The sequence below is a fragment of the Strix aluco genome, chromosome 33, assembly GCF_031877795.1.
Source record: "Strix aluco isolate bStrAlu1 chromosome 33, bStrAlu1.hap1, whole genome shotgun sequence".
Taxonomy (NCBI): Eukaryota; Metazoa; Chordata; class Aves; order Strigiformes; family Strigidae; genus Strix; species Strix aluco.
In genome coordinates, this window is record NC_133963.1 from 2,127,039 (window position 1) to 2,199,127 (window position 72,089).

The 72,089-nt window shown below is 43.1% G+C and overlaps 1 protein-coding gene across 1 annotated transcript; it reads right to left on the bottom strand.

The window, feature by feature from the left end:
* Positions 1–16,143: 16,143 nt before the first annotated feature.
* On the bottom strand, positions 16,144–54,409 carry LOC141916971 (serine/threonine-protein kinase 31-like). The gene is given in 30 exon segments (XM_074809972.1): positions 16,144–16,228; positions 16,231–16,411; positions 18,310–18,378; positions 20,210–20,335; positions 22,049–22,198; positions 23,012–23,086; positions 23,089–23,100; positions 23,341–23,378; positions 23,381–23,462; positions 24,155–24,280; positions 24,631–24,711; positions 25,665–25,766; positions 26,773–26,904; positions 27,398–27,517; positions 29,035–29,151; positions 31,668–31,847; positions 38,552–38,669; positions 43,363–43,367; positions 44,601–44,760; positions 45,580–45,628; positions 45,631–45,694; positions 47,035–47,203; positions 49,825–49,870; positions 49,873–50,171; positions 52,108–52,277; positions 52,323–52,469; positions 52,800–52,810; positions 53,066–53,198; positions 54,096–54,194; positions 54,287–54,409. Coding segments are annotated over 30 exon segments (3,222 nt in total). The 3' UTR covers positions 16,144–16,190.
* Between the last annotated feature and the right edge of the window lie 17,680 nt (positions 54,410–72,089).

Consider the following 72,089-nt stretch of genomic DNA (forward strand, 5'->3'; position numbering starts at 1 on the left):
TGACAGAAACTATAACAGAGACTAAAAGATCTTTTATAATGTGGGGTCCACAGAAAAATATATGCACTTCAGAAGCAGTTGGTCTAAGCAAGAGCTTTTTATCTGTGGCTTTCTCTCTACCTCCCTTTCTCATCTTCTCTGCTGTAGATCACGTGCAAATTGCTGTGACCTGTGAAACAGATCAATGAAGAGGAAATTTAGGGCCCAGCATAAAGGATAAAAGAGGACACAAAATTATGATGATGCCCTACTAAACCATCCAGAGAGGTCAGAGTGAGAAGAACAACTTTATCCTTTGAGACTGCTTGTAACCACAGGAAGCTCCATTAACTCCTGACGGTGCATCATAAAACACGAGCTCTGGCGCTGTGGGGTGGATGTAGAGCAGGCTCCCGCCAGGAGAGACAACAGCCGTGCTGCGACAACAGCCATGTGCAACAGCCTCAGCACTGCCACTGGGTCACAAAGATGCTCAGATTTATCAGCAGAATTTACAGTCACCTGGGACCGCATGAGTTGCAGAGGCAGGCACGAAAGCCGGAGTTAATATCAAAGAACTGTCACGAGCAGCGAAACACCCCATCCCTTGCAAGCATTAATCTCAGACTCTGCACACATGCTGGACAGGGCACCGTTACTTATCCTGGGTTTGGAGCTCAGAACTGCTGGGACTGATTCCTAAGGTCTTCATAATTAACTCATCAAGACACCTCATTACAAACCTTTTGGTTTAAATCTAAGACATAAAAGAGACTGTAACAGCATCTTTTAGGAAAGGCATCACACAGCTTCAGCTGTGACAGTTCACAACATATGATTAAATAATTTCTCATTCTGGGAGAACTGGTTGTCATAAAGTGAACCATAACTAAAAATTCACTGGGACAAACACATCCTTGGGTGCCTTGAAGTTTCCATAAAACTCCAGAGATTTTCTGAACCTAAGATCTTCCAGTATTTCTGTTTAAAAACTGAACACATGAAAAATATTTTGGAACAAACTGCACCAACAGGATACATCTAAATTACACCAATTTGTTCCGATGTTGAGTAATGACAGTTTCACAGAACTCTGTGTTACTGCATGTCTGGCAAGTTCTATAGGAGATGCAGGTATATTCAGATAAATTTCTTTGCAACCACTTCCTTCAAACACATCATCTGCTGGGTCCAGGAGAACACTGGGGCAGCTGTGGTAAAAAAACTCATTAAATATACTGTATCACAAACCCCTGAAGATTTTTATCACGATCACATTTTAATCATCCCCCTCTGGTATTTTTCCCTCGTAACGTAGCTCTGAAATCATGCAAACTGTCTTGTTAGTAGGCCACAAAGGCAAGACACGCTGCTTTTTTATTGGTGAAGTTTAACTGCAAATTCCATATAGGCCAGCCCTGCCTGTCTTCGCAGCAGGGTATTTGTCACGTGCCTCATTTCAAACATTTCCTATTGACAATCATCTTTTCCATATACGGGCTCAAGAACTAAAACAGCACTTCAGAAATAAGAAATTGATTTTAGCTCCAAAAATCTGTGCATGAAAAAAAAGGGTAAAAGAAAACATCCCTATCTCTAAAGGCTGCTTTAAACATGAAAAGTGTTTGGAGCTTTTTTTGCTTTTTGTTTTCACACTGCTTACATCTCTATGTTTCTTGGGATGACGACAGTCACTTTTTGAGATACGATTTGTCTCACGACAACTGCTGGGACTGGCTGCTAAGATCTTCATAACTAACTCCCCAAGACCTCTCATTACAAAAGTTTTGGTTTAAATCTAAGACATAACAGGAAATTAGTTAGGCAGATGCAAAATGGACATTAGCCATAGCGTGTTAGAAAAATATTTTTAATAGTCTTGATAGGAATAAAGTTCATTATCTTCTAACCCCCAGATGGCATGGGCACAAACTGGAAGAGAAGGATCTGGGGGTTCTAATTGACAAGCAGCTGAACATGAGCCAGCAGTGTGCCCCAGGTGGCCAAGAAAGCCAACGGCATCCTGGCTGGTATTAGAAATAGTGTGACCAGCAGAAGCAGGGAGGTGACAGTCCCCCTGTACTCTGCACTGGTGAGGCCACACCTGGAGTGTTGTGTCCAGTTTTGGGCACCTCAATATGAGAGGGATATCGAGGTGCTGGAGCAAGTGCAGAGGAGGGCAACGAGGCTGGGGAAGGGCCTGGAGAACAAATCCTGTGAGGAGAGATTGAGGGAGCTGGGACTGTTCAGTTCGGGAAAGACAAGGCTGAGGGGACACCTCATCCCTCTCTACAGCTCCCTGGAAGGACGTTGTAGAGAGGTTGGTGCTGGTCTCTTCTCACAGGTGATTAGTGACAGAACAAGAGGGAACGGCTTTAAACTGCAACAGCGGAGGTTCAGACTGGACATGAGGAAAAAATGTTTCCCAGAAAGAGTGGTCAGAGAGTGGAATAGGCTGCCCAGGGAGGGGGTGGAGTCACTATCCCTGGATGTGTTTAAGGGTCATTTAGATGAGATGTTGGGGGATGTGGTGTAGGGGAGAACTTTGTAGAGTCGGGCTGAGGGTTGGACTCAATGATCCCGAGGGCCTTTTCCAACCTGAATGATTCTGTGATTCTGTGTGACATACGGAGTGAATGCAGCAAAGATTTGTGAAGATGGCTACATGGACTGGAGCATTTGCCACAGAAGGAGAGGCTGAGAGCTCAGCCTGAAGACCAGAAGGCTCAGGGGTGATCTTATCAAAGTGTGTAAATATCTGATGACAGGGTGTAAAGAAGATTGAACCAGACTCTTCTCTGTGGTGCCCAATGAAAGGACAGGAAATAAAGGGCACAAACTGAAATACAGGAAATTCTATTTAAACATAAGAAAAAGCTTTTTTTTATTGTAAAGGTGGTCAAAAACTGAAACAGACTACCTGGAGAGGTCTGCAGTGTCCATCCTTGGAGATATGCAACACCCAATTGGGCACAGTCCTGAGGAACCTGCTGTAGTTGATCCTGTTTTGGGCAGGAGGTACGACTGGACAATCTCCAGATGCCCCTTCCAACCTCACCCACTCTGTGATTCTGTGATAGGCTGGTTCTAAGTGTCTGTTGTTCGCCTAATATTCAAACAAGCAAGCAGCACCTAAGTCAGGGAGAGTAAGCACACAAACAGATATGCACACTAAATCAGTTTCTCACAAACTTTCTTCTTTTTTTCTTTTTATTTTCATAGCATGTGTACATCACATGTCTGTCTACCACACACTTGTGATAGTCGTGAGGTCTGCTTTGGCATGCCCCGAGTTGTTCACATCATCTTGGGGAATATAAAATTAAAATGTCAGCTTTCACATTAGATACATTTGAGTGCCTTTCTGTATCTTTATCAGCAGCAGAGTCAGGAGACAAAGATTTTGTACGTGAACAGGTTTTGCCCTAACATTTACTGACTCCTGGAGAAGAATAACCGAGTTGAGTCACAGCACAAAAAAAAAAGAAGTGGATGCAAGCGCATACACACGTACACACACATGTGTTTTTTAATCATCACCCCCAGGAGGTTGCAAGTACTTCACACAGCAACACTTCTGAGAAAGTATGAGGATGCAAAACCCTCCCTCCTGCATGAAAACAAAGGACTACAAGCAAATAGTTTCCAAAAGGCATTTTAGACACTTGTTATAGAAGAAATTTAAAGGTGTCGGCATCTGGAGAAATTGAATCACTAACTGTGGCTTTATCTCTGTCAAATGGTACAAATGAACCATGGATCAGGGTGGCAAGCTAAAGGCCCGATGCTGTAATGAGAATGTTCTGCATTCTTTAAGTGACCTGTTAAAGTAAGGTTTGAGTAGATACCCAAACATGAACAGAGAAGCCTTCTGTGCCACCAGCTAGCATATGAAGTGATGCAGCCCTGTGAAGTTGCACTTAAAGGAAAAATACCCAAAGACATGCAGTGGGCACAAAGGATTCAGTGCAGAGGAAGACAAGATTAAGAAAGACAAGACACACAAACTGCAGAATGATAATTAGATCGAGATAAATCATTACATTAATGAAAGGGGAACAACTCCTTTTCCACCCTGCTCCTGCACAGGGCAGAACATTCCTTGGCGTGGAAGGAACTGCACGGCTGATGTGAGCTGATCCGTTAACTTCATCTAAAGAGGACGCTGAAGCTTACCTGAAGGATGGCCATGCCAACACCACCTCCTTCTGCACCCACACATGGCCATGGGACACACATCAAATCGAAGTGGCGTTAATCAACTAAACCTAATCTGCAGAAAACACTGACACTGATCGTTTTCTATGATGATTTTTTTGATGATCATTTTCTATGCCAATACAGGAAATCTTTAATGGGAAAAGATAAGCCTCAAAATTAAAAAGGTGTCAGTAATACAATGGAAACTCATTCCAAACAAACTAATTCCCAATGCATTCCGATATTTTGGCGTGACACTGCAGTATGAAACTTTGCATCTCACTCTGCAATTCAGAAGAATTTTCTCCTCACTTTCACATTTAAACCAGCCTAGGAAAAGAACATGGAAATTGTTTAAAAACAAAACAACAACAACAACAGAAATCCCCACCAAAAAAGACCCAAACCCACTGTCAAAACATCAGCAACTGTCAACTTTTTACATCATTTTAAGCAATTAAAGGTGAGATTTGTTTTCTTAACTGCTTCTTTTTTCTCAGGATTATCTGGCACAGGAGGTGTAAACTGTGAGGTGAGATTTCACTCCAGAGCTGGAGAACACCAGAAGGAATATATGGACTATACAAAAATTATTTAACAGAAGACTTGATTTTTTACAATTTTTTAGTTGTAAGAGAACTAAAAACCATATTTGAAAAGCTGACAGCTTTTCATCAAATCTTGTAATAATAATTTCAAAGTCAATATTCCTAGATATTTTCTTCTGATCTTTCCTTAGTCCCATAAAGTGACGAATATTAAATGTTTCAAAGTAGTTTCAACTAATCAGATGAACAGTGAACTTCAGAAAACAATCTCCAAAACCCCCAAGTATTACCTTGCTTTAAAAAAAAAAAAAAAAAAACAAAACAAACCACCACACAGGCTGGATCTAAATTGGTCTATCCTAAAGTTTTCCCAACTCTAAATTAAAATGTATAGAATTGCTTTCATCACTCAAATTGGCATTAAATAGATACATTCCTGGAACAATAAATAAATAAGCAAAACCATACAGAGTTCAGTACACCAAAATACTTTATGGTCTTGTTTTGGCAATAGGAATCTTTGAATATGACTGATAGTAAGTATCTTCTGAAGCCATTGCTCAGATCTATGCCTTGCCTCTAGCACAACTCAGATTTGTCACAGAGAGTCCTAATCAGTGCTAGTTTAGTGAAAGACATACTTCTCTCCAACACCTTTAGAGGAAGGCAAAAGGGAAGAATCTTTAGGCATGGCAGAACAGGTAAGAGCTTCCAGAAGACACAGTGTAGAATTACACTGCCGGGGAAATAACAGCTAACTACTTCTCTTGCTAATGGCCATCGGCAAGCCCTGAAAAGACACAGCACGGATGGGGAAAGCAAGAGGACACAACTGAAGGAGGCAACAGGAGGGCCCCAAGTGCTTCCCCTTCTACCCACTGCACCATTACAAGCTTCTGTTGGACAGAAACCCTGGCACAGCTAACAAACTCTGATAGGGAAATCCTTCCACTTTACTGGCAAACTATGGAGTCATTTATTATGGTTTTTGGGAGTTCTCCACAAGCAACAGGCTCAATTACACTGAAGGAAAGAATTTGGTTTCCAGTAACCATTTGCATCGCACTTTGCTACCTAGAGTTAGCACTTCAGATTTGGTGATTTTGTGCAAACTGTGGGAGAAGGGATGCTTTGATTTCTATCTACTCAGTTCAATCAGTGCAAAGAGTGAGGTGGGTTTCTTTATACTCTGGTTCAGGGTTCTCCCTTGACCTTTGATCTTCAGGCTTCCTGAGAAAGAGGCTAATAGCAAAAGTTCAGTATGAGCTAATGGTCAAAAACGTTCTACAAATTGAATCTCTCCTGGAACATTTGGCACATCGCTCCCTTTAGAAAACAAGTCTGTCTGCATCATACTCAGTGTATTATTATTTAGTACTACTCCTACCAGGGACAGCTGAACAAAAGCAGGAGGTGTATTTCTCAGAAGTTCACCTACTTCTGCTGCTTATTCCTCCACCTGAAAGCAACTGTGACTAGAGCACCGTAACTACCTCTGCAGCAGATACAGCAAATGAGCACAGCAGATGGGGAATCAACAGCAGATGATGACCCGTATAGAAAGAGATCTTGTCTTCATCATGAGGTACCATTTGTAAAAAAAGAAGAGGTATAAAACCAGCAGATAGGATTTTGGTAATGTCTCTCAAGGGACAAAGCCACTTTGAAGCAGATTTTTTGGGAGGCAGGGGTTCCCATGTGAATACTGATGTAAATGCAGCTTCCTGCCCAGCCCAGTGACAATTTGCCAGCTGGCAGTGTGTTATCTGGCAATTCCTCCCCCATGGCAGATTAGACATATCGGCAGCATGCTCTAAATAGAATGTTTCCCAACAGGATGAGACGTCCGTGGGTGTTTTCAGCCTTGCACCCAAAGCTCGGTATCTCACTAACCATATACCCCTAACATTCTGGCCACAAAAGACAGCTACTGCTTGCAGCAATGCATTTGACAACTAGCTAAGGACAACAGGCCTTTCTATAAAATAAATTAAAATGCTTTAAAACTGATTTAGAGATGTAATGAACAACACTTCACAACTGATGAAGCCTTTGCTGAAGTCATCCTTGCAGGCAGAACCTCTTGCTTCGAGTGCTGCAGGTCCCTGCAAATGTCAGGCTGCCTTTGGTACAGAGCAAGTCACGTGTGCAGGCTCCAATAAAAAGGCCAGCCACTTTTTAAGCTTCCTAGGGCTGGAACTGCAGACACATCTTGATTGCATGCAGTTAACCTAGGTCTCCTTTCCCCACCATCTGCAAAAGAGAGATTCTGACCCAGGTTTCTACCTTTTAATTTATCCATTTCAAAGTACTCCATTGTTTCTTGACGAAACCAGACTACCTAATAGTGATGGCTTAAGGCAAAGTGATACATTAAAAAAAAAAATTACAAAAGACAGAGCCAAGCAGAACAGAGAAAGAGTCATCCACCCCATCTTCCACCCCATAGTAGTCACACATACCTATGCCACTCCTGCCAGACAGTTGCCTTACCTCACTACAGTACTGGAGGCTTCAAGCCTCCCTAAGCCATACATTCCAGGGCTTAATTATGCTGAATTAGAATGCTTCTTTCCCTAATCTCTAACCTTAACTTCCTTTGCTGTAAAAATCAACCCACTAACCCCAAAGGGCAGAAGCAGTAATAACTCCATTTTGTTCATCACCTCTTTGAAGACTTAAAACCCACACTTTCTTTACCCAAGTCTTTTTTCTAGCTCGTAGATTCTGGTTTGTAGACCTCTGACTTTCTCATACTCCTCCCTGAAGTGTCTCTGGTAAGTTTTTATTCTTCCTTGATACGTGATGTCCAAGTCTGGAAAAAGTACCTTGGCCAAGAAAAAGGGTTTCCCCATTATTTTACTGAAAAGACAGATAGTCGCATTGAGGTCACTGAAGATTTAAGTCTCCAAAAATCCTGTCTTCTCCTACTGATCTAGTCTGAAGTTGCTTGGCATTTAACTTGCTAAAGCTAACTCAACCTGGTTTTGAGGCTACTAGGATAATCAGTGCATGGTCAAAAGACATGATTTTGCATATTCTTTAGAAGTGACCCCATCCTGCACAGCAACTTATGCAAATGAAAGTGAGTTACCATACTAAGATTTATCACAACAGTGCAAAAAGCAGAGATATTAAACAGTGGCTGACAATTCATGGTCCATTCCAGAATTAACACAGTTTTTCTAACGGCACAGTTGAACCACTTATTCACAGAGCCCCTCAGAAAAGAGACATGAGTGATGAAACGAAAGTTGGGAAGCAGCAGTCCTAAAGGAATCTCAATACACACACCAGAATGAGTAGAGGCATACGTGTACAGGACAGTTTCATCTGTCCTGAACACTGGACAGACATGTGGCAGAAGGGGAGCCTGCAAGCACTGTATGAAAACAAGGTTTGTTCCAGTGAAAAGTGCCACCTCTTAGTGTCACTCTATGATTATATTGTTACTTTGCCAAGCCTGTGCATAGAGTCAATACCCTAGCACTTTAAGCTTATATGACATTTGCCTTAGCATAAGCTTGGAAGCTTAACAAGAACTGAGGATACTGATTTTATAACAAACAATCATGGGTACAGAGATGCTGGGCATATATTTATATGCCCATACCTTGTTTCTCCTCACCACACTGGTTCCTGAAAAAGCAATAAGCATTGCTAGAGCAAATTCATTCTCTTGAAAAACACAAGTTCTGATTTAGTAATGTATCTCTACCTGCCTATAGATATATATAAAGACCGATCCTTTCTGTAGAGCTTTTCAAACTTCACAGTGAAGCTCAGAGGTGGCAGGTACTGTTGTTGGCATGAAACCTAAAAAGAGGGGACATTCCAAAACAAATCACACTGCTTCAGGATTTTAAACTGAAAATGAACCCACAGAGAGTAATGAAAAGATTACCTTGTCTCTAATAAAATTAGAGACATCAACCATTCAGGGGCCTGACAGTACTTCTGCGGTATCACTGACTTAACATTAAGTAAATCCTGACTGCTTCCTGCTTAAGTCAGCCCAGGATCACTCTGTAAGTATCTGTGCACTGATCTATGGTGGTAGGTCACCTTCAGCAAATGAACAAATGCATTTCAAAACAATTTGAACGAAGGTTAAATTTGAGGTTGATGTAGTGGTCATTTGATAATCTGAATGGCTTAATCAGTAAGTGCTCCAGTGAAGCACAGGAAGTTATTCCACAGATTTAAGAGGCCAGAGGGACAGATTTACTATGTATACACAGGAACCACCAAACCTGCATTCTCTCCTATGACTAGGGTGAGACAAGACAATTCTGCCACCTTCTTGTTGAGATATTTATCTGATGACACACTAAAAAAAGAAATGAATAGAGCTATGAATGATAAAATGATACTGACTGCAGCAGATGATAAAACTCCTGACTCAGGCGACTAAGATTACCATGTTCCAAATTATACTACTCACATTTCTTTTATTTATTCCTTTACGACTAGTATAATTCGTAGTTACCATCAATGAATGACAGGAACTTCTAAAAGATAAAAAATGAATTGTGATGTTGAGACAAAAAGCAAATAAAAATGTCAAAAGAATAACTTTATAAATGCCCTGAGGCATAGTACTGAGCTATTAACACACCGTGCTGGTCTGTCAGTATGCTCTGACCAGAAAGTGTTCTATATTTTCAATAAACCACGTTCAGCATTTTGGCCCATCTAACAGCACTAACAGGCTGTTTCCTGCCACTGTGTTCTTGCAAAGGACTAACACTGTAACTTCTTGTACAGTCAGGACCAGCAGGAAATAACAGTCACCTGTGCTTTGAAACAGCACACTGGTGGTATGTAGAGACACTCGTACTCTTCAGATCTACTGCTCAGAACAAGTTTCAGTGCACGTTTCTTAGACTTCCTATCAAAACCTGTCTTTTTTTAGAGAGACTTTCACAGAAACAGAAATACCCAGGAAGGAAAAAGTGGTGTTCAAAAACCAAGTCATTGGCATCCAGTTCTCCCTGAGTTCCCCTCACCATCTCTGTCTCAAGCAGTGGGAGCAAATGACTGTAAGAGTGAGACTTCTGAGCCTATCTTTAAAGATTAGCTGCTTCCCTAGTAAAACAGCAAGACAAGATGCAGCACACATCCAGACAAGGCTGGAAGCCTATTATTAAGTTGGAAAAAAAAAGGCTGCTCCATGACAAATCGCTACAGCATACCCAAATGATCAGTCTCACAGTTTATGCACATTAGCAATCACGTTACTCGCAAATGGCACCATGAAGTAACAGTGTCTCCAACACCAGCACCAAAACCATTCCCACCCTCTACAACAGTGATTAAGTACTGAAACACAAAGGCTGTCTAGTCATAGTGACTGAACTGTGAGTCCCTGAGAGCAAAAGATGTCCCAGCAATTTAACAACTTTGCAGGTACATCACTGAAATACAACAAAGTCAAGCTCTGCTTAACAAAATATTTCAAAAGAGTATTAGGAAAAGGCCACTGATGTAAACATACTGTTGTCCAAAAACAACAACTTTGAGATGTTTCTTTCTTTCACATGATGTGTTGGAAACTGCAGCCCCAGCTGTGCCTGCAAGTCATGTGCACATTTTCTCCTGCTCCTTGAGCATCCTACATGACCAGGTACATGGGGTACTAGTGGATGAAAAATTGGACATGAGCCAGCAACATGCACTTGCAGCCCAGAAAGCCCACTGTACCCTGGGCTGCATCCAGAGCAGTGTGGGCAGCAGGGCGAGGGAGGGGATTCTCCCCCTCTGCTCTGCTCTTGAGAGACACCCCTTGGAGTGATGGGTCCAGTCCCAGACTCCTCAGTATAGGAGAAATATGGGCCTGTTGGAGCGGGTCCAGAGAAGAACCTTGAAGATGCTCGGGGGGCTGGAGCATCTCCCTTATGACAGGCTGAGAGAGTTGGGGGGTTCAGCTGGAGAAGAGAAGTCTCCAGGGAGACCTCAGAGCAGCCTCCCAGGACTGAAAGGGGCTACAGGAAAGGGGGGAGGGACTATCAGGGGGTATAGGGATAGGGCAAGGGGTAACAGTTTTAAACTGACAGAGGGGAGATTTAGATGAGATCTAAGGAAGAAATTCTTCCCTGTGAGGGTGGTGAGGCCCTGGCACAGGTTGCCCAGAGAAGCTGTGGCTGCCCCCTCCCTGGAAGGGTTCAAGGCCAGGTTGGACGGGGCTTTGGGCAACCTGGGCTGGTGGAAGGTGTCCCTGCCCAGGGCAGGGGGGTTGGAACTGGATGATCTTTTAAGGTCCCTTCCAACCCAAACCAGTCTGTGATTCTGTGATAACTTGTAGCATCTGGATCTGTTTCCAAATTCAATACGCAAGTACAAGAATTGATCATTTCACCAAAAAATTTACACAAAGGTGCAGAGAAAAGAGGCAGGCACAGTAGCCAATCCTTGGGCCAATGGAGAAGTTAAAAACAGACAAACAAAAGGTTCCAACTAGGTTTGAAGGAAAGAAAAAACCAACTCTACAGAGGAAAGGTGACAGCTGGAAGAACAAATGAACAGCAGCTCCACCTCTTGCTGGGAAGGATAAAAGTTACAGGCAGATTGATGAGTTTACACGAACTGCACACCTGCATCATGAACAATGGCAACAACCAGCCTTCAGGAAGAGGTTGGCATTGCTTTTGCAGAATCATCATTTTGACAGTTAAATATGAGAAGGAAGAAAAATTGCTGTGGAACAGATTTGCATTTCCCAACAGCAGACGTCAACTTTAAACAAAGTCTTATGAGGGAAAAAAAAAAAATACTTTTTTCAACTAAAACCACTTCTAATTCCAGCAGCCTCCACCTGCATCTCCTGCTATCAAGGTCAGCAGGCTTTTATTTTGGAATATTTATCCAGCTTTCATCACAGTAGCTGGACCAAAGCATCTTCAATCTATTTGCTCCAAACAAATTCTCCTGGTTTCTCTCCTGGGGGAGACTGAATCAACTCTGTCAACTGAAAGTGAGATACCTGTACACGAAGAAATCCTCTGAGTCTTGCTGGCTATACAGAGTTACATTGTACGTGACTTTTACACCGCATAAGGCTTCTTGCATGTTTGTTCAATTTTTCATGTGGTAGGACTTGCACGGCTTGCAATTTACCACAGTTCATGCAAACAGAGCATAAAAATTTGAAGTGTGCTAATTACTACTTAAAATCCTTCTACTGAACCTCAAGACACTCAAAAGACTGTCTACTGGGTACATAACTCTTATATTCTCCTGCAAGACTTGCCCTGATGTCTACTCTGCTCCTGCCTTGACAGGGCAAGGTGAGGGAGCAGGCAATAACTTAACCCCCCACAGGGTACATAAAGCAATGCTATTAAAAATTTGCACTTCACAGATTTTTCAGGTTCCAGTAACACCACAACAGACCATCTCTGAGAGCAACAGAGAAGCCTTATTACTAACTAGAATGAGGACAGGGAACAGAAGAAGAGTTCTCAAGAAGCTGGTTAGAAAGAGCAGCTGCAGCAATGCGTGGAGGACTTGGTAAGTGATGGAGAGGACATTATAGATGTTCCATCAAAACCAACTACATGCAACCGTGTACTGATTGCAAAGCCATAACATGCATTTTAACAGCACAGGCATCCTAGGCCACACCTGGGAGAACAGAAAATTCAAGACACGCCTGGTAAGGTCAAAACCTGCTGTTGAATCATCTACAGGAGTAGTATCTTGCATCTCTAAGCCCCAAGGCTCACATGCACCATCTTCTTCCACTTCAAAGAAGGACTCTTCCTCCAAAGCTGTCAAGTTTGCCACCATCCAGTATACTGATGCCAGGTGGTACAGCTCTTGGCTCTGCTGAAACACCAGGCCATACTGTTGAAAAAGGAGATCATAAAGAAGGCAGACAGCTGCTAAACTGACCGATTAAACTCATAATACCATACTCAGGATCCCAAAAACTTCTGGTCCACACTGGGACTGCTGAGATGAGACAGAATGGATCCAGCTTGCTTGACCATGCTACCAGTGGTTAAGATTGCAGGAAAGTTGAATAGCTGAAAGCTCCCAAGTGACGAAATGCTCATAAAGGAGTTTTAGCAAGCTCTCCCAGCTCCGCTGTACAGCAAGTGGAAGCGGGTCCCAGCCACAGGCCTCAGGCAGCTAACCAACTACTGGCAATGCAGCGGGGTAGCAAATACAAACCGACATCATGCCTTCACACAGCAGGGCAAATCTTGTTTCTCCCCACCTACTGGTAACATACCCTCAGCTGTAACACACAGATGCCAGACAAAATGGATAATAAAACATTTTTTTTAAAAAAATCCAATTCAAATGGTTTTAACCTTTTAACCCTTTAACCCTTTAACCCTTTAACCCTTTAACCATGTAGAAGATGCTTCTACATGGTGTGATCTTGGTGTTTTTCAGCCCCTGAATCTAAAGCTGCCAAAACCCAATTCCAACACCCGAGCCCATGTGCCCCCACCACAGCGCAGGCTGGCACTAACAGAACAGGATTCCATGTCGTAACAGCAGATCTGTCCACAGCTCTAAAGGACAGGACAATGTGACAATTGTTTTTGGTGTTCCTGCTGTGAAAAGCGTATGTTTCCAGACTGCTGCAGGAGCTGCAAGTGAAGTTGGCATGGTGCATAAACTACCCAGGCAGAAGCGTTAAATACTAATGGAGTGAGCAGCAAACTATGTGGAAAGATGTAGTAACGTTACTATGGAAGTTAGGGTGGGTGTGAAGATTAAGAGGCAGTGAACAGAACAGCAAGAGTCTCCAGAAGTGACCGGAGGCCAACAGCTCCACCCAAACCATGGAGATCAGAAATGCTGATGTTCTCCCAATCTGCTGAAAGTACTCCTCTTCCCAAATCAAAGCAGCCCTTCTCCAGGTCTGCAGGCTCGGTTAGGTAGAGCCAGAGGAAGTGGCTGTTTGCAGGTGCCTGAAGAAAGCATTTACTCTTACGTGACTTTCCAGATCTACAGCCTAGAAGGTGACTGTAGTAGCTGACTTGGGGACGGTGTTCTGAGCAAAAGCCAAGACTGATGCCAACACAAGACTGGCAGACACCAAGGTGAGAAGAGCAGAGAACACACAAATGTGAGCAAGTAACAAAAGGTAACAGTCCTCGCAAAAGTTGTCAGCACCAAGACCCGGAACCGCAGGCTCACTGTTAGAGGCCATAAGAAGAGATGAATGTCTTGGGCCCATGACAGAAACTGGACTCCTTACTTCCCAGCGAAGCAATACTCAGCCTCTGAAGGTCTCCCCGACCCGGTCTGTGCAAGGACACTGCTCAAAACTGCAGAATGCTGCTACCAGGGAAGAGTGAGCTAAGTTTTATTTGGGCTTCTTAGAAGCAGCAGCAAGTGAGTAAGGAGGCAGACTGTTCCTACGGGATCATTTCCACCTCCCTTCTCTATCCCCCGAGTACCCATCTTCTAGCCAGAAGAGGTGCAGTTGAAAAAGGCACATCTCAAACAAAAGAGCACGCAGTCCATTACCATGGATTAGTATTCAGCTTTGGCAGGGTAGCCAAGCAACATGACTCTGAACCAACCTAATCTGTTAAGGCCTCTGGTAAGTAAGAAATGAAAAGGAAACCGCAGCTCCGAAATTACCTTAGAAAAGGCTGAAGTAGAAACAAACACAACCAGTGACCCTAAGACTGTAATCAACAGTAATCAACAGGCTGTCTCGTACCCTGACACTCATATATACCAAAAGGTTTCAAAAGTTTTATTGCAGGGTTGTGGGGTTTGGTTTTTTTTTTTCCCCCCAAAAAAAATCCATCTCAGGTGCTAGGTTCCACATGAAGAAAAATCATATTACTTACAGCCGGTTAAGAGATTTTGAAGAGACTGCAGTTTTTTAAGTCAAGCATACGCAGAGACTTCTGGTTTCAGAAAACCAAGGAAGTGAGCAGTTTGGGGATTTGAGAAGTACGTGTTAGGTTGCATGGACTCTGAAGCAGAAAAACTGGGCAAAAATTTATTCTGATATACATGATGCAGCACAACACAAACCATCAGGTTAGTCTAACCTCTATTTTCAGTGTTTAACATTAAAATTAAAGTTAGCCTTTTATAACAGTGAAAGACTGCAATCAGTATTTGGAAAGCATCCCACAAAATTGTTAAACTGTTTATTTTCGCTGACAAAACCCAAGATATTCTTCTGTGATTTCTGTAATGAAAATATTTATCACATTAACCAAGAATTCTACATCAAAAAACATTTTTAACAAAGGTTTTTGCTATCATTGGTTGCATACACATTAGAGAAATTAAAAAAATCATTATTATTTAATGAAAAAAAGAACAAAGCATCTTACACGCTATTCAAAAAAAAAAAAAATCTAACTGGTTTAAGGATGGAAAACAAAGTCTAGTATCAGAGACAAACCTGCCAAGGTGGTGTCTTCAACCCCTGGGGACTGTATTATTGTTCCTGAGGGCTCCCCAATTCCCCTGGTGCTGCTTCTTGACCTTTACACGCTACATTTCCACATTCTTCATCCAACAGGACGCAGCTTCAATAATTCCTCTACAACATACTAGTCTGTCAACAGCGCTGTCCAAGAGCAACACCCAGAGGCTAAATGTACTGCTGCAGCAACTCTGCACATTTTGACCTGTTTCTTTCTAAGAAAGGAAAACCTTCATAAAGATAAGCAACAATTTCCTACAAAAATAAAGAGCTGACAAAACTCTTTCAATGGTAACATTAACAGCAAAGTGTTTCAGGCAAACAGACACACTCATGAAAAGCACACCTTTACAGCTGTTGTGAACAATGTTTAAGAACAGATGATATGTACACGCACTTATGTAAAGCAAATGAGCATTTTTACAAATGCGTGCGTACAATATTTTGGCTGGCAGCAGCACTGCAAAGGAGCAACTAGAAGGATGTCTGCTCTCTATAAAGCCAACTGTATTATTCAAATGCAGAACAGAGAAGAGGCAGGCTGCCCTCCACTTCCTTTACCAGTTCTCAAAGCAGTACTATTTTTTTTTCCTTAAATCTTGAAGGCAGCTGCTGTAAGAACATCTTAACTATGCCATAACAAAAATACTCCAGCAAAAAGGTGCACCTAGAGCATCTTTAAGAGGAACATATCTGGAATCACAGCATGAAGGGTAGAAAACTGGATACAAAACCAAGTTACTAAAGGTTCATCTTTAAGATCTCTGGCATCTAACAAGACTGTTCTCTGTAAATTTAAAGCCTATATAACGGACAAAGAAAAAGGCTGACAAACTAAGAACACAGTCAGTAACACCACACTTATACCCCTGAACACTTACGTAGAATAGAATGCGTTTAAAAGAAAATGCAGTGAAGACTGCGTAATCACAAAACATGACTGCACCTACCAAACCTTTTATATTTTGAAATTTCAGATCAGGACAACGATTTCACAACCAAACAAAAACAGAAGTCTCCATCAAACAACTGATGAAAAAGTTTCACATCTATTGAGTAGGGTTTGCTCCATTCTCCTCAGTTAATCACTTTTTTTTCCCCCATCTGTCTTCTCAGAATCATGGTCTTTACACGGCTCAGGTTCTTCACCTGGTTGTGGTGAAACTGGAATCGTATCCACCTCAAGGAAGCAATCATCCCTCAGCACCTGCTCAGCCATCGGTTTGTTACGGCAGAACCAATCCAGGAGAAGAGATTTAACTTTATCATCCTGCAAACAGAGGGAGAAGGATTTCATCAGTAAGTAAACCAAGCTCAACTACAAATAACAACTAACTATTTGATGAACACATCTTGTAAGTGCTTAGGGCCCAAAGCCCTCACAAAAGGTTGTACCACAGTATTCCCAATGGTCAGCAACACTTGACACTTTGCTCATTAACAACAAAATAAAAGCAAGTGTTCAGCACCAGGTCTGTCAATCTGGCGCCAGCAGACTTCACAGAAGAGCGTGAGTTGTTATATTTTAAAATATCAATTCACTGAAATACCACGAGTTATAGAAATACTGATGCTGATCCTTCTACTGAGAAGGAACAGAACAGGTATCATTCACCTTCTACAACTTCATCTTTTAAGTTCTGTCATATTGCTTTATCTCTCTACAAGAGCACAAGAAAGGAAAACAAACTAAAGTAATGGGCCCTAAATCAACAGCAGCTGTTTTGCTGTTCACCCATCACTTATGCTTAGGCTCTTTGGATTTATCAGAAGGGATTACATACCTAAATGCTTAGCACATGACCAGTGCCAGACCCCATACACAGAACATAAAACCACGGCTGCTACGCTTATGCATAAACATCACCTGTTGAGGGAGGAAGAGCACACACTGGATTTGGAGCAGGGGACTGCAAGAGACACAATCTCCAAGACTGATCTCAAGATGTAGACTACCAAAACTCAATGGGACCAAAATCCTTCCATAGGAAGTCTGGCTTGTTCAGGGTCTCCCAACACAGCAACACCTCTGCCCAGGGTCAATAAACCAGCCAAGCACAAGATACCTGTACACCTCTCACCTATCCCCATTTCACCCAGACCGAAGAATCACTGTGATGCGAAGAAATGCACACATGTAGTCAAAACTGGAAGACAGAAACAAGCAGACAATTTCCAACTCTTCCACTAATTATCAGAGTGACTCTGGAGAATCAGCCACTCCCCAAACAATCTGAAATCTAGGTGAAAAGATGAGATCTGAAAACTGTTGCTGTTACAGACATAAGAGATTGTTAAATGTTTAGAAAACATCTAAAATGCTTAAAGGAAAATCTCTAGTTAAGAAGATCCAAACATGTGCAATGAAATACAGGAGTGAACCACGACTACACACTTCCTCTGCAAAAAGTGAAGAAAGTCTGGGCATTTAAAGAGCTTGACAAGCTTTGTACTTGTGTATTTGCATTTCATGATATTATCAAATGTCTGTCAACACCAAATATCCCCTTCTCACCATCTTTTTGCACTAAGGAAACTGGATTGATTTCACAAGGAATACTGCTGTAGGACAACATTTCACCGTGTCTACTCCATTCCATTGTGTTTGCTCTTACTTTTTTTTTAAAAAATAAAAATCTGTAAAACTGGATGCTGAAACACACTGAACACTGAAGCTTGGCATGGCAAAATGAGTGGCTACAAGAGCTTGTCTCTAAACTTTCCTTTTCCTCAGCAGTTACCTAACATTAATATCCCCATTTTAAAGCTTAACGTTATTTTCCTGGGGCAATTTTACATTTGCTGAAAACAACAAAAATTTTACTAGTTGCAAATACAAAGTCAAATTCCCTGACTTCAGAAGAGACAGGTTCCTAATTCAAATACCTCCTTGGAGTCTATAACTTGGGTGTCATTCGATCAATAGTTATCTGTGAAGAAGCTGCTCCTCCTGAGACTGGAGTTAAATATTAAGAAAACTCGGGGGTTTTCTACCTTCTCAAACATCATTTTATTTGTGCATGCTATTTAGAATTATTCAAGCAGTCAATTAAGAACATTTTATCAACCCAGCGCTTCCAATGCAATGTTTGACTTTAAAAAAAGATAATCAATTAACCACTTCTAACCAAGAGCACTCTAATCTTCCTCATCTGACAATTAACATACCATGACAACCACATCGACCTCAGGCGTTCCATCTTCTTTTATGCCAAACTCCTGGTTTTGAACACAAAGCTGTAAATGAAAAGATACATAATGCATAACACTGGTGGGTTTTTTTCCCTTTAGTTTAACAAAGCCAAACATCAGTCAAGGAGATTCCAGGTTTCAAGTGAAAATGGATTGTTATAGGCAAATGGCAGGGAAATGTTTTCTTCCCCAGTTTCACAGTAGGGTAAAACATGCAAGGGGCTCAAGTTCCCCTTACACAGAAACAACGGGGAAAAAAGTTAGCATCAGAAGAAACTTTGAGGTCAAAAGAAATAAACTTTTAAAAATATGACTTGAAGTCCATGCCCAAGCTGTACCTTTAATTATATAATCCTCTTTAAGAAATGCTGAGGGGTAAGCGCACTCTGACAGACAAATGTGAACCCTGTACCCGTACAAAGTAAAATTTCCCCAGTCTTTACTATAGCCTAGAACCATGCCCAAGTACAGCATTTTTTCAAAACCCGGCCTGCAGGTTAATCTGAAAATGCCTCTATTCTGAACAATTACAGAGACAGCACAAGGAAACGTGTTTAGTCAGTGCTGGGCGCTTGTGACAGAGCAGCAGAGAACTTGGAAAACCACTGTCTCGATTTTAGAAGTGGCACTGTTGTTTAATGAGGGAGAACACAATTTCAGCTGCCCAACATGAAACTGGCAACTGTTGAACATGATACTAACACTTGAGCTAAAGTTTTCCATCAAATGATCAATACAACACCAAGTCCACGCTGCAGATGAGTTACACGTGGATTAACCTGAAATTCAGCTGGCAAACTGGGATGAGGTTTCAGAAGAATGCTGATCTTGTCACATCCCAGATATTCTCTTCAAGAAAAGCCAGCCATTAGTAAAACTGCCTTTGGTTTTGGGGGTTTTTTACTTTTCTTTTTTTTTTTTTTTTTACCTCTCTTCTGCTCATAAAAACCTTTTTTCTAGAACAGATGAAGAGCTGGATAGTGGTACTGAAAGTGTTCTAACCGAACCATACCACGTTAATAAATTATAAGGATCTGTGATATTAAGCTACACTTTAGCAGTAGAAAAATTACTTGATTTGAAGCAACTGCTTCCTAAATTTGGAATAAAACATAATGAAGAATGACTTTTATATGAACCGGCTTCATGTTCTCAGCACCGGTACGTGACAGCAGCTCCCTATCAACTTGCAGTTGACACCTCTGTTACGAAGCGTTTCCAAGATGCTGTGGCACAGAAGGGATTACTGAAGCCATCACTGTGCAGCTGGCAGAACCACCAGTGTTTCCCAGGAAGACCCCCATGTACCTGGAGCTCCAACCAGTACCCAGCAAAGCTGCTCCCGTATATCAAGCACTCATGTGAAATCACTGCCTGGGAACGTCAGCACTTGCCGGGCAGCCTGTGGCTTTTCATGTCTGGGAGATTTCAAGTTTTCCCATTCAGAACACGGGGCACTGACACCCTGGTTTGTGGAGGCAGCCATAGAGTGCCAGAAGACAAAAAGGAGATGGAAGAGATGCTGTGCAACATGCCATCAAACACAGGAAAGGAGATTGCTTTCTCCTCCCCAGCATAACACACACTAAGAAACAAAACACCCGTCTAAGCCCTGCTGCCAGCAACAAAACACGTGACAGTCCCATCCCTGCTTTCATCTTTCCTCTCTTGAGGAAAATTTACAGAAAAAATGCACTGTCTTCTGCCCACAATGGTAACTCCCATTCATTCCACACTTACCTCTCAGTTGGAAATATGAACACTTATTTAGCCAAAATAGTTCAAAGCAGAAGTTGGAGATAACATTTGTTGCTCTTTATAAGCCTGCTACAGTTCCGTAGTATTTCTAGAAACTCTCGCACAAGCCATGACATACCCAAAACAGAAGGCAGCCGTAAGCGTACGTGTCAGAGGCTGGAGAAGCTGGCTGTCCCATTTTCAGCTCAGGAGAAACTAAGCTCAGGGTACCGACAACCAGAGTGTTTGCAGCAGCACGTTCTTTCTATGGGGAGAAAAATTGTACCCGTGATTTCAAGCAAGACCAACAGCACATGCGTCAACTTTACCACAGAGTTCTGTGCTGACCCAGACTGAAATGTAAAATCCTCCTTTACTGATCACAAAAAAGTGGTGTGTAAAGGAAAAAAAGAGGTAACGTCACACATCTACCATCTGTAACAGTAACAGAAGAATAAGGACGGCAGATCCTATTCCATAGTAGAACTATTTAAGCTCATAAGGTGGTACAGATTGCAAAACTTCTTAAATTAGAAAAAAAAAAAAAAAGGCATTTAGCACCATTTTAGAGAACTTCAGCTCTAAAGTTCAGTTCTGTCAGCTTTCCTATTTTTTCTTCTCTGCCTTTCCGGTCTTTACCTGAAACTAGCTGCTTCCTCCCTCCTGGTTCCAGCATATTTTAGGACTGCCTACTGTCAAAATAAAAGCTAGACCCTGAGTTTCTATCCTCTTCCATGACAGCAGCCAGCACCAGCTATAGCCAGACCGAAGAAGACTAGTCTCCAGACTGCCAAGAGTACTTGGTAACACACCAGTTACCAGCTCCACTCATGCATTTGTGATCACGCAGAAAGTACAAGCACTGAGCAGTACTGACACCCCTATAGCCAGGGCACAAACTGGATCCAGGCTGTGAACCACTGGTGGAACTTTCCTGCTCTATCACACATGAGCTGCTCATTTCAGCACAGCCCATACCTGCAGGGAGGAGTAAAGAGAGAGACGGTCTTCCCCAGCTCTTGCAATTTTCACAATGACACCATCTGTACTGAACACGACCTTTCAGAAAATTCAGCTGTCAAAAATTTTTAAAGCATGTCTCTGTTGAAAAACTGAAATTTATTTCAAGGGAAGCACACTTTGCTGTCCAAACATTTGACACTCTTCATGAGATTAACAGATAATGCATTTCCAAAGCAGAAATAAGGGTTCTTAATGAAAATTAATGTCTATTAGGTTTATTATATTAATAGGACATAATACATATTAATATTTTAAAAATTAAATAGGCATGAAGCAGACCTCTAGCACAAAAATGGTTTAGCTCAAACAACTTGAGTTTAGAAAGTCAAAAAGGTGACTACAGCAGACACCATTATTGGAGACTCTGCTATGTAAACACAATGAATAGCAAGAAAAGAGCTTGTGTTCTTAAAGAATATTAGATTTTTCCCAAGAACAACTATGAAAGTCTTTACTACAGAAACTGAAGACTAAGTACACATAAATACAGGTATATGGAGGCAACATGTAAAATCCTGTTAATTTCCCAAATACCGCAACAGATTAAAACACAGACGAGAACCCCATTACCTATGAAACAGAGAGGCAAAGACTTCATACGAGCTCGGCCAGCCCTTCTTCAAACACGAGTTCTGACTCTCGCCTCTGATGATGCTGATTACCGTTAAATACACAAGACAGCCAGCCAGCAAACAACTACTGCAGCTTCTCTTTTTTGTTCCACTGGTTTGCTTAACCAGAGCCCACACTCAGTAATTCTTTTCTTCCCCTCCAAGATTAGATTAAGTTTACAAAAACTTCAACAAGACTCAAACTGCCCAACCCTACCCGAAACATGAAACAGGAGTCTCCCTGCTAAGCACAATGTTTATCAATAAACCCTTTGAATCGCACAGTTGTCTGTTTTGATATGTAGCTCTGACTAAAAAGTCACTACAGGATGGGGGTTTTTTACCTCTGATTTTGTGAAATCAAAGTCTCTGAGGACTCCTCGTTTTCGATTCACAGCAAAAACATTATTGTCATGCAAAGATCCATGTACTACATTAGCTCCATGCAACCTTTGCAGACCTCGCGCCACTCCTTTCATCACTTTTAATGCCTCCTCATGATTTAATTTGTATGTTTATTAAAAGATTGACATGGAAAAAACAAAGCACAGTATCAAGTAAGTTTCTATCCAGAACTAAAACTTTTTTTTTTTTTAAGGTCTGTACACATTCAAAGCTCATGCCAATTCTGTTTTATGAAGTATGGATTCATTCCCAGTAAGATGATGACTTGCACAGCCAGGCAGGGAAAAAAAAAAAAAATGCAGTCAGTGATTAACATATCACTAACATGAAAAAATAGGGGGGGAAAACAAACAAAAAAACCCCCACATCTCTCCACACACAACTTGGACTTTTACAAGTAGGCCCAAGTCAAACAGAACTAGAGAAAAGACTTCTAGCTACTGCTTCTTTGAGAAGGGATGACTACCCAAACTGCCTACACTGTGTGGGGAAGAGGGAAAGGAAAAGGAGAGGGAGCAAGTGAGGGAGGAGAGGGAAAAAAAATAAAAATTTGCACACACAGCATGCTCTAAAACTTCAATACAGAATGCCTGTCCCTGAACATCTAACATGTTCAACTCCAGTACTTGTAAGATGTACTAGAAATACAGCTGAGGCATTAATTTCAATTAAAAAAAAGTGTATCCAAGCAAAATCTCTTTTAGGAAGTTATAAACTACTGCCTGACCAGATGCTAAGAATGCCAGTCAAGCTATCCTGTGCAACTTTGTCAGTCACTGTCAGCCACCACAGGAAATACACTGGTGGAGCAGCATCAGCACCATAAGATAAAGCAAAACAGTAAGAGTTCAGTTCACAAACATACAAAATAAAATGTTGATAGTTTAAGTTGTTATACTTACTTCTAAAGTTAACGGTGTATCAGCTTGTAAAGCTCTCAGACTTGCTCCTGGGTAGTATGGGACCATTATATATACACCAAAGGACCAGACTTTAACAACAAAAAAAAACAAACCAGAAAAAAAGGATAAATGTTTCAAATATCAGGAATACTGGGAAGTTTAACATGCACTAGTGCGATAAACCAATTCATTATGTTTACTAAGTTTTACTCAGAAAGGAAATATTTTTCCGATTCAATGCTCCACCTTGAAATATGTTAAAGCTTTAAGGTCCAACTGCAAGTCTTTCAGCTTAAACCAGAAATCAAGATCATCAGTTTGAATCTTGCCTTGCAGAAAAGAAGGAACAACACTTGCAATAGTCCAATTTCTCCTGCTGATTCCAAGCTCTGTGATACTTGGTAACTCCTTCTATCACTCTGGCTTCTGAGCTTACACATATAAAGTAGCCCTTAAAAACAAAACAGACACCCAAGCTATTACTCCTAATGCCTGTAACATTACTGAACTTTTTCTGTTTTTAAAGAAATGCATATTGTTAGGTGCCATCAAATAACTTTCTCTGAACACAGAACTCAATTCTAACGGTCATAGACTGTTCCCATATTTTCTTATTAACTCTTAGAAAGTCTGTACCAACAAAACAGGGAGCAGGTCTCTAATCTGAGATTTAAATGAAACAAGTCAAAAGCAAGAAGAAGAATATTTACAACTATGCTTCCCATAATACTAAATCCCCTCGGTTCCCAATTGCTAGCAGATTGGTAGAAAAGCAGAGCAAGGGAAAAGCAGCAGTTCCTGAAATATCTCAGTGAAATCATCAGGAAGACAAACCAGCCTCTCCAAAGAGACAGGAGTAAGGAACAGGATTAAACATCCACCAGCTACCAGAAAGAACAGACAGTAGAGGGGAAGCACTGTTCACTACAACAGTCCTCAAAAGAAGTTAAAAAAAACATCTGGAAGCAATTCAGAAGGAAAACAATGCTTCATGTTCTACAGGCCCCGGCAAAAAACTCTGCCATCAGAAAAGGGCTGTTAAATACAGGGATACGAAAGGAACAGCAGAGTTTATTCGGAACCAGCACGTTAATAAGCCAAGGTCTCACCTGCAGCGCCAACTGAAACCAGCACCAGCATTACCTTTAAAAGAACCTTCTGGCCCTGAATTTCTGAACACATTAAAGGTCGCTTCGTGCTCAGTTCCTTCATGGGCTCAAGACCCAAGAGGTCTCGCTCCAGGCTGCATGTCAGCAGTCCGCCAGAACCCTGAAGCACATGCACACACAGATCCAGGGTAAGCACGGGGCATGTAACAGCAGGTAAGATTCAGAGGCCTTGACTACCTCTCCTCTTCCTCAATCAACTTAGCGAAGCACAAAACCAGCTGGCACATGTTAAAAAGCATCTGTTGCCAAGAGGCTGGCCATGATGAGGCAGCTAATGAAATACATTCCTCGAACATCTCCCAGAAGAAGGGGAGAAGGAGGAAGACACAGCAAACAATGGTCAGGGTGTTTGTCCCCCAAATGAACAGAGACTGTGCAGAGCATCGCTGGTGCAGAGCCTTGAGAGTGTCCTGAATAATAACCGACTGCACTCAAACAGTCGCTGCTTACCATAGAGTTTAGAATTCCTACTTCTGGATAAAGAAGCGGTAACTCAGGCAACCAGTTCTGTACCAAATACGCAAGCTTCTCCTAAACGAAGGAAACAAGGCCCACAGCTTCAGGTCACTAGGTTCTGACATATGTAAACTTACACTGACATTTGCAATGTATACCCAGGACATTCGAATGTACATTGACCATGACTGTACCTCCTTCAACAACATTATTCAAAGTAACAAAAAAAAAAAACAAAAAACAACACACAACAAGAATACAGCAGTTCAATACGGACAGATTTTTGAAATCTCTAAGGTGAGTAGTCTTAAGGCCCCAAACAGCTCATACACTATCATGGAAAAGATTTCATCTTTTCTAGAAGAGGCTTTACTAGACCTAAGCAAAGGAAAACAACTTCATCACGGGTAAGTGGGGAAAGATAGAAATCAAGTAGTAACACAGACCAGGCCAGCATCTCATGCATCTCCAGACCTCACAGAGCTGTAATGCTGCAAGGGAACTATGACACACAAATGTTGTCTCTGCGGAGATAGACATATCGCCACCACAAATTCTGGCGCCCTTCTGCTCGCTCACAAGGCAATGGTTTCCAATTCTTCCCTCCATATAAAGGACTTAGAGGAAGGGTGATCTCCTTCACTTCAGGATAAAAGCCTGTTTTAACCTAGTCATAAGGAAACGTTCCCCTTCCTGCAAGAAATACAGTCTTTCTTCAGCAACTGAGCTTACAATTTTATCTGTAGCTCTTCTGGCTTGAGAACTACAGCTCACATCTTTTTTCTCACCTCACCCCCTTACGTCGTAGGGAAGGGCGGAAAGGTTTAAGAAACCATGTTCACACAGAGATAAAAGTGATTGGCCTCCATGCCTTCTCCCATAGGTTTCACCAAAAAAAGGGCCGTATTAACATTCAACACCATAAAAATCACATTTTTTGTTTTACCCAGAGTGCACATTAAAACAATTGAAATGCAGATGTGCTTCATACAGGTTTCTTTTAGTTGCCTAAGTAGTTTAATACTTACATATTCTTCTTATTCCTTGGATATTTCCTGAAGAACCCTATTTTGCAGATCAGCAATTTCCTCTTTCATTCTTTTCATTTCAAACTCATTGTAATCATCAGACTGCATTAGGAATAACAAAGTTACAGTGTATAACTCTCATTCTGCTATCATACCAAACAGTAACCTACTATATCAGGATTAAAAAACAGCTTCCACATCACAGTTCTGGAGTTGAACATATTCTCAGATGCGTATTTTACTCAGTCTCCTTCCTGGAAACCCAAGAGATTCTCTTAAAACCTAATCTCTGAGAAAGTTGGTCTCTCTATTTATGTGACACACCAAATGTTCTAGCCATTTGCCTGCTTGTTTCCTAAGTCACAGAGCTTTTTTTTTTTTTTAATTAGCTGATCACATATAGTAACAGCAACATCATTCATCTGCCAGCAATGCCAGGTTCCATAATTCATTCACTTTTTTCTCCCATAAGCAGGCCTTTTCCTCATGTCACCTCATTATTCAAGAACCCTTTTCTCAAGGGGTTTCATTAGCGTGTCCCATTTCAAATTCCTCCTGGAAGTTTACTGCCCCTTTACAACGCTTACAGAGAGACAGATGCAGGTTCTTTTTTTCCTTAAGCATGACCAGACTGATTAATGTGCAATCAAACAAACAGCACTGAAGCAGGGGTAATATTTACATTCTTTGGACTTCTCTGAAGGGTAGTGGAGAACCCTGGAAACTAGAACAGACACTGACTTCTGTCATCAAAGCGGAGGTACACGCATTGTCAACAAAGTAAAAACTTAAAAGTAATCACACAACCAGCACAGTAAAGAGAGATGGACAAAACTGTTCAACCGTCACCACAGGGACTTGGTTAAAAGCACAGTGCCGTGACTGGGGACTGAAAAGTGGCTATGTACTGACCTTTTTTTTCCTTTTTAAGCCATTTAGGCTTCGTCTCAGGGGCCTGTAAAACCTCCACAGTTAAAGGCAAAATTCAGGCCAGAAAACACAAACTGTTCTATATAATTACCACTTACATGGAATAGACAAAATTAAAGTTTCCAAACCAATTTAAAAAACAACAGACAAAGCCACCAACACTGTAACATTTTCACACTTCCTCAAAGTTGTTCTTTTCAAACAGCTTCCGCCTTAACTGGGACTTTAAGCTCTTCACAGTTTCCTTAATTCATAATAAGTTTTTAATATCAGGTTTTCTATTCAGCCATTCCTCAGCATGTTTTTTGAACTAGGAGGAAAATTTAAAAAAAAAAAAATAAATCAGAAAGTGTTCAAGCATTCTATTTTAATATGCTTTAGTCCAATGCGTTAGAGAAACTGCCTGAAGCCTACCTGAATTCAGCTTTCCAGGGCCCTTCCCCACAGAAGAGGGGTTTTATTGTGTTTCATTTTAATTACATTAACAATCTTCTGGAAAACCAACATTCTACTTAAAGCTCAATCCCCTTAAATTACATTGTACTGATTTGTAATGAATCCAGAGACTCCAGCTTCTACTGCTTTATTTTTTAAAAAAGTATCTTTGGATTTCAATCAAATGAAGCATTGGCTGAGGTAATGCACAACTGCAATTGTTAAGGTTTAACCCAACCAATCTCTCATCACCAACGTACTCCTAGAATTTCCTTCTAAAGAGATAAGAGAACATCTTTCAAAAATAAATTATGTCAGAAATGGTTACTGGTATAGATTAGTGTGGCAGAAATAAGGCATAAACTCACCTCAACGCTGGCCAGGTATCTGTTCTGTATGACAGCGATCATATTTTGCTCCTGATGAACTTTACGTATAACTTTATTGTAAGCGCTCATAATTATTCCCTTCTCTGCTTCATCATGCTCCTGGATTTAATTACGCAGAGGGAAATTAAAGAATGAGAGTTGTTCTTCATTCATACACACCAACATTTACGATGTAAAACCTTTACTGAGAAATTCCATTGTTAATGGAAAAAAAAATCAGTTACCAGATTTTTCTCTCTCTTCTTAAAGAGATCCTAAAAGGGAAGTTCGCAAGTCTAAGAGGTCATCCAATGGTTTCAACAGAATAAAACTGATTGGCACTTCCATGCAGAAGTCCAATTTCTTACTCCACATGCTGTGACAGATTTTTTTTTTTAGGATAGCACAGTTAAATAGATATGAAATATTAAAGCATGCAACCATTCTTCTAAGTGAGAGTCACTGGTTCTATCACAGAAAGCAGTCACAAGCAGACTAAACTAATGGTTTGCTGTTAGTATGATGCTACATCAAAGGACAAGTTCAACTTCTGCTGACGTGGCTATTCTCTGGCACAGCAGGGACTCTCACTGCAGAGACAATGGAAGTATCTCAGAGTTAGCAAAAGAAAATGGAGGAAATGCTTATCAGAAAAGGTAAATAACTGGGAAAAAGACTAACAGAAGCATAGAAAATTACCATCAGTAAGGCAAGAACACTTGTCCCATGTAAAATGAAAGCAGTTAAAAACCATTCATCTCATAGGACTGGGGAAAAAAAAAAAATTATCCATACACATTCACCCAGAGAAGCAATCCCACTATTTTAAACAGAAATTTACTTTTCATCACGTGTGTTTTCAACACAAATACCAAACTCAGTACAGTTCAAAGAAAGCTTCTCTGCACATAGAAAGGGAAGAACGAGTTTCCCCAGTTTCTTAGCTAAGCCATACATACAGCTTAGTTAAGTCATACATACAGCTAAATTCCTGTAACCCAAAGCTCTTTGCTGCCACATTCTCTTCTCTCTGGGGAGCAGCCTGAGTGAGTTTTTATCACGTTGCCACAAAAAAAGATGCCGCCTTGTAGCAAATAAGGCGAAGCTGGTGCAGGGTCTGGAGCACAGGTCTGATGGGGAGCGGCTGAGGGAACTGGGGGGGTTTAGTCTGGAGAAGAGGAGGCTGAGGGGAGACCTCATGGCCCTCTACAACTCCCTGAAAGGAGGTTGCAGAGAGCTGGGGATGAGCCTCTTTAACCAAGTAATGAGTGATAGGACAACAGGGAATGGCCTCAAGTTGCACCAGGGAAGGTTTAGACTAGATATTAAGAAGCATTTCTTTACAGAACAGGTAGTCAGGCATTGGAATGGGCTGCCCAGGGAGGTGGTGGAGTCCCCATCGCTGGAGGGGTTTAAGAGTAGGGTCGACATAGCGCTGAGGGATGTGGTGTAGTTGGAAACTGCCAATGCTAGGTTAAAGGTTGGACTAGATGATCTTCAAGGTCCTTTCCAACCTAGATGATTCTGTGATTCTGTGAAATAAACTCACCCGATACAATAAGAAGAGCTTTAAACTGAAATCAAAGATGTATAAAATATATAGAAGTCACGACACAGCAGGCATGATTAGAACTTACATTTAAGTCGATATTCAGTTCTTCACAAATAGCCAACTCAACCTTTCTGAGAATTTCATCCGCACTGCCAACCAGTTCCTCTGAATTTGAAGATGCTTCTGACATCAGATCAAAACACTTCAAATAGATTAAAAAAAAAAGAACAAAAACAACCAACCAAACCAAACCAAACAAGCCAGCCTTGCAATTGAAAGGAAGAAGTTAGCAAGCAGACATCAAAACCAAGCAAGAAATACAAAGAGTCAGCACTACCGGGAAGCTAGCCAGGATTTGTGTCAGATCTCACTTTTAACTGCCTCACACTTGAGTGATTTAACGACTTCTAGAACAGAGTTAGTCTACCAGGCAGGAAGAAAGTCAATTCTTGCCTTGATCAGGTTTTATTCTCCTAGTCTCATTTTGATTTTTACCAAAAATGAAACAGTAGAAGAATCCCAATCCTTGTCCTATTGAGTTTCATGTCAAAAATCAACATGCGTGCTGTCCATACAGTGATACACGAGATGGCAGCTTCACTAGCGAGTGGGCTTTCCATTCCCGTGTAGTCTACCTGAGATAAAGACATATCCTGTGATCTATTTCACATTTTATCAACTGTGAAACAAGGTTAAAGATTTCACCAGGAAACCCTCTGTGTTTTCATAGAAGTCAGAAGCAACTTTAGCTTCAAGATACAAGATACAGAGGGTGCCACAGAAAAATCAGTAAGATGATATTATAATTACACTGGATGTTGTCAGCAGTTCTGTTACTCATATCTGCAGAAGAGATGTTACACTGGCAACCAGAACTGAAATGAAAACACGGTCCTGTATTTAACATGCAAGATACACAGTCATGACAGAAACCTGCAAACTCCACCTTGTTCATTTACCTATCAAGCACGGGTATTCCACTGAAAATTGTGAAAATATTTTATTACCTTAACCTTAAAGGAATTAAAAATAAAAACTTTAACAGTGCAAGTTCAAACAGTATGTTGCTCCCCAAAGCCTGGAGTTGCAGACTGGAAAGGAGCCATCCAGTGTCCAAAAACTTCCTTGTCTGTCATTGACCCACTTCATATTGTAGGTTCTGATTGATCCTATGTGAGACTAATCTGGATTCAGAAAGAGAGGAAGAGGAGCATCTATTTAAAACACAGGGAGGGGAAACTCTTCAAAGAAGCATTTCCTCTACATGACTGCTCACACTTTTTTAAAAAGGAGCTAGAAGTTAAATTGCAACAGAATAATTGAATATCAAAAGCTGAAATTATTAAGATACGAAAATGAAAATTTCTTCCTTGGTCTACCTAGCAGTGCTTTACCAACCCATGCCAAAAGTCTGCACATTTCCTGTGTCTCTGAGCTCTCTGTGGAGAAGTTCAGATTTGAAACAGGTAAAGCCAAGTTCATCACCACACTAACCACCTTTACTCACTTTCACACCTGCAGAATAGCATGCTGAATTGCACCCAGCAATCACAGAAACCCATCTGCAGGTTTGCTCACTCTCTCTAATAACTGACATGATTATAAACATTTGCAAGACATTATATTCATTAACACGATACTGCACATGACATGCACAAGGCTACACTGCTGCCGAGCAGCATTCATCATCAGGTCAAAGAACAGTCACTCGTGACAGCGTCTGGCCACAGTAAATGCGCTGGGTACAATGAAATGCAAGGGCAGAGAAACTATTCGCTGTGAAAGGGCATGACCCTTGTGGATTATGTACAGTTCACATGGGCAGGAAGGTTACGCTGACACAAACTGAGAACATTTACACCCAAGTGCAACAAGGAGATCAAGGAAGCTGGGCCTGCAGGAATGGAGGGAGAGCAGCTCGCAGTCTTCCCAGGAAGATCAAGAGTCCCAAACTGAGAGAGAACATAGATGTTAAGCACAGAGACAGGAAAGCCACAAAGTTACCTCCCTGCTTTACACTTTCTTTACAAGCAGAACTCAATGGATGGTAAGCCACTTCCACCATCCATCTCCTTTTAAGACAAGTAACATGCACTCAACTCACGACTGAAGAGACACAGCATCATAATGGTATTCCAGAAAATACTGCAGGACATGCAAATAGAAGGGGACAATAAATTCTCCACACTCGGTATTTCAATGAGGAAAAGGAAAATCTATTATGTATTTCTCTGCAGCCTGTACCTACATCACGTCAAGTCAGATTGGCAGCTTCTTTGTAGTGATCTTTCATCACCTTTTTCAGCAGTGTTTATGAACTAGAAACTTTTAAAATCTGAAGTCTTTCTATCCAAAGGCCACTTGAAAGGACTAATTAAAGCATTTCAGTCACACAATGAAGAGATATGGCACACCCATACAAAAGTTACACTTGCGTAAGTCCTGATCTTTATACAGAAGATGTCCTTTCCTAAGAAAGCGTAAGCCCTGGCTCACTGCAAAGGTACACTAAGGACAAAGGTAAATTACACTCTGTTCTGCAACACATTACCTTTCCCTCTGTATTGAGCCACTGTCATTTAGTGCCACAGCTCATCTACACAATCTCCCTGCTGCCATAGGTAGTTGTCCCTACTGACGCCTCTCCTCGCAAGCTCGGTTAGACAGTGTCATACTTCATCTTCTACACCAACAGGAAAGACTGACTGTTTGCCTTACCTTTAAGATACCGCTGAACCAGTCAGCGAGAACTTGCAGAGCTGTGTCTGTAGCATTTCTGACATAAATTAATTTCTGCATTTTATCGCTCTTGCTCTTCAAGAACTGTTGAAATGCCTCCTCGGAGTCATCTGCTTCAGAAACTTGACCACACACAGCCTCCAGAGAAGCAGACAGTTCCTGTGTGTCAAGTGAATCAAACAAAAACAGGTTTGCAAACTGGAATAAATTTGTGACAGTATACTAGCTATAAAAACCAAGACATTTAACACAGAAAAAGTTAGCACTACCTGTTAGCATAAAATTATTTCTACTACAAAAGCCTCCTTCTATAGTCCACTTCCCTCTCAGATCTAGTTGCAGTATAGCTACCAGAAAACACAACGCCGAAAAGGATCTCACACAGAAATCAGAAAACACAGAAGGAAAAGACACCACTAAAAGTTTAACAGCTCATAAGAAGTCATTTGTATTCTAGTCTTTTGTTCCCTATGGATTGGACTTCAAAGTCATACCCATCAGGACAAAGAGCAAAATGGGGTTCAATTTATAATGCTCCTCATAGAACTGCTCAAATTCAGAAAACAAAGTGAACTTGTACTAAGAAACAAGGTGAGCAGCCAGACACCCAAGAAATGCTTCTGGACTGATCCCTCCCTTCAGAAGTCAAATCTCTTCTGGTGCACTTCATCACCATGCTGATCCCTAGATGAAACAACAATTACCTACATCTCTGACACCTGAAGGCCCTTTCAAACAAGTTTTACAGTCTGCAAACTTATTCTGCAGGTGTATGAAGCAAAGGGTCCACCTCCTTTTGACTTGTATTGGAGAAGAAACTGAAATGCTACACATAAGGGAAAGGCATTGAGGCTAAAGCTCAGGGCAAACAGAAATCACTTTTAAACAAAGGGCAGTCTGTCAAACGACCTGAAGAACAAGCGAGCTCAGGGAAGAATCTATCAGTTACCAGTGGAGACAATGTCCTGACAGAAAGCTGCCTTCCTTGCGCCTGGGTGGAAAGTCACATGCTGAAAAATACTTGAGCACTACATTGGTCTTTGCCTGCAATTTGCTGTAGTTTGAAAGAGAAAATTCTCCCTAAACAGTGGGATTTAGAATAGACTAGACTATTTCAGTTGAAAGGGAACTACAACAATCATATGAGCCCAACTGCCTGACCAGTTCAGGGCTCACCAAAAGTCAAAGCATGTTATTAAGGGCATTGAGGCATGTCCAAATGCCTCAAACACTGAAAGGCACCAACTGACCCTCTAGGAAGCCTGTTCCAATGTTCAACCACCCTCTCAGTAAAGAAATGCTTCCTGATGTCCAGTCTAAACCTTCCCTGGTGCAGCTCTGAACCATTCCCATGCATCTGATCGCTGGATTCCAGGGAGAAGAGCTCAGCACCTCCCCTTCCACTTCCCCTCCTCAGGAAGCTGTAGAGAGCAGTGAGGTCACCCCTCAGCCTCCTTTTCTTCAAACTAGACAAGCCCCAAGTCCTTAGACATTCCTCTCAGGACATTCCTTCCAGCCCTGTCACCAGCTTTGTTTCCCTCCTCTGGATGCACTCTAGTACCTTCACATCCTTCTGAAACTGTGGGGCGCAGCACTGCACATAGTACCCAGGGTGAGGCTGCAGCAATGCTGAATGCAGGGGGATAATCCCCTCTTTTGACCAGCTGGTTATGCTATGTCCGATGCACCCCGGGACGGGGTTTGCCCTGCTGGCTGCCGGGGCACTGCTGACTCATGTTGAGCCTGCTGTCAGCCGGCACCCGGGTCCCCTTGCAGGGCTGCTCTCCAGCCACTCCTTTCCCAATCTGTACTTCTGCCTGCTGTTACTCCATTACTCTGGTGCAGAACCCAGCATTTTGACTTGTTAAATTTCCTCCCGTTAACCACAGCCCAACGCACCAACCTATCTAGATCCCTCTGCAAGGCCTCCTGTCCCTCAGGAGTCAACAGCAAACTTGCTAATGGGTGCATTGAACTCCTGCATCCAGATCATTAAGAAATATACTGAACAGAACTGGTCCTAGAATTAAACCCTGTGGAGCACTGCTGCTGACCAGTTGCCAGCCATTCACTACAACCCTTTGAGCTCCGCCCTTCAGCCAGTTCTTCACCCAGTGCACCATCAACCCGCTCATCCAACGGCTGGACTTGTCCAGAAGGATACTGTGAGGGACAGTATCAAAAGCCTTGCTCAAATCCAGAAAAAAATTACATCCACCACATCCCTTTCATCCACTAGGTGGGTGACCCCATCATAGAAGGGTATCAAACTAGTTAAACAGGACTTTCCTTGACTGTGCCTGATTGCATTACTCTTTAAATGCCTTTCAGTAGTACCCAGTATAATCTTCTCGGTAATTTTTCCAGGGACTGAAGTTAGACTAACAGGGCTGTAGTTAGGCTGTAGTTCCCTCACGCCCTTTTTATAGATTGGAGTAACACTGGCCAGCTTCCAGCCAGCAGGGACTTCCCCACATTCACCGGACAGACCTTTTGGCAGATGATCAAGAAGGGTCCTGCCATAACATCCGCTACCTCCTTCAGTGCTCTGGGATGAATCCCATCAGGTCCCATGGACCTGGGAACATTCAGCTGATACAGCTGGTCCCTTACAGTTTCAGTGTCCACAAATGGAAAGTCTGGAACAACCCTGGCCAGTCCCGACTCTAATTGAGCTTTGGCCTTTTGTGTTCTCCCTGCATAAAGGAACCACAGCTCTGTACTCTTCCTTGTGAAGCCTGACCTCGCTTCCAGAGATCATAAAAAAGTTTCTTTTTCCTCCTGAGCTCCAGGGAGAGCTCCCTGTTCAGCCAAGCTGGTCTTCTGCCCCGCTTGCTCAACTTAGGACACAGTGGAATCGCCTGCTCCTGTGCTTCTAAAAGGTTGTTCTTAAAAACTAACACTCACAGACTAAGCCCTCAAAAGCAGATTCCCAGGGTACTCTGCCAGGTAGGTCCCCGAATAGCTTAGTTTGCTCTCCTGAAGTGCAGGGTAGCAACTCTGCTGTCCTTTTTTCTCCTTACACTGAAAATTTTAAACACAACCATTTCATGATCACTGTGGCCAAGACAGCCACCTACCATCACGTCCCCCACGAGTCCTTCTCTATTCACTAACAGCAAGTCTAAGAGGGCATCTTTCCTAGCTGGCTCACTGAGTACCTGTGACAAGATGTTATCACCTACAAACTTCAATAATTTCCAAGAGCTGCTCATCACAGCAGTATGATATTCCCAGATGATCTCTGGAAAGTTGAAATCTCCCATAAGGACAAGGGCTACCGATCCAGAAATTTCTCCTAATTGCCTATAGAATAACTCATCAGTGCTTACATCCTGGCTGGGTGATCGGTAGTAGACACCCACTCCAACCCCTCCTTTGTTTTCCATCCCCCTAACCCTTACCCAGAAGCTCTCAACCACATCATCACAAACCGTAAGCCCTGTGCAATCAAACCTCTCCCTTACGTATAGTGTGACACCTCCACCTTGCCTGCCTGCTCTAACCCCCCTGAACAGCCTGCAGCCCTCCATTCCAGGACTCCCAGCATGGAACTCATTCTACCAAGTCTCACTAACACCAATGAGACCGTAGCTCTGGGAGCTGACCAACACTTCCAGTTCACCCTGTTTGCTTCTCATACTGTGTATACTGGTGTACAAGTATTTCAGATACGCTCCCGGGAGCGGTGTAAATGTTCTCATGAGGACTGCCACCCCCGGGCAACACCATGCCAACCCTTGGCTTAGGTACCACAATCCTGTTGGTATCCCCTTCCCCCTTCATTTGACAGGAGGAACCTGTGCTTTTGTAATAAATAGCATACTTGAGCTTTCAAAAATCCATCATTTTCCTTGCCCACATCATTCCCAACAAGGTGACTGAAGAAACCCTGAGAAAGGCTGCTGACAGTTTACTTATATAGAGCACTTCACTTTTTTTTTTTTTTTCCTTCTCTCAGATCCTAAAATATGAGCTAAATACCACAGACCTTTCCAAAAAACACCTAGGTCATGCAAATGAAGGAAAACACCAAAACACCTCTCTCCTCTCAAGAGAGGTTTTCATCTGTGCATCCGTTCAGACTCAACTGCCAATCCTGTGGAAAAAGCAGTATGACAGAACTTAAAGTCACCTGTCAGGAGCCTTTTAGGCACTTGAAACACAGAGGTCGTATGAGCAACCAAATATAACTTGAAGCAGAACAGGCTGACGCTACCACCACAGGCCAGAACGTAGCAGCAACACCCGCCCCTCGCTGAGGACTGCAGGTACTGCAGAGGTCAGGAAGCGAGCCTTGACCACTTCTGTAGAACTACATGTGATGATGCCACAGCCAGGCCCCAGCTCTACAGATACAGCACAGCGAAGGTTCAGACTGGGGCCAAAAGCATAAAAATTGCCGGGCATTGTGACTAACTAACTATGGTGACAAAAAAACCCAGAAAACCAAACAACCACCACCAAACAGTATTTTATAAAAATTATAAAACCACTTTCAAGGCAATAGGTACTACACTGAACAGCATATTCAGTACAATCAATCATTTAAAACATCGGTTTCCAACTGCACCAGGTGACATGAGCTTTGTACAAATACGCTTGGCTATAAGCTAATATGAGGAGGAGGTTTGTGCTAAATTTATGGAGGCTATTTAAATCATTCAAGCCCATAACAGATTTTTCTCACATTCTTTTCTGAACAGCTGGATATTAATACACATGGATAGAAAACGGCACAGCAAGGGAGAAGCCAGGTTCAAAAGAACAGTCTGAAGGCGGGAGAAAAAAAAAACCCAATCAATCAGCCCGTTAAACAGCCGCCAGAGGTGGGTAACAGAACTGAGAAAAGTGCTCAGCAGCAGGTTCACATCCAGTATCACACCTCGTTTACAAAAATAATAGCACTAGTCACACCAGAAGAGTACCTGCATGCATTCCATCAGGCTGTCCTCAAGGAAAGAATCCTGTAAGTTACATCCCATTTCTTCCCATTTATTTTTCTTACTATAAACACACTTCCCTAGAGCATTAGCAACTTCACCAGCGCACGGATACAGAAGTCGGCTCCAGAAGGGTAACAAGTGACCATCTGAGGACAGCTCAGTGGCCCACATGCACTCGTCCCAGACACTATCTGTAAGCGCAGTAAGTCAAAAGGAGCAGAACAAGCTACTACACACTACCCATGGGGCAGAGGGAACATGCTCACAGACAGCTAACACAGACCCACTGACAGCCGCTCAGCTCCCACCCTAGCTTGCCTCAGAGTAACTGATGCGTATGCCCACACTCTCAGCCTTCCTCTTGACCAATGCAGTACTATCACTTGGAAAGCACGGAGTTCACCATCTGTTTACTTTGGTCCTAACCAGCTAAACAGCTGCAGCTGAAGCTGTTGGAATTTGTAGCTCAGGCCAACAACCGTTCTCACTGGAAGGTATAAGATGTAAGTCAGAAGAGATGTGTGATGCAGAAGAGAGGTTTGCAACACACAGCCTCAGTGAGAGGGCCATTAGCGTCCCATTCTTCTGAGAGATATTGGGAAAAACTCTTGTTTCTCTAGGACAGCACAGCGTGACCTTTTCAGCTCTACGAAATTGCAGTTCTCACTGATACTTGGTAAAAACCCGTTTATTTCCCTACTTGGGAAAACTATTTTGATTTTCCAGCTGCTGATACAAGAGAGAATCATCAACACAGTTAAGCTAAAGCACAACATTCACGCAACACACCTAGGAGCATTCCAGTACTCCTTCAAGTATTTTCAAAAAACTTTTAAAATATCCCTGCAGTATGATTATCTAGAAGATGCTTAATGCCTACCACCTAGTGGATTAGCACGGCCTAACCTTTAAACACATACCAAAAAACCCCACAACCATAAAACAGAAAAACCCCGTACGATACAGTACAGCTTTCCTCTGTCAGGAGGAACAGGATCCACACAGGGCCTCCAGTGACAGAGAGCCACGAAATGCTAGCCATCCAGTATCTTTTCCAATTAGACACCAATCTGTATATCAGACTAGAATCAAAATATAAGTGTATCAAAACATTTTTTGAAAAATAATTCCATTAGAAATGGAGTAAGTAATTCCATAAAAATTTGAATGCTTCCATTTATTAATGTTGTTCCAACCTGATACAAATGTAAGTGCAGCCTGTAGTCGTGGTGACTTTTCCTACAAACCCAATCTCATACACCTGTGGACAAATTCATCTCTGGAATTGGCGCAGACAAGCTGTCAAACTATTGCCAACCTTCTTCCCCTCTCCACACACACTTGCACAGACAAAATAAAAGGAAGTAATACTTCTAAAGTTAAAAAGATGAAAAGAAATTATTTCTAATGGCAAAGCCCAGAAGCACCAACTTGGTGTTTCTATTGGTAAAGTCCTCTTCAGAAGTTCTTACTGCCTCTACAGAGCCTGTTTCCCTGTCTACTTCCCTACTTCCCGTTACTGGGTTGGCTGTGAGGGAAAGACACCCTTGGGATAAACACATGCTTCTGTAGTGTTTAACTCTCACCTTAAAAAAAAAAATGTTTTAAACATTTTACACTTTGCTACACTAGTCCAAACTACACAGCCACCTTAACAGAAAGGGCTCAGAAAGCTGCTGCTCAAATCCAGGATCTAGATAATGACTTGCCTCTAGTAACAAAACATCTAGGACACCAAGATCACAAGTAGCACTGAGAACCACAGGTGTCAGATGTACAACTTAACTCAGAAGTGTTATCTAAAGCTCCACTTGCTGCTGTCGAGGTCTCCAACTACAAAACATTTAACATTTAAGAAACACCCTCCACAAGTTCCCAGTGCTCCAGAAGCAAAACTGATAAAAGCAACCTCCTTACTTGTGACGTTCTCGAGCGCTCAGAGAGGGGCAGTTGATCCACTTCCAAAATGAATTCTTTCACTGCCGAACACAAGTTCTGCTGCATCTCATCTCTCTTGATAATCAACTCTTTCATCCTAGCAGAAAGAAAAGCAAGTCAGCAGCTCACACCCAAACACCACATACACAATGTGGAAAGTGATACAAAAAAGTGTTAATCCCTGCAAAGTGTGAATATCACAATACATATGCCTGACTAGGAACGAGTGAAAAAGCAAATTCTGGTTTTAACCTCTACTCCTATGACATGGCCACCGTGCACAAATACAGCACCCTTTACAGTATAAGAATATGCCCACACTATCAGACAACGGAAGAAACACTGCATGACTGTTGATAACGGTGGGAATCCTATCGCCACTGTAAATTTAAAGTGTCATAGTGGTTCTGCAGTTTTTGACTGTATTACAGAAATTAGAATTTGGATTATCCACACATAGACATGCCAAATCACATCCACAAAATCAGACTGCAACACATTTCTTGCTGGAAAAGAATACTTTAGAATCAAAAAAATCCTTTTACCAATTTTTTCCTTGCCTTCTAGCAGGAAAGAGAGGTGACCTGTAAACTCCCTGCTGATCATCAGTGATAAGATCATTAAACTAAAGATAATTTTCTAGAAACAAAACCAATTTCCCTTGGATGACTGGCAGGATTGGTTCTGCTAGCGAGAGAGAAACCCCACATTCATATCACACAAGGTACCTACCAGACTCGCCAAAACCAAACCTTCCAAAATGGATGAAGCAAAGCTACTCAGAAGCATGTTTGCAGTGTTCTTTTCAGTGATTTAACCCAACATGCCCACAAAAATATGAAAATATATATGAACATGGAAGACCGTGCTACAGCTTTACAGACCTGCTGTAAAGATTTGCTATTCCCTCCTACATCCATCTCCAAAAATAAAATGACTCAAGTAGCTATAACATACTGTCTTGACATGCATTCCCTTCCCCTCCCTGGGAAAAAAAAATAAAAAATCTTGGAAAGTCTAGCACGGAAGGCAATTAGTAAAGAAACAGGAAACAACACGGCAATAATGCCAGTTTCACATTAAGTCAAATGAACGCTTCCTACTAACAAGCAATAATAATATAAATATAACTCATATGTACACACAAACACAGGTTCTCAGAGTATTTAAATCTAGTTTATCCAGTGAAAGCTTAGAAGTTGACTTAATCAGGAGGGCATAAGCATCCACGGAAGACAGAATAGAAACCTTTTGCCTGTAACAGACGGCAGAAAGAGATGGACAAACTCCACCTAAAAATAAAACCCCACGTTGTAGCACACACTGTTTTAAAACTTCGATTAGCAATTGAACAGATGTTGCAATGCAGCCAGACATTAGTGGGCTGGATAATAAAAATTAGTGGATTAAGTTCTACTGTAGAAGCTGAACACAACATGGTGCTTCAGCACTGAAAACCATGAAACAACAGCACAAAAAGAGATTGAACAGGCACTTCTGCACTTGTTGGGTACCTCTGGTGACCAAAAGCACACACAATTTTTACAGACTCCCTGCTGGTTTTCCTGTGTAAGACAGGAGCTAGTTTGTAAGAGAATACTGTAATGCACGGCATAAAAAGGAGTAAGGACCCCTTGTCATAAAGAACACTTTTCAAGATGAGATTTCTGCAGAATATTACCTCAAAAACTAGAGCATTAGAGACTTCATGGAGGAGAAGATTCAGTCAGGCAACCAAACTCCCATTAACACCCGTTCAAGCACTAGAGTAAGTTTAGCAGTCTACACGTGACTAAATGACAGCCCAGGAACTCAGACAGCTCGGGAGCCATAGAACAAGTCTCCTTCCAGCGTCTGCCATTTAACTGGGTACATGGACAGTTCAGGGCTCAGACAATGCCTGTTAAACCACAACCACTTCAGAGAGCACTAAGTACACAGGCAGTATTTTAATAGCCTGCTTTACAAAGATGTAAGCTCATCACAAAAGCAAACAGCAGAATTCCATTCCTTTAAAATGGGCTAAAGGCTTCCCAAACTACAAAAGTTGGTTTATTTTGTGTCTGGTCTACCTTATACCTCCCAAAGAAAGAAAGAAACAGACAAACAAAAAACCAAGAAACAAACCACCCCCCAAACAAGCCCACACGAACAACCACCAGACTCAGTCATACCAAACACCAAGCTCGCTTACCATCTTGTTTCTGATAACTATAGCAATGCTTAGGAAAGTCCATCAGAGCAGGATAATGCAATCACCCCATCAATGCATTCTTGCTTAACTGTGATTTAGTGACCTCATAAGTAAGAGGGAAAAAAAAAAAAAAAAAAAATTAATCCCCCTCCATGTGTAAATTCTAATCCATTTGTAGAGCCTACTTCTACTTTTGGCCCCAGTTTTTGAGTCCCTTTAGTGCAAGTTACTACTTTGCAGTGCATGGAATAGCTAAAACTAACTCTAGCATCCACGTCCTCATTAAACAACTCTATTTATCCACCCTCCCCCACTTCTTTTTTTTTTTTAAATGAGCAACTGAATGGTCCCCCTTTTTTAAACAATCAGCATGATTTTTATTTCATCCTTCCCACAAAAAAATGCTGAGTATGTACACTACAGTCTCCAATAAAGTAAATCTTGAATATGTTTCTAAATCAAAATCATAAATTAAACAACACATCCATAAAACACTATCTACAATGTCTGACAAGTCAGTTGTATTACACTGTATTGCTATGAGTATCTGTCTACATTGCCATCATGGGAACTTCTACCCATCCCTGGTTTTTTCACCTGCAGAGCCGGCATCCTCTCAGTAACGTTTCATCAGAGAGCTGTTAAGTGACCAGCACCACTACCTTCCTATCTGGGTACAGAATTTACATCAAATTCTGTGTTTTGTTTTGAACACATTTTTAAGCATTTCCACTCCAGAAGAACCAGCTTTGTTATTTTCATGCACACCATGCCCCAGTACCATGTCAGTTCACTGATTATCTTCTTATGTTTCCAAGACATGTAGAACATAAATACCTTATTAAGAGCAAACGCTCCAGTCACCCATCTTCATTTTTGGGACACTATCCAGGAGAGATCCAGTTAAACCAGCATAAACCAACTAAGAAAGCACAGACAATGAAAGCTGAAATAATGCCATTTACTCAAACTTCACTGGGTTTACTCACACCTGTGACATTTAAGATGCATGAGGTTTCCCCCAAAGCAAGACAAGATGTTCACTCCCAAGAGCTTACAAACAAATGAGGCTTGTACCAGTGAAAGAGGGCATCAGCACTCCAGGGAGGTTAAAGGAAGAGCACATTGCTTGGGCAACCGAACAGCAAGAATTAACTCAGTAAAACCAATCTTGGCAGCTCGGCCGGCAGCTTAAGCAAACAGAGTTCAACAGCCTGCTGTGGTATAACAGCCAGCTATTTCATGTGTTGGGGTCCACTGGGCTTCCTGTACCTGCACTGACATGTACCTCATTTTAACTGAGCAGGAAACAAAGTTAGTGACATTAACATACTCGGTTGCACCATCAAAAATACTTGTTAGCCCATCTACAGTCAGTATCATTTCAGTAGGGATAACAGGCAGAATAAGGGCAAGCACGCCCGTTTACTGTGTGCATCCTGGACACTTCTTATATTTGAAAACAAGTAGCCAAGATTCTGTGGCATGTTACAGCACATAAAATAGATCTTCAAAAAAATCTAAATTATTACCAGGGAAAAAACGTTAAGTCACTACACTGCACATTAAAACTGGACAACCTTTGCAGTACCATGGCTCTAGCATGATGCCACCAAAGCTCTTGTTCTGTTCCCTTCACCGACCTACCACAGTCTTCAAGATACTCAAGCCAAATTCCACAAGGGCTTTGCCATGTCCTGCTTCCAGCTGCTACCAGCTCATCTTGAAAAATAAATTAAGTCTTCAGGGAGCTCTACACTTCCACACACGTTTCCACGTGCACACCCTTTGCAGCATCCAGGCACTCTGGGGGATACCCAACATCTCGCAGAGCTTCCGTCTTTTTCATTTTTCCCCCATTTCAAGCATTTGTGACACTACTATGACAAGTTCCTCTCTTCAGATAGCAGGATTTTTTTTACAGCTGCGTGCTCTTGCAAGTCACAAGATTCCATGCCACCTTTCATGTACATCCTGGTTTAGGCAATCAGGAACAATGTCCTCAGCAGGGAGACACAGACACACACACACACAGACACACACAGACACACACAGACACACACAGACACACAGAGACACACACAGACACCCCACCCCCACCCCCACCCCCCAGCAGTGTTGTTGATTTCTGAACAAAAGGAGTTTTCAAGCCATGTGTGAGGCCACCCCTTGCCAACACAAAAGAGGGGGCACACACACACACACGGACATGGAGACAGACACACAGACAGTGCTCTAAGCTCATTTCAGCGCTATTTCAACTATTTTGGCAGTGTAACACACTACACTGCATCATGCAGACATGACTTCAGTGTTAGCCATTCACAACTGAAACGGGTGACGATGTCCAGATTGTCTAACATATTCCAACACATCAGCCCATCAGAAAAACCTCAAGCACTCTTCAAGAATGAAAGCACTCTTCTTTTCATGATGTTTGTCGTGGAAGAATACTTCTTGCTGGGGTTCGCAAGTCAACCCCCCCCCCCCCTCCCAAACACCTCAGACACACTGCACTGTCACCTGAATGGCACCAAAGCAACCATCTCCTCTGTTGATCAAACGCTTTGAGGCTCCCCAGAGTCTGCCCCTGCACCTGTCCTAACTGCTGTCCGCGTTAGGAGTTTTCTTTCCCCCTATCCCCAGCCCGACCATGTCAAAGCAAAACTGGACAATGGGGCAAAAACAAGTTCTAAGACAGCCTTGCTTTACTTGTCTGCGGTTGCTCTGCAACGTTTACCAACACACTTGAGCTCAACCCTCCCATGTCATCTCCAGAAATCTGTAACTTCTACTCTTTCACAAGGGGTCAGGAATTCACCCAGGGAAAGCTTGTGCAAGTGAATCCCTAAGCAGCCCTGGCTCCTGGGTACCTCACAACCTAGCTGTTCTTCTACGTATTACTCCCCTACGCAAGATGCAACACCAAAATGTCATCTGCTTATTAACACTTAGTGTCGTCAAATTTAAACATTTGACTTTGCTGTAGGTGAAATGCTGTTTACTAAAACAATTAAATGTATGTCATGCTATAGGTGTGTTAATACTCTTCCCAGCACAAGCAGCAAAACCAGAACTTACTCGGGTTCTCCTCACGGCTCATTATTTTCTAGTCCGTTCCACGAGCCATTAAATGCAGGGTAATACAGCCCCACTTCTTAAGCACACCCATGGCCAACGTCTTCAGTTCTACTCAAGCCAGTCACATCCCATTTGCTGTGGTTCCCCCAGGCGCACAACCGCCACCCCCTCCCCGCCGGCCCCAGAGCGGGGAACCTCCCCGTTCCCAGAGCAGCGCCGCACGCCGGCCACAGCCCAGGAGCATCCCGAGCAGCACAGCCGTGCCCGCACACCCCGGCAGGCTCCTGCAGACCCCTGGTTGCAGAGAAGTTGCCCTGGGTGGCAGCTTTCCCCCACGCGAGTCCCTCTCCCCGGACACCCGCATTTGCGCACCGCTCTCCCCGCAGGAGGGAAGCGTGTACTGGGCAGCGCCCCGCGGCTTCAACAGAAGGTTTTGAAGACAGACGCTGCAGCTGCACAGCCGAAGAGGCTCAAACTAGTACAGAACAGAAACTCTTTAGCTGCCATGTTCTGATTTCCTTGTATTTCTCTACAAAAATCAAGGGTGTCAAAAAGTCTGGGTTTAACACACAGAAAAACCCCACTCCACAAATACACCAGTTGTGGCTACGGCAGCAGAGCCCCCAGTGTTACCTGACAAAGCAAGATGTTTCCATGCTGTGCTCATGCTAGCCAGCTACACTTGTAAGACTAAAATACTCTGTCCATAGCTGTTAAATTATAGCTCTTGAGAAAAAAATAACTCCAACCTACCACGTTTCTGCATAACTGAATCCTCTCTTGAGCCAAGTCATGCTCTGTCCAGATCTTCTGCAATTCTTCCAAGGAACACGGAACAGTGAGACATCCTTCTGTAACAACTTCTATGGCTTGTGAGAGCTGATCCTCAAAGCGACTCCTCTCACTTGTGTGCCTAAGTTGTAAGGAGGCAGCAAGGTTTTACCAGGACTTTTTTCTTCTGGAACTCAAGCAGTTTAAAAATCAATGCTAGTCAGACCCCTCGACCATACGAATTTTGAGATAGCACCTGCCACGTTAATAACCTACTTTCTTTCAAAAGGCAGCAGCAGCAATCTCATTCAGCTGTTAATCTTTTTCTGAGGAAGGACCAAGAAGACATTCATTATACCTCAGCATTCATAAGGCTGTACGTGGAAATCCTCTCCTGCCTTTAATTTCCCCTCTGTCCCATTTCCTCTCTTGGTATTTTTTTTCCCCACTCATCTTCCACGAACACATACACCAATATATATACACACACCTTCTTAAAAGAGCTGATGGTCATTTCTATTTCAAGCCTTCTCACTGCAGTTTTGTCCCTTCTTTTAAAGCCAGAAGGGTAATCTGGGCTACCCAAAGATACACTTCTCACAGCAATACAGATACCCAAGGAACTCTGACTACCCAGATACTTTTAACAATTAGCTGCATTTACTAATCAGCATTTTCTTTGAAGACGGAATGGAAAGCTCTTCTTGCAACAGCTATGGTAAAGGAGCAGAAGTGGACAAAAGTCATCTGACAAACATCGAGAAGCAGGCAACACAAATTCCAATGTGAGCTTCCAAAAAGCTCAGGTTTCAGCCTTGCTTTTGGGAAATATTCCCCTCCATATGCAACAATTTTTTCTTAGAAAGTTAACAAAACTTCTGGGAAACAAAAAAGCACGCATGACTTCAAGAGATAAGCAGGGCAATGATAAATAGTACTATTTCAGAAAACACCCACATACCTCATTTCTTTCGATGCCTTCACCTTAGCAGCCAAACTTCCCACTGTCATCCAATGTATGTACGTAGGGTTTCCTCAAAACTTGCAGAAGACCTCCTGGATGCTTCCTTCTCTCTCTGAATTATTTATCATTTTCGGGGCAGTGTTTCAGCAAAGACAGGTGAAGATAGATCAACAGTCACGGCAGTCAGTCAGGATTACTGACATGCAGAGCACAATTCAGACTTTTGAAAACAAGAGCAACACACACATACACACAGAACTGCCCCTCTGCAAAACACTAACAAAATGCCTAGAAAGACGTACACACCAATGAGAGTAATTTTATTTTCTTTAATAGCTCCTTAAAGGTTAACGGTTCATTTCCTTCCTCTCATTTCAGCAGTGATGTGTTCAAGTGTATTTCTTCAATTACTCCCCATTTGCTAGCAACTCTTCCGTCAACGTGGAATTTTTTCTTCCCTTGCTGAAAAATTCCCACCCAAAATTCCCATTTCAGGGAACTCAAGTCCAGGACCTCATTAAACTCCTTACTCCCATCACTACCACACCTCAGATTGGTGCAGCAAAACAAGAACTTCTGCTGTATGTACAACCATCCTGACCTTCCTACAAGGAATATTCTTAAGACGAAATAAGGAATATTCTTAACCCAAAAACAGTCCACACACCACACCAGGCTATATTCCTCAAGGGACAACCTAAATTTAAAAGTTCTTGCTCACAGAGATGCTTTTATAAACTCCACTTGAAGAAATGAAACAGAGTCTTTAAACACTGTTAGCCTTTCAGACTCGCTACATATTATATTAAAAAACCCAAAACCACCAATAAAAAAACCACAAACATAGAAGGATTGATATAGTCTCGTATTTGCAGATGAGCATCCAAAGTCTCATGACTCAGGGTGGTTTTTTTAAGTACCCCTCAAAGCCACCACCACACATCACCCTTCTAAAACAATCACTGCCTACCATAGTGTTTTTAGCAGGGAGCAAGTATTTTCCTATTTAGAAGAACTATCCACAACCTTTTCTTTTAAAGCAGTTTCCTTGCACTCAACACAAAATAGTAATAAAAATTTGCAGAAAACAGGGTTTTTTTTAAAAAATCATCAGACTATATAGAAGAAATGCTTCTAAGAAGTCCTTGCATTCAAGTATTTTTTCTTAGCTGAAGACATGTAATTCTGTTGCTTGTTAATTTAGTTTGCACAGAAGCGCACAAACATCGTATCTTCGGCAGATGGAGGATCTGTGCAATGACAGGTCAGTATATGCAGAAACACAGGTGTTCTAGGTAGAGGTAACCAAGTACAGCTGGTTATGAGTAGTTTTATTCCACAAAGAGGAAAAAGGAAAGAGCTGAACTGCACTACAATGAAAGCATAAGACAGAAGCATTGCCAGACACACTGGCAGCGAGGAGAGAAGCATCCTCCTTGCATTCCCACACACCTGAAGTTCACATTTCAGCTCTTGAACCGTCAGTTCTAGTTCCTTCTGCCTCTGCAAGAGATTTACAATCTGCCCTCTGAGAACTTCTTTCTCTCCGGACAGCTTCTGATCTAGACTTTTTTGTGCCAAGCTGGTGTCTGACGCTGAGGTAAAAGCTGGCATTTTTGCCCTTTTAAAAGTGAATTAAGAGGAATTCAATTAAGAGAAAAAAAAACCCCACAACAAAACAAACAAAAAACAAAAGTGCATTCTTTCGTGCTATTGTAATTTCAAGAATGACTACAGAACACCACATCAAAAAGACGACAGAAGCACCTGCACAATTGTGCTTTACTTCTCCAGAATTTCTATTCCTCTCCACACCAGTCCTTACAAAGACTGTTACACACCGTCACAGAAAAAAATACATCATTTGAAGACAACCCTTCATATGTTTTCACAGTCACTGGCTCAAAAGTCTTTCCCATCCAAAAAACATCATACAATACCACACTGCAGATCCAGAAAAGTCAAGGTCCATTGTAATTCAAATCTTCTCTCTACTAAGGAAGCCAAAGTACTTTAAGGTTAGTGGTTTGGATCTGTACCCTAAAAGCCATTTTTATAACGAAGAAGAGTGATGTGAAGCCATCTGTCTCAGAGTACTGTGACAAAGTCCCAAAGCTCTACTAGACCCCGCATCAACTTCATCCTCACCCGCATGGCTTTGGTTACATCCTAGCTTCTTTCTTTCTCAATTTCCTTCGCAGGCATACCATCTCAAAAATGCCTGCGACATGCAAAAACTTAAAGGACACCAGAGCATACAGAAATGGAACAGAGAACCTGCTGGCTGCCAGCTGCTCAGGCCAGTCAGGATACTTCTGTCTACAAAGCCATCTCAACACTGCATGCCAAAAAAAAAAAGCTATTTATTTTTTAAAATCAGATTCAGAGCATATCCATTACTCAGAGAACAGGGTAGATCAATCAAAATAACTCAGGATGAGGCACTTCACTATACATGTAGACTTTCTGAAGAGCACCTCATTTCATATTCGTGTTTGTTAACAGCATAGACTTGCCTAAATGGTCTTATTGTAAAAAAGATTTGGATACTTTGCTGGTATGTGGAAGGGTGTGCCCTCAGGCGGTTCATTAAAACTTTCTAGAAACTCAAATTATGGAACATTAGTGAATTCTAAACAAGTTTTTTTGAAGAACATTACTTCCTACACTATCCCAACTTTCTAAATGCCAAGTACCATCCTTCCCACCCACAAACATTTGTCTCAGCAGCCTGTTGCCATGGCAACTGTAGGATAAGTCTCTTTAAAAAGATTTCTGACAACAACTGTAACTGCCAACTTACCACCACCTCCTGTCAATGTAACTACAAGTTGCACAGACATGGTTATCCCCGAAAAGCTTGCTTCAAACTGTGATTGCTGGCTTTATTTCTTAGAAGCACACATTGTTACATTGAAGGGAAGCTGCTACAAGTGTACTTGAAATTGCTAATGTGCAGGGACCTGTAATATAAGACATTTAGTTTTAACGTTAGACATCACTGGTATTTTACCAGCTTTTTTTCCTGTATTTTTCCGTATTTTGCTGTAATGTATATAATTTCATTTCTGCTTTTCCCTGACTACCCTCTGGAGTCGTTACCCAGTTGCCCACTTGCAAGAGGCTTAAGAACCTTGAACTCCTCGCCTAGGAAAGGTCCGACAGAGCTGGGACACTCTGAAGAACTCCCCAAGTCCATCTCTGAGAGCAGGAACCTGAAGGAAACAAGGGCCCGAGAAGACGCCGGTGTGGAGAGGAGTGCCTGAGAGCTGGAACAAAGAGGGGCTGAAGGACGGATGCAGTGACTCTGTGAGCAGAGAGGGACACGAGAGCCCTCCAGTGCCCTGGGGGACAGTGTGAGAAAGGCTGTGGGGACCCCTCCGGAGGGGAGAAGACCCTCACTCTATTGTTACTATGCACGCTCAGACTATGTAAATGAGTTCTAAGAACCCATTAGCATAAGACTGCCTTTTCTAAGCAATCTAATGCAGAGGTTGCTTTTTGTGTATATTAGTCAGAGAGTTTTGTCAGTAAGCGCGGCACTTGTGGTGGAGCGATGCCCAGTGCTGCCCAGCGCTGCGAATAAACAATCCCTGTGACCAGTTGTACTCACTCCTGCCTGTGGAGTGAAGCTCTTTGTTTCAACATTCCTACACAAATAAATCACCAAAACACATTTGTCCTGCTAGGTGAGCGTACTTTCACATTCCACATTTGTGTCCAGTGAGTTTTTCTTAGAGGTAAATAAATAGGGGATAGATACCAAAAGTCTCAAGGACAAGCTTATAGAAATTACACAGATGCTAAAACAAGTATCATTCACTGCATTGCTGATCACTGCAAATGTGCTGGAGGCCTGATGTCCTGCAACCTGCACTTTCAACTAAGCTGTCCAGTATCTTCTCCTCTTCTTACTAGCTGCTACCCCTTCCTTCTTTTGCAAAATCTTGCATTGATAGGTAAGAACAGCCTGTCTCTGCAAATCAGATGAGGAAGCTATCCAACCAGCAACAACACTGATGAACAGCTTTGTACAGATCAATGCCCTAATTCCCACCACCGCAGCATGTGCACACACACAAACTCCCGTCCACGGAGTACCAGTATTACTTGATGCTGGAAAGGCAGAAATTGTATTTTAGGTGCCCACTTCCCTCTCCATCTTCTCATATGGACAAATCCCAGCAACTGAGCTAACCAGATCACTCATACAAAGTTTTCTGTGACATCCCACTGCCTTACTTTGATGCAAACATTTTTCCAGTAAAATTCCAATTCCTTGCGCTGTCAGTACTTGGTCAAAGAACCCTCCTGGGGTGCCGTTCAGCATCTGATCAGATCTCTTTATCCACAGTGGAACTGAAAGTTTTATCTCCTGATGTTGGTGTTGCGTGACATATACTTTTCTCTCTTCTGCATCTCTAGTGTTCCCTGCAGATGTGCATTTTTCAGCAAACCCTGCCCTGGCCACCTCTTGTCCAATACCTATTTTTTCATGTACTGCCTGGGCAATAATGGTACCATCTTCGTGCTTGGCTTTGTGACGTATTTTAATTTGGTTTTCAAGAACTAGGCTGCTCAAGAACTTCCTCCCCCCGTAAAATAAAAATACAGTGAAGTTGTGCACTGGATACTCTGAATGCTTTTAGCTGAAATCAGCCGTCTTTCTTCTAAGACCAAAACCCAGAGAGCTGCACAGGTAAAGCTTATGTTTAACACATTTTTTCTGAAACAATGCTGTATCTGAACAACTACAACTGTACCTGATCTAATCACTGTCAATGCCAGACTGGGCTTCAACACCAGTAGCTCTCCCTCAGTGTTCAGCTTTGAAGAATTAACCAGCGCCAGGCCAAGAGGGAATGGCCTCAAGCTGCGCCGGGGCAGGGTCAGACTGGCTCTTAGGAAGGATTTCTGTCCAGAAGGGGCTGTTGGGCATTGGAATGGGTTGCCCAGGGCAGGGGGGGAGTCCCCATCCCTGGAGGGGTTGAAGAGTCGGGTTGACCCAGCACTGAGGGATCTGGTGGAGTTGGGAACAGTCAATGTTAGGTTAAGGGTTGGACTAGGTGATCTTCAAGGGTTTTTCCAACCGAGATGATTCTGTGATTCTGTGAATTCAGTATCATTTATAAGTGACGGAAGTCCAAAGTCCCATCAACTCTCAATGGAATTTGCAACCAGATTATCCAATTCTTTTAGAGGATACTAGACCAACTGTTTAACAGTATTAATCAAAATAATATGAAAAAAATATTTGAATTATTACATTAACAGCCTTTCAGTATGTGGTCTAGAAGTTGAAATAGCAACATAGCAACAAATGAATTCTTATGTGTATCTACCTTACTGAAACTACTCACTTGGAACTTGGAAAATACCAGAATTGGCAGCAATCAGCTTCATCCGTACTATCAAAGAAAAACAGCTTTGAAAGACTGGGGAATACACTCCAGACCTTCACAAGACATCTGGGAGAAAGTTATCTTTTATTAACGAGGTTGTTTTTCTTTTTGCCCCACCACTTCTGAAAACAAGCTGGTTTTGCTGAGAATTAAGAAGGAAAGCAGTGGGGGCAGGAAAGCTACACGGAGCAAGCAAATAAAGCTTTAGCTCAAGCAACAAGAACTGTTTAAAAAACCCACCAACAAAAACCAAAAGACACACCACCACCACACAAACAAAACAAACCCCAGGGAATTGAGATTTTCACCTGTCTCAAGTGCTCACACCAAGCAGTGTCAATAGGACCACAGGGGTGAGAGCATACACAGGGGGTCTCGGGATCTCCTCCAAAGGGCAGAGGGGTACACTAGGCAGCCGGGGCAGCCGCCTCCTGCCTCCTCCTCCTCCTCCCGCAACTGCTGCTCCCAAGCCGCCGGCTGGTGAAGGACGGGCAGTGCCAGTGAGAGCCCTGCAGCCACTAAGGCTGTAAATGGTGTCCCGGAAAGGGAGACTGCCACTGGGAAAACTCGACCAAGGGTCACCAGTGCCACTCAGAGGGGCTCAAAGCTTTTACCAGTCCTGTTGGCATCAGCTCCTGAGCCTTTCACGTTCGCTGCTGGCCAGGAGCGACAGAGTTCCTACCGCCACTCACGTTCACCTGCTATTCTAACCAAAAGTCTGTACGGTACCAGGCACACAGCATTCAAGCTGCTCATTTGAGCAGCACTCAAGCTGTGAATTTATGGCAGGTTCTGTGACCAAGGGAGGTATTTTTCCCTCTGAAGGGGAAGAAACAGAGGCACTTTTGTTCCTCACCACCAGAAAGAACTCGGGTCAGTCAGATATAGACCTTAGGCTCTGAAGATGGCAAAAGCATGCTCTAAAAAACACCCCCCTGCACGACCTGAACCATTTTTGACAAAACCATTTTAGTTTCTAGCGTATGTTCAGGACAAGAGGTCAGACAGTTCTTCCCAGCATGCCCTGCCTTCACAGTGAAACATCCAGCTCTTAGGAGGCTCCTCCTGGTGAAACTGCTGATATTTGGCAGCATCAGATCCAATCATCTAGATGTTTCAAAACCTGTTACTCACCCAGTTAAATATGTTGAAGTTCTGATCATTTGGTATCTGCCGTCCCCAGAGTCTGTACTCCTCGGCAACACTCGGACATTGCAAGTCTGGTGGAATTTCAACTATGACTGATGTATTCAGAACCTCAGAATTTCCATAGTCAATGTACAACACTTCACACTGCAACAATAGTATAAAATATAAGTCAGCAGAGGTTACACAAACCTCACACAGGAATATGCACTGACAGCTACTAGAATAGAAGCATTTTAACACACAGGCATGTGCAGAGATCAGAGTCTTCTCTACTAAGCCTAGACACCCTTCCAAGGGAGGAACCAAGTCAGAGAAATCTCTTGTGTTGGCACCTGTCTAAAAGCTTAGCGACAAAACTTTAAGTAACAAAACAGATCTTTGCTGGCAATTTTTTCTTTCTCCAAGGGCTACAATCAAGAAGCAATATAGAAGACTTTCTGTAATGGACAGCTATGTAATCTAATGTTTGCATGCCAACCAACCTGTCTAGAAACCAGCATTTTCAGTAGGAACTACCAGCCTCCTGTATCAGTCACCTAATGCTGATTAACAACTCTTTCAGGTCATCCCCATCAGTGCTAACATGTCACACAAAGGCTGCTATTTTTACCACTCCGAAGTTTTGAAGTTAAATTACACTACTTAACAACATTAACTACCACTCACTCGTGAATCTCCTGATAAAGAGATACAAACAGCATTTTGCAAGTATGTCATGCTTTGCCAGTCTTTTCATCAGCATTTTTCAAAATTCTAGGTCACTTGAATTTGTGTCCCACGTATATATTCACCATTCCTAAACGCATTCACACACAGCAAGTTTCAAAAAGAGGAGTTGCATTTATTCCTGTCATCCTACATGTAGAACTGATAGACAATTAAAGACTTTAAAAAATGGTTCCTGCCTTTTCCTCGCTGACCACTTCCTGTACCAACATCCACCTTCAGAACAGCCACCATAAATCCGGAAATCAGGAAAAAGAGATCAAAAATAGCATTTTGAAAATATAAGCACACCTCAAAATGGTATTTGTAATACATTACAAATCTTATTTTCACACTCTCCTACAATTATCCCAACAGCAGTATAAAAACAAAGTAATGCATTTGATACCTCATCTCCTAATAATATATGCTAATGCCTCAGAAACATAATCCTCTACTCCAACAACAATAGCTCAAAGAAAATTTTGCAAGTAGAAAACCACCACCATCTTACACAGCTTTTTCCATGGCTTTTCTGTTAATGTGCTGCCACAACATTTTATTGACACTGACGGCTTATTAAGCCTGACAAAGGAACAAGCCAGTCACACCACAAACACGCTGGGTTTGCTGTTGGTGCGTTTTCTTCTTTTTCAAGCAGAACACAGAAGGTCATTTACCTGCACACACAAACGGTTCAGACAATCACTTTAGGTCAACCTTACTTTGCAATAAGCCATCAGTAGTTCACGCAAAACCAAAAGCTGCCATCCCTCTCTGTATGCCTGTCATCGAACTGCCATTAAATATGCCCTTGTTATCTTCCTAAGAGCACTCTGTGCAGCGCATTGAACAGGACAGGTCTTTGTAAGATCTTCTGCACTTCTTGAGATGGAGCAAAGAATCACTTCTCAGAAAAAGCAGTGCTCTCTTGTTAAAGATAACTCATAATGTGCACTGGACAACGACAGAGAATTCAGCATTCTTTGTATTACCTTCCTGTAGTATTTCCCCGAGTGTTAAAAAACCCCTATGGCTGCATAATTTAACTGAAGTCTGAAGTGCAGAAAGATTTAAACTTGCTCACACAAAATAAGCGTTTTCTTTAGGAAAGCCAGCAGTTTTTAAAGAGATCTTAAGAGAATACAACCCACAGCATAATCAAACATCAAGAAAACACCTAAGAACATGGTTGCATAGAATTAAGGCTTTTACATCCAGGTAAAAACAAACCCCATTTACACACCACCTACTTACCTGACAAAGATCAGGTTTGCTACAAACTGCATCAGCCTGAGGACAAGCTTCTGCCAGCACACGACTCATTTCCAAGAGGTCCTCACGTCTACTGACATTCTAAGAAGTGTGGAGAGAAGGTACATGTTATTAACTGTCACTGTTAATAGATGATGGCTTGTAACATCCAAAAATTAAACCAAAACAGTTGCACTGCTGTTGAGGCAAGTAATGCCCCACCTTAAGCTTTCAATCCTCATGATTTCGGTTGCGTTGGTAAGCCTGCTCTCATTTTCTTCCAAAAATTCATGAAACGGATCAGGGGCAGGTGACATACCCCAGAGAAATAGTTTGCAACGGACGCTTTTAACAGTTTAATTCCCAGCTTCTGTGAGCAGCATGCAGATCTTTCTTATCAATCATTCCTCACAAATTTTAGTATGCATTTGGTGTTCTTTTTCTTTCTCTCCTTAATACAAGGAGGCAACAGCTCTGGCACACCCCTTGCTCTTTTCACATGCAAGACTTGGGTTTTGGTTTGGCTGAGAGAAGCCGTGTCTTTCCAGTTACAACTCGGGATCTGAACCACTGTAACACTGGGTCAATTCCAGTAACACGGCATTATATCAGACAACTTTCTGCTTTGTAAGTCAAAAGAAAGGATCCAGAGCTCGGAGCAGGCAAGAAAACACTAGTACAACTAAACATTTAGTTAACCTTAGAAGTACACTCCTAACTTTTGTACCTTGCAATATGAAATAAAACATTGTGACTGAGTTGCAGAATACCAGGATAAGATCCTAAAGGAGAATTACCTGTTCCTGTTACATCCAAAAATCCCTTTATTGGAAGAAGCTATTCCATAAAGAGTAAGTTTGGTCCCCCTCCCCAAATTCCCCCTAGGGAGATGACAAGCAGCATTACCTCCTCCAACAGGCTCCCAGTTACACAGGTGTTGACTAATATGCCCACACCAAGCTGCCAGCAGACCAAATACAAAAGGCAAACTCTGGTACTCCCGGATTTTTCCCTCTCCCTGCTGCACCCCCACATTCATGAAAACTACTCATTGTTCGGGGTTTTTTTACTTTTTCTCACCCCCCCCCCCCATCCAACATCCTCCTGCCCGGCTACACGAGACTCGAAAGGACCTACCAGCGTCACTGAAGCTGCCCCAAACGCTCACCTAGAGCAGGGGGTTCGCCCCCAGCAGGACTCCGACTGACTCCTACAGTGTTCTGCAGCCAACAGCAAATACTTTAACCCTCCATCTATTTACTTGTTTGGCCTACCAAATGTTCAAGAAAACCCAACTACAATTCAGATGGATGGATGGACAATTCTTCTTGACATTTCAGAAAGTAATAACCGACTTTAGTTTAAAAGGGAACAACAATACTTGCAACTCCGAAACCTAAACCGACCTTCCTTTAGAGGCCCCCAGGGCCCCCACCCGCCCGCCGTGAGGAGGGGGCTGCGCATGCACGGAGGGGCCCCCGCGCAGCTTGTGACGGCCACGCTCGCTGTCCCGCCGGCGGCGCCTCCTTTGTGACAGGCGGGCCGAGGCGGGTCCCGCCCCCCCGCGGTGTCGGGCGCAGGCGGAGCGGAGGCGCCGTTTTCCGCTGCGGCTGGAGACGGCTCGGGAGGGAGGTGGCGGCGGTACTGGTAGCGATAACAATAACAGCAACAGTAACAGCGGTGGCGGTTGCGGGTACAGTTGCAGCTCGGGACTAGGTCCCCGTTCACCCAGCCCCGTAGCCAGGACTCTGCCGACATGAGCCACGTGGAGGAGAACGACTCGGAGGGGCGGGTGAGTGGCCGTCCCTGCCCGGGCCCTGCTGAGAGGGGGTGACCGGACCCGGGGAAGGTGGTGGGGGCGCTCTTCTCCCTCCGGCACAGTAGGGGTGGGGGTAACGGCGCTTGTCTTAAAATGGCTCCTTCAGGCACCCGAGTTTTGACTGGGCCGTGGGCGACTCGCTTCCCGCTCCTCCCCCTTGTTATATATTGAGAAACCGAGACCAAAAGTTTCCAACCCAATCAGAATTTATTATAATTTCAGCAAGCAAAGTTAGTGAGCAAAAATCAGCGCTGGGCAGCCGGGGAGTCTCCGCTCCATCAACGGCGGCCCTCTTCCCTTTTTACAGTCCCTTTTTATATACAGTCTTCTTCCCGGTTGACGTAGTTTCTTTCGATATGCTCTGCGCATGTTCGTTTTGCTACTAGGGGGTCGCAGGGATGGAGGTTCTCAATCTTCCTTATTCGATCCTCTCAATATCTGGGTGGAGACTTGACCTGTGGGGGCTGATTAAGCAAGCCTAACGGCGTCTGGGTGGAGACCAGACCTGTGGGGGCTGATTAAGCAGGCCTAACGGCATCTGGGTGGAGACCAGACCTGTGGGGGCTGATTAAGCAGGCCAAACGACATCTGGGTGGAGACCAGACCTGTGGGGGCTGATTAAGCAGGCCTAACGGTATCTGGGTCTCACCCACCAAGAGGCCCCCAGCATATCCTGCCAAGCAAACAAGCACTTTATCCTGCTGACATTTTAGTGAACAAACCCACCCAATCTATCACAATCCCCCCTTTTCTATTTCTTAATTTTGTTCACTAAACCTTTTTAATTCTTGTTGACTCAAATTCAAGCTTTCTTCCATTTCCATATCTCCTCGGAGTGGTTCGTATTTAGCTCTAACAAGCATTAAGTGTGCAGCTTCCAAGCGACTTTTTACAATTGTAATTAGTTTGTTAAAAATGCATGGTCCAAAAGTTAATCCCAAAATAAGCAACAGCAGAGGGCCAGCTATAGTCGAAAGCAAAGTTGTTAGCCAAGGGGAATAATTGAACCAGGATTCATACCAGCTCTGTTGAGCCTCTCTTTCCCGTTTTCGTTGTTCTAACCTCTTTCGTAACTCAGTCATTGTATCAATTGTTACCCCTATATGGTCTGCATAAGTACAACATTCTTCCTTGAGTGCTACACATAATCCTCCTTGTTGTAGTAATAAGAGATCTAATCCCCTTCTATTTTGCATTACTACCTCAGATAAGGATCTTAATGACTTTACCAATCCATCAATCGCTAGCTCGATTTTACCGAGATCTTCGTCTACTGTTACTCGGAGTGCCTTCATTTCTTTTTGATTGCTTACTAAGGAGGCGATTCCTGTTCCTGCGCCTATACCACTGATGGTGAGAAGAGTAGCGATGGTAAGGACAGTGATTGGTTCTCGTTTTACTAAATGATGTTCAGGGGTTATATGCTGATCATAAATATATTCGCTAGGATGGTAAGTAATACGTGGTATTATTGATACCTGAATGCAGTATTCACTGCTTTCGTTAAATGCAACAAGAGATATACACGGGGTGATCCCAATGTTTGAACATATCCATTTCGTATTAGCGGCGGGAATCAGCCACTGTGCAGGTCTCTCGTTTTTTGATATTTTTGCTCCACAGAGATGCATTTTATGGGTGGGGACCTTTCCAATGCATCTCCCTTTACCTGTTACTTGGGACAAAGTGAGTCCCTGTGTCTGGTCCTTTCCTTTTTTCCATATGCACCGTGCAGGGTTAGTTCCATTTACTCTTTTAGCTTTAGCAGTCATTCCTACAGCCTCATAAAAAGGTGGTCTAATATTATAACATAACCAACAGTCTTTCGTTAACTCAGGTTTGGTTTTGTTTAATATCCCATAACTAGCTTGCATAATTTTCCATAGAGTACTATATCCATATATATTGATTTCAGAGGTCAAATTAGTGGGTTGGGTATACTTTCTCTGGTAATTAGTGGTATTGTTTTTAACATTAATAGTAGAAATTGCCAGATTTGGTCCAATGGGTTCTGGGGTTTCATTAGGTGCAATTTCTTTCTTAATTGTTATAAGATTTCCCCGATCTGCTCCAGGTTCCCAATGTCTAATTCCCCAGGTTCTTCCCAGGATCCACCCTGGGTCTTCTGGTTTTTTTATATTAATATATATATATGAACATGTTCCTTTAGAGAGCATTTCTCCTGAGGGACCTTTCCAAGGTGGTGTACACCCAGCTGGACCAAATCCTACTTTAAGATACTGATCTGGTCCTCCTCCTGGAGCCCAATCAGAAGCGATAGTTTCACAGCCCCAATAGGCACAAAAATAATGGCCAGGGTAATTACAATATGGTTTCCCTCGGTTGGAACTAGGACACATGTAAAATCCTGTTAAATTCAAAATTTTACCACAGTGGTCTATTCCCGTTAGATCACACAATCCCACAATGAAGCTTGGAGCCCCTGGTACAGTTGATGTACGTAAGATTTTACCATCTAATCTGGTTAGGGACCATTTAAAAGGTTGGTGTGTTTCCAGTTCTGCAGTACAATAACTTAATTTTAACCATAACAATATTACAATTATGATATGCAAGGTTTGAGATGATGTTCCCCTGTATACCAGATTCCCTCTGCGTTGATTCCTGTGAAATGCAGACAGGGTTAAAAGTATGTTATTCACCCATTTTTCTTTACCAATCCCGTGGTAATTCTGCCAGCATCTCAGCAACGCTCCAGTTGGACGGCTCCTTCCTCCACAGTCGTCTTTCCCTCTGCCTCGCTCGTCGACTCGGGTGCTTCGAGCCACGAGGTGTACCATCTTCTCGGCAGCAAGGATGCTCTTCAGGAGGAAACACTCGCCGTCTAAGATCCTGTCTCGTAAAATAGGATCTCCAATTTGTATGTTTAATTTCAGGAACGTCACAACGGACTTTACTGATGAGCTTACGACAGAGGCTCTCAGTGATTTCCGCTACAAAAGGCTTTGGTTCATTCGGGTGATAACAATAAAAATTTGGTTCAATTCCTTTTGTAAATATATCCCACCATTCTTTTGAGCCTGAGGTTAATTCTCCTTTAGATATTTTGCAGGTTAATGTCCAATTAGTGATTTCCCTTTGCGATTTATAACAGGAAATGCAAACCCCTCGGGGAGGGTATCCTTTAACACAATGAGTCCACCACCTTTCCTTGCATACCTTACAGGTATAACATACAAAGGGATGACAATTACAGTACTTATTTCCACACCTTATTCTAACATCATCATTACTTATAAGTCCATCATCTAAGTAATAAGGGTTAGGTAAATACTCAATCCTGTAAGGGTCCAAGTCCATTAAGTCCTCTGGAATTTTAATTTCAAGTCTCCAACCGGGCTGGTGATTTTCCACGAAGAGTTAGTGATAGGTCCTTTTATTAAGCGGGCATGGGTCCAACCTCGTTCAGCAGTTCGGACAGCAGTCTCTGTGGTAAGCAATACAAGGTAAGGTCCGTCCCATTGAGGGGTTAATGATGATTCCTTCCATGATTTAATTAATACCCAGTCTCCTGGCTGGATTTTATGAATAGCCAAGTCCAGAGGAGGTCTTTGCACCACCATTCCCTTTTTCCATAATTCATTTCGATATTTCATTAAGTTTATAATATAGGAGTTTAATTTCTGGTCTCTTACTCTAGGATGGTCTTGGGGTTCCTCTAAATCATAAGGCATTCCGTATAGCATCTCAAAAGGTGAAATCCCAAGATCAGCCCTTGGTCTAGTTCTCAAATTAAGTAGTGCGAGTGGTAAACACTTCACCCAGGATAACCGGGTTTCCATCATTAGTTTGGTGAGCTGTTTCTTAATTTCTGCATTCATCCTCTCTACTTTCCCTGAACTTTGGGGATGCCATGGTGTATGATGTTCCCATTTTGTTCCCATTGCTACCAAAACCTCCTGTATTATTTTAGACACAAAGTGGGGACCTCGATCTGAGTCAATAACTTCACTCATTCCATATCTTGGTATTATGTTTTCCAACAGTATTTTTACTACTGTGTGAGCAGTTGCTCTAACAGTGGGGAAAGCCTCTACAAAATGAGTTAGATGGTCTACTATCACTAGCAAATATTTATATCTTCCCACTTTTGGTAGCTCAGTAAAATCTATCTGAATGTTAGCAAATGGTCTGTGGGCAAGCTGTCTGCCACCCAGTGGTCTTTCTCTAACTTGGGTTTTATTAACCCTTTTGCAAATTAGGCAGTCTTCTACTACTCGTTTTGCCAAATTATATATTCCAATGCTCATATATTTAGTAGCAAATTGGTCTACTAATGCTTGTACTCCCCAATGAGTCTGATCGTGAAACCTTTGCAAAGTTTCTAATGCAAGTGTTTTTGGTAGAATAGTTCTCCCATCGGGGAGATTCCAATGTCCCCCCTGGTTTTCTTTTACGCCCATCTCCTTTAATTTAGCTTTCTCCTGCAGGGTGAAGCTATACAATCTGTATTTCTTTACCTCTGAGGTATCGTGGCTAAGAGTATCAACTGGGGTCCAGTCTTTTAGGGCTGCTCTTTTTGCTTCTCGGTCAGCTACATTGTTTCCCCTATTTCGGATATCCACTCCTTTTTGATGTCCCTTTAGATGTACCACTGCAATTCCTTTTGGACCCCGTAGAGCTTTTAATATCTGCACTATTAATTCCTGATGGATTATGTCCTTTCCCTGTGAATTTATTAATCCTCTTTCTTCCCATATTTTCCCAAAGGTATGCACTACTCCATATGCATACTTAGAGTCGGTAAGTATAGTTCCTACTTTATTTCTTAGATATTCCAAAGCTCTTAGCACTGCATATAATTCACACGCCTGGGCTGACCAGGAATGATTTAATGGTCCTGATTCCAATACTTTGAGATTTGGTCCTTTAATAATTGCATATCCTGATTTTCTTTTCCCATTCACTACTCGTGACGAGCCATCCACAAATAATTTTTCTCCTTCTCCTAGTTCTTCCTCTTCCAAATCTGGTCTAATTTTAGTTTGACTTTCTATGGTTATGAAACTATCATGTATCAACTGTGAGTCCCAAGGTTCTCCGTACAGGAACTGGGCTGGATTCTGGAGGGTTGTGACTTCCAGGGATAGTTTTGGGGAATCAATCAATATTCCTTCATATTTTAAAAGCCTGGAATCTGTGACCCATTTTTCTGCCTTTTGTTGCAAGATGCCCCGAATGTTATGAGGCGATAAAACCCTTAATTCTCCATTAAAAGTTATTTTATTTGCTTCTTCTACCAGGAGTGCAGCTGCTACTACTGCTTGTAGGCAGGTGGGCCAACCCTTGCTAACCGGGTCTAGTAACTTAGACAGATATCCTACTGGTTTCTTTTTCCCTGCCCAGTCCTGGGTAAGGACTCCATAGGCAGTTCCCTCATCAGTATTAACAAAGAGGGAAAAGGGTCTTTTTAGGTCAGGTAAGCTTAGTACTGGGGCAGTTATAAGATCTTTTCGCAGTTGTTCCAAATGTTGTTCATCTTCCATAGTCCATTTTAGCAGGTTATCCTGGCTCAATTTATTATACAAAAATTTTACTTTGCTGCTATAATTTTCAATCCATTGTCTGCAATACCCGACCAGACCCAATAATTGTCTTATCTGCTTTTTATTTGTAGGAGGGGGTATTGACAATATCCCTTTTATTCGTTCGGGATCTATTCTCTTTTCTCCTTTTGATAAATAATGCCCCAGATATTTAACTTCTTCTTCCACAAATTGTAGCTTGGATCGTGATACCTTCAATCCCTTTAGAGCCAGGAAGTTTAATAATTTAATGCTTTCTTGCCTTACTATTGCTTCCTCCTTTCCTGCAATTAAAAGATCATCCACATACTGGATCAAGATGGTATTTTCATTTACCACATATTCTTGGAGAATTTTCTCCAATGCTTGCCCGAATAAATTCGGTGACTCGGTAAATCCTTGAGGTAAGACCGTCCACCTTAATTGCTGTCGACGGTGGGTTTCAGGATCTTCCCATTCAAAGGCAAAATAATTTCGGCTTTCCTCACTCAGGGGGCAAGCCCAAAAGGCATCTTTTAAATCAATTACACTATACCAGTGATTTTCTGGCCCTATCCTACTAAGCAAGGTATAAGGATTAGCCACTATGGGGAATCGAGTTACGGTTCTTTTGTCAATTTCCCTTAAATCATGCACTAATCTATAAGACCCATCTGATTTCTTTACGGGTAGGATGGGAGTGTTAAAGGGGGACATACATGGTTCTAAAAGGCCTTTTTCAAGTAACCTTTCAATCTCAGGCTTTAACCCCCACTTTCCTTCTGGTGGAATTGGATATTGTTTGATTCGTATAGGTACCTCCGGATTAATAATGGTTACTGAAAATGGAGGTATCTGTAACTTACCAATCGTTTCTGGGGTATACCATACCTCTGGGTTAACTTCCTTTTCATCTTCCACTCGAAGGGGGCATAATCTAATCTTTAGTTCTTTATTTTTTACTTCCAAATTAATTCCTAATTCTATTATTAGATCTCTACCCAATAAATTGTAATCAGCCTCAGGGACTAATAATAATGATCCCATCCCAAATTTGGAATGTGTTTCAAATACTATATTTTTGATAATGGGTACTTCAAAGGGTTCTCCCTTGGCTCCTATAACTTGGGCCGTTTCTGACGATACTTTACAGCCCTGGGGCATTATCTGGATAGTGGATCTTTCAGCCCCTGAATCTACCAGGAACTCGAATTCCTGTTGCTGGGGACCTACCTTAACTTTTATCAAGGGCTCCTTATGTTTTTGGGTCCCCAGCAAATAGAGCCCCTGACACCCCTAATCTTCCTTGAACATTCTTTCATCCCGCAGCCGCTTCCTGCATTCCCTTTTTATGTGTCCTCGGGCACCACAATAGAAACAGGTGCCCTGTTCTCTTCGTCTTATCATTCCTTCAGTTTTTTCTGTCCTGAATCTGGGGTTTTCTTTTAGGAAATCCCCATATTTTCCTAGTGTACGAGGAGGTGTCTGATTCCTTGGGCCTTTTTGTCCCTCCCGGACAGCTGCCACCATCATCCTGACTTGCTTCTTATGATTTTCGTCATCCCTCCGGACGTACACTTTCTGAGCCTCTCGCAATAACTCATCTAACCCCCGGTCCTGCCAGTTGTCCATCTTTTCTAATTTTTTTCTTATGTCATCCCAAGATTTGGCTACAAATTGAGTTTTCAGCAATGCCTGTCCCACTTGGGTGTCCGGATCCAATCCTGAATACATCTGGAGGCTTTTTCTCAGCCTCTCTAACCAATCGGTGGGGCTTTCCTCTTTTTTCTGCCTCTCATTAAAGGCTTTGTTTATATTTTGCCCCCTGGGCACAGATTCTCGGATGCCTTGAATAATAATAGTCCTTAGGTCCTGCATATGAGTTCTGTGGTTTGGGTTTTGGTGGTCCCAATTTGGTCACTGTATGGGCCATTTTTCATCTGCAAAAGGACCTTGTACATGCTGGGCATCCCATATTCTCATTCCGGCCCTTCTGATCATATTTCTTTCTTCTGCAGTAAATAGTATACTCAAAATAGACTGCATTTCATCCCAGGTATAGGTGTTAGGACCTAGGAATTGATCAATCCTTTCAGCAACCCCCAAAGGATCTTCTATCAAGTTTCCCATTTCTTTTTTGAATTCCCTAACATCCCCTGAGTTAAGGGGTATAGATACAAATCCTATCCCTGGTTGTGGTCCCCCCATTGGTGTCTCCCGGAGTGGATATAATTTTTGTTGTTTTGCCTGACTTCTAGTTGCCCTTCTGGAACTTCTGGGGGTGTCTGAGGAAGTTCCAGAGTCGCTCTCAGTTTCCTCAGGGGCTGAGGGTGGTGGATTGGCAATAGGTGGTGGGGGTGGTATATAAGGTGGGGGTAATAAGGGAACCTCTTCTTTGTCTCGTTTTTTCTTACCGTTTTTCCCACCCCCCTTTTCTTTTAGGGCAAACAGATAGCTTTTGGCTCCTGATCCCATCCACATGTTAGCATAATCACTCTCCTCCGGATTAACCGGTTCCTTAGAATTGACATATGTGTTTAGGGCCTCACATACCCAATTTTCAAAAGACCCAAAGATTGGCCAGCAGACATGTTCTTCCTTAATATTCTGACCTCCCCAAATTTCCATACAGAAATGGATCATTTTTGCTTTATTCTTTCCTTTGCTTTTTGAAAAATCCCTCCAATTTTTCAACATTAATCCTAAGGGACTATCAGGCGGGATAGGGGGCAACCGCACAGGGGGCCCTCCACCCATGGGACCAGGGGGCTTGCTTTTCCCCTGTCCCATCTTCCGAAGCGCACTCTTTCTCACTCACACACGTTCCCCTGGTTCGTGGCCCACGCCCTCGCGGGCTATGGGAACCGCACTACTGAGGGTCCGCACTCGCTTGGTTCCACTGGAACCACTCACATGCAATGCTTCAGGATCACCAACCCCAACCGAACGGATTTCCAAATATACTTACACGTCCTGTGTCTTCGTCCGGACTTTTTGTGCACAAAGATTACAGGGTCGACCGGTTCCTTTTGCTCACTACTTTAGATTTTGGGTTCGTCAGTGGAAAGTGTGGAGACTTTGGGAACAGCTAGGACCACCAAAGGATGGTGGGGCGCCTTCCCTGCTGCCCAAGTCCAGCCACTATATTTCCATCCGAGTCACGGCACCAAATTGTTATATATTGAGAAACCGAGACCAAAAGTTTCCAACCCAATCAGAATTTATTATAATTTCAGCAAGCAAAGTTAGTGAGCAAAAATCAGCGCTGGGCAGCCGGGGAGTCTCCGCTCCATCAACGGCGGCCCTCTTCCCTTTTTACAGTCCCTTTTTATATACAGTCTTCTTCCCGGTTGACGTAGTTTCTTTCGATATGCTCTGCGCATGTTCGTTTTGCTACTAGGGGGTCGCAGGGATGGAGGTTCTCAATCTTCCTTATTCGATCCTCTCAATATCTGGGTGGAGACTTGACCTGTGGGGGCTGATTAAGCAAGCCTAACGGCGTCTGGGTGGAGACCAGACCTGTGGGGGCTGATTAAGCAGGCCTAACGGCATCTGGGTGGAGACCAGACCTGTGGGGGCTGATTAAGCAGGCCAAACGACATCTGGGTGGAGACCAGACCTGTGGGGGCTGATTAAGCAGGCCTAACGGTATCTGGGTCTCACCCACCAAGAGGCCCCCAGCATATCCTGCCAAGCAAACAAGCACTTTATCCTGCTGACATTTTAGTGAACAAACCCACCCAATCTATCACACCCTATCTCCTTTTTTTTTTTGTGGGTTTTTTTTTTGTTTTTTTTCTCTTTTTGCCAACCCAGCGCTGGGCAACTGGCCCATCGCGGAGCTGAGCGCCGCTGCCTTAACCCTCGCCGCGCTTCCTTCTCCCGCAATGTCTCCGTCCCCATCCCCCTCCGTCGGGGTGCGGGCCCTGCGCTCTGGTGCTGCGGGTTCGCGTCTGCGCTGCTAGCGCCGGTCTTGGCTTTAAGAACAGGGCTTAGGGCGCTGGTGGAGCCCGGTGTTTCTGCCCGCTTCGCTCTTTGTTTTCTTCTCTTCCCGCCGGTTGTCCCGGCCCCCTTGTTGTCAGCCGGGCTCGGCTTCGGGGTCACTGCCCTTGCCCGTCCCCGCTGTGCCCGCGGGCAGTGCCGGCCTCCCGGTCGTGGCTGGGAGGGCGCGGTCCGGCGCGGTGGAGCCGAGGCCTCCGCCAGCAGAGAGGAGGAGGGACCGGGTCCTTTTGGGAGAGGTGCGCTGCCTCTGCCGGCTGCTGGCCCTCGAACAGGGTCTGCCTCGGGCCAGGCTTCCTGAAGCCGTCGGGGAGGTATGGCCTTCGTTGTTAAACCACTGAAACTCCTCGATAACGCGGCCGAAGGCTCCTGTCTCGACAGGCTGCTGTGGCTCTGTAACCTGGTTAGGCCTGGTTCTTCTCTCGTCCCTCTGATTGCGGCGGGTTTTATGTACACGTATGACTGGTCCTTTCCATTTTCAGTGGGTTTTTTTCTTAGTGATGATCAGGGCAAGCAGGAATTAGAAGCTGCAGGAAGCAGGAATGAAATGTGTGCTTTGTCCTCACTGCATCACTATTTCTTTTTTTTAGATTTTACAGAGATTTTTTCTTTGTTCCCTCTAAGAGATTCTTTAGAGGAACACCTGAGCATCCTTTTGGTGACTTTCTCTGATGAACCAGTGGCAGCAGCTTTGCAGTTTGATAGGTTTACTGCCCGGGGAAACAAGCACGTTTCGGAAGAGCAGTGTCCCCTTTTACACTAGTGTTGTTACCCTTCTGTAGTGTTAGTAAAAAAACCCCAAAAGCAACCCACAGACATTCCTTAGGCTGAGTGTGCTGTACTTGGCTGTGCAGTGACTGCTGCTGCTTCCTCAGGGGAGGTAAACAAAATCTGTTCTTGTGCTGATTGCCTGGATAAAGATGGCTATATCGCTGAGCTCTTTTCAGCTAAATAAACTAATCTCTGAAGGGAAAACCAACTAAGTCTGAGAAAATTGCAAGCCAAGTATGCTTTGTTGTTAACTTTTAAGATTTTACGTCAGTCTCCCACTTCACAGTGAGATTTATATTTTAAAAAATTATTTTCTTGTCTGTATTCCCGCTGCGGTTTGTTAGTAGGAGATACTCCTTACGTTCATCCACAGAACTTCTGTATTAGGTTCCTTGATGGATCTGTTGTTCCGTGTTAGAAAGCTGATACAGCTGTGTGGTTTCAGTATTTCTGCATGCCTTCTGCAAAATGTAGAAGTAAAATGTTTTGAGAGGAAGTCTGAGGAGGCCAATGTAGCAGTTTCTGTGACTGCCACTTCTTAGTTGGCTTGTTCTTTTTTTTTCTGTGGTGGAAAATTTACCTGTTGGAAAGAGCTGCTCACCATGTTGGGTCTTCATGTGGAAAACTTTTATTCTCTTCTCTCCCTAACATTGGAATTTCTCAATCAATCTGGCATGTGGCAGTGTCTTGTCTACTGGTATCTTTTTATAACTGAACATAATGGCAGGTCCCTGATGTGTTTATAGTTTTGTTTCTTTGTTCTACTAAGGAAGAACGTTTCTAATTGTTCCATGGTTTAAACAGCTGTACCAGTGCGGATGAAATGCACTGACGTGACTGACGTCTTGCTCAGCTGGATCGTCTAAAGTTGCTGACAGCTGTTCAGCGACTGGGTTTATGTGACCATGGAGGGGGGCTCTTAAGTTCCACTTCTTGGTGAATCATTAATCCCATTTCCTGGGATTCCTCCCATCTTATTGTGAGGAAGCACGCTATTATGATTGAGATTTTTTAATTATTATTATTTTAGGTGGGTTTTTTGGTGTGGTTTTTGTTTGCGAGTGTTTTGTGCTTTTTTAAAATTATTTTAGTTTTGTCCTGGGAAAAGTGTTATTGACAGATAAAGCGTTTGTTTTGAAAGGGAAGACTGATCTGAAGAATATTAGGAAGTATTAGGAAGACTGGCTCTTCCCACAGACTGTAGTGACAGCAAATGTAGACAGTTTGACATGGTCACAGTGAGTATCTGCCTGTGAGTTTGTAAGGGTGAAAATAGTGATTGGACAGCAGCATAATGAAGCCGAAGGCATTAAAATACATACTGTTTTGTAAGATAGTTGTGGGATGAGAAGCTGAATTTAAGAAATGCAGTCTTATCTGTGGCCCTTAAATGACTGACAATCTTTAGAACAGACAGATAAGAAAATGTTGAGGATCCAGAGTGAAATTTTAGTCTTTTCTCTTTTGGGCAGTATTTAATTTCTGTGCTAACAATGAAACTAAGATCACAGTGCATAGCTTGCTTAAAGACTGCTACAGAATTGAGAGATTTTTAATGCTTTGGGTAATAGGTGTCTATTTTCTCTCATTAAAGATGATGTACTGAGAAAGTGTGAATTATTTAATTTTCTCATTCAGATTGTAGAATGGATATAAACTGTTTATGCAGAACAATTGGGTTGGTCTGTGTTATAGACTAAGATAGAGCTTCCCAATTATTTCCTTCTAGTAGGAAGTAGAGGAGGAGAAATCTTTAAATTCTCCCTCTGTGACTCCTTGAAACTCTGAATCTCTTAATTAATCCCTACCTGTAGTCTTGCCGATATAAGACTTATTAGGTACTTTTTCATCATCAGCCTTAAATCCTTAAACTCTTGCAGATTATTGTGATTCCCTTAGTCTGCCCTTTCGAAGCACTGTGGGAGATAAAACTAAGTGATCTACATTGCATCAGAAGATGAGACGTAATTGCCTGCCGATGACAGACACAGCATGCAACTGCTAACAGGTAATCTCTCTTTAGCTGTAGTTTACATCTACACTCACTGTGTCTGAGGAAGTTTGAAACGTGTAAGAGCTTATGCTGTCACCTCTGTTACTCCAATTTAAAGCAGTATGTTTGTGAGTGCAGCTCCTAAAGGTCTTAAACAGATATTTCCAGAAGGACTTGACCTCCATGAAATGATGTAACGTTTGCTCTTGGCAAATTAATACAGGTTCGTTGTCATGACTGATACTATTGGAAACTCCATGGGTGGTGTCGTAAGATGCTGCAGTTGAATAGGTAAGGACACTAAGCTAATTTTTACACTGTATGGGAGTCATTGGGTCCTTGGTATTTTTGGCACCTCCCAAAACTTTTCAGTCGAGCAGTATCTGGGGTTTGTTTGTTTGTTTTGTTCAAGTTTCCAAAGTTCTTGGTGTTCAAGAATTGATATTTCCAATGTAAAAAGTATAGACAACACAGTATCCTCATGAAGGAGTGACTGAGGAGGGTGTCTTTGTTGAAGGATGTTTTCTAAATCTGAATGATGCCACATTAAATGTTTTCCTGTATTGCTGATCACTTACTAGGGAGGTGTGGTGGTGCAATCCTTACCCCCCCCCCCCCGCCCCTCTTTGTTGGGCTGCTTGGTGCTAGGTGCGATTCCACCCACATCCCCCGAGCTATACACCAGTCTGTGGAGATAAGGACTGACAATGTTAACGAGCCTGGCTCCTGCCCCTCCCGATTGCTCGGAAATGGTTAAAATGGCCCATCAACTCCTAAGGGCCTGGCACACCTGTGCCTGGGATGGGGTCAAATGGGAACAATAACAGAGTCGCACATTAATCAAATTCTTTTGTAACTGCTGGAAGGCACCAGAAGGCATTTGACAAAAGTCAATTATCTTGGACCCTATAAATGGCGACCACCAGGGAGACCCTTTGAGCTCTCCTGGATCGCAGCGGGCCTGTGACCAGCATCTCCCCTGAGCTGGGACGCCTCTCAGGTACCAAACCCTTAAGGTGTCGTCTGCTCCAGACGGAAGGCCAGGGCGAAGTCCCCCGCTCGAGTCTCAATTATCGCCCGTTGAGGAATGCCAAGGCATTGGGAGGATTTGCTCTAAACTCGAGAGGGAAATTTTCTTTGAGCTAGCTTCTCTTTACTCTGTGTGTGTGTGTGTGTGGGTGGGTACGTACCCTTGTTTCTGTGTGTGCATGTCTGTTCTGTGTTCATTCTACTGAATCCAAACACCTTTGTTTCTGTATGTTTGTCCATTTTGTTATGTGCATGCATGTATATATATATATATATAGGTACCGTTAAGTAAGTTAGTGTGAATCTTGTCATTTTAGAATCTGAATAAGTCGCTTTTCTTTCTTTTAGTATTTCTATTATTATTTTATAATAATAAATTGCTGTTAGTTATTAATAAACCTAGATTTCTTACTAAATATTACCGTGTCAATACTTTCATCCGCGACACACCCCCCAGCACAAGGCTGCCCTTGGGGGCACCGTGGGGCCTCGGGGGGTCTCGGGGAGGTTTACACTCCTCCTCCCGTGGGCACTTCTCCCGCCCACTGCCCCAGTGGGGAAGGACGTGGCAGAGCGAGGGGCAGGGGAGCAGCCAGACCTGCTCTCAAGGGTGGCTGCTGGCTGAAGGGGCATGGACCAGGAGGGATTTTCCTGCCCGGATCCCTGAGGATTTGGGCAAGACAGGCTGGGGGGGTCAAACCCTCTCCCCAGCACACAGGCAGGTGCCCTTCTGCTTGGGCCTGTCCCCAGTGGCCGCAGGCCGGGAGGTGACGGGTGCTGGCACCGGCTGTGGAGGAGGGAGGAGGCAACTCCCAGGGGAGCAGAAATTTTTATTTTGCTTTTCAGCAGAAACCCGCTGCCTGCTGATTTATGGGAGGTGACAGCTGCCGTTTGGACTGGCTTTTCATGGCAAGCTCAGGCTGGAGAGCAAGGCCTCAGTTTGTGCCTCAGTTTCCCTGCGGAGCATTGCTGGGCTGCCGTGGAGGAGGGTGATAGCACCCATGTACCAGGGCTGGGTGTACAGCCCGGGCTGGGCTGGGGAGATGTCCCCTCCTTCCAGGGAAGAGGGTCAGACAGAGCCAGGCGGTGCTGGAGGGAAACAAGGAGGCAAAAGGGGGTTTTCTTCTTCATTGTTTTTTTCTTTCTTTTTTTTTTAAATTGGTAAATAACTTCCCATGAGAAAGGTTAAATTGCACACATATCTCTGCAGTTCTTCAGCATCAGTATAGAGGCCCCAAAACAGAAAAATATAACAAGAACAAATAAAAAGCAGCACTGCCAACACAGGTACAAACACCTACACTGACCCCCAAAGCCCCCCGAGACACGGCCCTTGCTCCCCAGCCAAGGGACACTGTCCCCAGCCGTGCATGGGAGTTCAGATGCTGGCACCTGGGAAAAGCAGCGGCCCCAGCCCCAGCTCTGCTGCTTGCATGAGCTGAAGATGTTGGTCCTCAGCCTGCCCCACGCCTTACTGGGGGGCTGTGGGAGTTGCACTCCCACCTCCACAGCTCCAACCCCCTTCCCAAATTTGGGTGCAAATTACTCCAAGGGTAATTTTTTTTTTAAGGCTTGTTTATCGATTCTTATACTACAACTATACTCTTGCTAAATTATAGGACCTCACATTAAAGGTCCCAAGTGCTTTCTCCTCCCAAAAAGAAACTTTACAATCTTGCATTTTTTGGCAAGTCTAAGACACACCACAAAAACTACAGCTTCTACTTACTCCATTAGGTAATGACTGCTCTACCTCTAATAACCTACAGCAAAGGAGAGGCGAAGAGTCCAGTTCTTGAGGGCTTCAAGTCAAGTTTCAGCAGAGTTTGGCTCCGCTGCCAAAATGTTTCTGAGCTACTTTGCAGAGACCCTGCCACGCTCTCACTGCACACCGAGCCAAAGGGCCGAAGCTTCAGTTAGCATCAACCCCAGCAGCTCTCCCGGCTGATGAGCTGCTCCCAGCTAGATGGGACTTCATCTCTGCTGCCATCCCCAGGCCCGTCTGTGGCCTGAGCTCCTGGGTGGAGCCTGAATGCGGATTTCTTTCCTCCTCAGTCCCACCCGGGAGCATTCGTTGTGGAGTGACCCCATCGCCACCAGCTGATGGCCACACCACAGTGTTTTCCTTATGGCTCTCCCAAAAGCGCATCTTTAATCGGGGTCCTGTGTTGCCCTGGATGAGCAAAAGAAGTGGAAAGCAACAGTCTCAGACCAAAAAAGGGAGAGGGGCTATGTGTTTTGCTGATTAAGGATACCAAATAAACTCGGACACCAGAGTGAAAAGAGCAGGCGTACTTTACTAGTGATAACCAAGTAATGTAACAGCGTAATACAGAAAACATGCAGTAAGAAGAAGGAGAATAGTGCACTTAAAGCAACAAACAGGAAAATACAGGGTAATGCATCAAATCATTACTACACGAGAGAGAGAGAAAATAGTAATTAAGAGAAATACATGACCGCTTGCATATATTATCATCATCATCCAGACCCGCAGTCGCTCGGCAGCGCCGGTGTCCTGGTTTAGCCAGGATAGGGTTAAGTTTCCCCAGCAGTGGGGGAGGAAGCTCTAGCCGGGTTATTCATATGCCATGCTGAGGTCAGGTCCAGGCGCCAGAGCGCGGGAAGAATCGGTGAGCGCGTGGGGTTGGCGCAGCCGGGTTTTCTCTCACTGCTGTATTGGTAGATATTTTGCCTTGTTCATTGTTATTACTGTTATTCCTATTGTTATTGTTGTTGTTTGTTGTGTTGCTATTGCACTGCTGTATTAAACCTTTCCTTATCTCAGATCGGGGCTTTGTATTTCACTCCCTTTGTGGGGGAGGGGCAGCGGCCGCGTGGTCTCAGACCCCGGCAGGGAC